At 46.4% G+C, this 71,563-nt stretch overlaps 4 protein-coding genes across 4 annotated transcripts; 2 read left to right on the top strand and 2 right to left on the bottom strand.

Moving 5' to 3' along the window:
• Positions 1-7,109: 7,109 nt before the first annotated feature.
• On the top strand, positions 7,110-8,081 carry LOC101946190 (olfactory receptor 52R1-like). Its single transcript, XM_005290059.2, has one exon. The coding sequence runs from the start codon at positions 7,110-7,112 to the stop codon at positions 8,079-8,081; it is 972 nt and encodes a 323-aa protein (XP_005290116.2).
• Positions 8,082-18,475: 10,394 nt separating this feature from the next.
• On the bottom strand, positions 18,476-21,539 carry LOC101945915 (olfactory receptor 52E4-like). The gene is made up of 2 exons (XM_005290058.2): positions 20,611-21,539; positions 18,476-18,878 (listed from the first exon to the last, which is right to left on the bottom strand). Exons 1-2 carry the CDS (start codon positions 21,537-21,539, stop codon positions 18,758-18,760), a joined length of 1,050 nt encoding a protein of 349 aa, XP_005290115.2. The 3' UTR covers positions 18,476-18,757.
• A 16,938-nt stretch (positions 21,540-38,477) lies between these two features.
• LOC103307312 (olfactory receptor 52N4-like) lies at positions 38,478-43,789 on the bottom strand. Its single transcript, XM_065587471.1, has 3 exons — positions 42,790-43,789; positions 39,088-39,861; positions 38,478-38,587 (listed from the first exon to the last, which is right to left on the bottom strand). Exons 1-3 carry the CDS (start codon positions 43,787-43,789, stop codon positions 38,478-38,480), a joined length of 1,884 nt encoding a protein of 627 aa, XP_065443543.1.
• Positions 43,790-61,824: 18,035 nt separating this feature from the next.
• Positions 61,825-62,898, top strand: LOC135982119 (olfactory receptor 52R1-like). The gene has a single exon (XM_065587388.1). It carries the CDS (start codon positions 61,825-61,827, stop codon positions 62,896-62,898), a length of 1,074 nt encoding a protein of 357 aa, XP_065443460.1.
• The last annotated feature ends 8,665 nt before the right edge of the window (positions 62,899-71,563 follow it).

Raw genomic sequence — 71,563 nt, 5'->3', positions numbered from 1 at the left:
TAGCTTCATTAGAGACGTTAGCTTAACTGTCATGCCTGAAACTTTCAAGAACAATTCTGCCAGAAGCAAACACCCAGTATGGGAAATTTCAGTCCAAATGGTTAAAGTGTGGCAAACTGAAAATGAGGTCTTCTAACTGAAGGTGTCAGACAGCCTTAACTAAGATTGGTGCCACCAGCACAATTTACAGTGGCCAATCCATTTGTAAATCCCATTCAGCTAAGCTCGTTGCTCCACTAATGCCTTGGCAAGGAGTTCCACAGGCCAAATATATATTATGGGGAAAAACTCTTTTGTCAATGTTATATCTTCAGACTTTCAATGTAACTGAATGTTCCCTTGTTCATGTGTTATGAGACAGAGTAAATATAACTGTTTGATCTACTTTTTTATTGATAGAGTCATAGAGTTTAAGGCCAGAAGGGACAATTAGATCATCCAGTCCGACCTCCTGTATAACACAGGCCATTGCATTTCACCCTGTTACCCCTGTATGAGCCCAAAGACTTGTGTTTGACTAAGAACTGGTCTACATTAGGATGTTACATCATAGAACCATAAAACCACAGGGTAATCTAACCTAGTCCCCTGCTGAGATGCAGGATTTGTTGTTTGTAAGCCATCCAACACAGCTGGCTAACCAGCCTCCTTTTAACACCTTGCAGTGAAGGCGCTTCCACAACCTCCCTAGGCATGTGTTCCATATTCCTCCTGTTCTTACAGTTAGGGAGTTTTTCCTGAGGCTAGGTCTACACTACCCGCCTGAATCGGCGGGTAGAAATTGACCTCTTGGGGATCGATTTATCGCATCCTGTTGGGACGCGACAATCAATCCCCGAATCGACGCTCTTACTCCACCAGCGGAGGTGGGAGTAAGCGCCGTCTACAGGAAGCCGCAGAGGTCGATTTTGCCGCCGTCCTCACAGCGGGGTAAGTCGGCTGCAATACGTCGAATTCAGCTACGCTATTCACGTAGCTGAATTTGCGTATCTTAAATTGACTCCCCCCTGTAGTGTAGATGTAGCCTGATCTGCTCTTCTGTACTTTGAACCTATTGCCAAAGAGAACATTTTTTCTCCATCTCTTTTATGGCAGCCTTTCAAGTATCTGAAGACCACTGTCATGTCCCCCATCAGTCTCCTCTTTTCCATACTAAACATATTCAGTTCCTTCAGTGTTTGCTCTTATGGCTTGCATTCCATCCCTTTGATCATCCTTGTCACTCACCTCTGGATCCTTTCCAGTTTCTCTACAAGCTTCTGTCATAAACAGATAGTTAAGGGTTAATGCCTCTTTACCTGTAAAGGGTTAAGAAGTTCACCTAGCCTAGCTGACACCTGACCAGAGGAACCAATGGGAGGACAAGATGGTTCAAAGGGAAAGAGAGAAGTTCCCTTTGTCTAAGTGTGAGTTTCACTGTGGACTGGTGTGGCAAAGCTCCAGAATTTAGCCTCTTATCAAGTAGTGAGTATTAGTGAAGGAAATAAATAGGTTTATGTTTATTTCTTTATAACCTGTCTTGTGCAATTAGAGGAATCAACAAATTGGGTATTTGGGTATTCTTTGTGTAACTAAGTTTTTGCCCAGGGGAAAATCCTCTGTGTTTGGAATCTGTTGTCTGTGAGAGTAGCTGGTATGCTAATCTCTCCCAGAGGGCCTTCTTTTACTTTCCTTTTCTTTAATTAAAAGCCTTTTTTTTAGAACCTGATTGATTTTTCCTTGTTTTAAGATCCAAGGGGGTTGGATCTTGATCCACCAGGAGTCAGTGGGAGAAAGGAGGGGGGATGGTTAATTTCTCCTTGTTTTAAGATCCAAGGGGTTGGATCTGTATTCACCAGGAAATTGGTGAAGAGTCTCTCAAGGCTACCCAGGGAAGGGAATTAGCACTCGGGAGTGGTGGCAGCAAAACCATATCTAAGCTGGTAATTGAGCTTAGAGCATCTCATGCAGGTCCCCACATCTATACCCTAAAGTTCAGAGTGGGGAAGGAACCTTGACAGCTTCCTATACATTGGTGACCAGAAATGGTCACGGTACTCCAGCTGAGGCCTAACCAGCACCGAGGAGAGCAGTACTATTACCTCTTGTGTCCTGCATGCTCTGCCTCTGCTAGTGCAAAAGAAAATTGCATTAACTTTTTGTGCAACAGAAAAAAATCCACACCTGTCAGACAGCATGAGGTCAATGGAAGAATACTTCCATCGACCCAGCTACCGCCCCTCGGGGAGATGGATGAACTAAGCTGATGGGAGAACCCCTGACATCACTATGAGTACTGTTTACACAGACGTGCTACGGCAGTGCCACTGTAGTGTTTTAAGTGTAGACGAGCCCTCAAGCAGATCTTACAGAAAAGCCTCCAGTCTTCATCTGCAGACATGGGGAGCTGGAAATCCACCACTTCCCTTCGCAGTTTGTTCCAGTGGTTAATCACCCTCAGTGCTAAAAATGTTGCCCTTATTTTCAGCGGGAATTTGTCTGGCTTCAGTTTCCAGCCATTGGGCCTTGCTCTGCCTTTCTCCGCTAGATTACGGAGCCCATTAGTACACAGGGCTTTCTCCCCAGGAAAGTCTCCGTTTGATCGTATTTTTCATTAGATAAGTGGATGAAGCTCTTGAAATCTCTCTGCTCTGTGAGGCATTTTCTCCAGTCTCCAATCATTTGTGTGGCTCTTTTCGCGACCCTCTCCAAGTTTTCAACATCCTTTTTGAAATGCGGACCCCAGAATTGGATGCAGTCATTTTAACCAATGCCACATGCAGAGGGAAAGTCCTTCCCCTGCTCCAACTCACCCCACCCTCTGTATGCATCCAAGGATCACATCAGCCCTTTTGGCCACAGCATCGCACTGGGAACTCATGATGAGTTGGGTGTCCACAATGATTCCTGAATCCTGCACTCCATAACACAGTGCCCTAGTCTGTGGGTGCAGCCTGCATTCTCTGTTCCGAGAGGATCACTTTGCATTTCACTGTATTCAAATATTTTTTTCCCATGGGCCCAGAAACGCTCGAGATCAATTGGTGTGCCTGCCCTGGGTTCCTCATTGTAAACACTCTGTCAGTCTTTGGATCATCTGCTGTGATTTTCCATTTCCTTCCACATCATGGATGAAAACTTTGACTAGCATCAGGCCTAGAAATTATCTCTCCAGAACCCCAATAAAAACAACCCTATTCACTAACAAGACCCCATTGACAACTGCTTTCTGAGATCTCTCAATCATCCAGCTTTTAGTGCCTTTTACGTGTGCACTACTGATACTGACTAGTGTTCATAGTTTCCCCTACTAAATCAAATGTCTCAGAGAAATCAAAGGTTATTGCATCTGTGCAGTTCCCTTGATCAGCCAACCACGAACTCTCATAAAAGGATGAAATCCGCTGTAGTTGACAAGACCTGTTTTCCATAAACCATGTTGCTGACTTGCATTAATTATATTCCTAGACTATTTTTTAACTACTCCAATACCAGCTTTTCCATTGTTTCCTAACCTTCTCAAATCTTTTATTTTAAATCATAGAATCATAGACTATTAGGGTTGGAAGAGACCTCAGGAGGTCATCTAGTCCAACCCCCTGCTCAAAGCAGGATCAATTCCCAACTAAATCATCCCAGCCAGGACTTTGTCAATCCTGACTTTAAAAACCTCTAAGGAAGGAGATTCCACCATCTCCCTAGGTAACCCATTCCAGTGCTTCACCACCTCCTAATATCCAATCTAAACCTCCCCCACTGCAACTTGAGACCATTACTCCTTGTTCTGTCATCAGGTACCACTGAGAACAGTCTAGATCCATCCTCTATGGAACCCCCTTTCAGGTAGTTGAAAGCAGCTATCAAATCCCCCCCGCCATTCTTCTCTTCTGCAGACTAAATCATCCCAGTTCCCTCAGCCTCTCCTCATAAGTCATGTTCTCCAGCCCCCTAATCATTTTTGTTGCCCTCCGCTGGACTCTTTCCAATTTTTCCACATCCTTCTTGTAGTGTGGGGCCCAAAACTGGACACAGTACTCCAGGTGAGGCCTCACCAATGTTGAATAGAGGGGAATGATCACGTCCCTTGATCTGCTGGCAATGCCCCTACTTATACAGCCCAAAATGCCATTAGCCTTCTTGGCAACAAGGGCACACTGTTGACTCATATCCAGCTTCTCATCCACCATAACCGCTAGGTCCTTTTCTGAAGAACTGCTGCCTAGCCACTCGGTCTCTAGTCTGTAACAGGGAATGAGATTCTTCCATCCTAAGTGCAGGACTCTGCACTTCTCCTTGTTGAACCTCATCAGGTTTATTTTGGCCCAATCCTCTAATTTGTCTAGGTCCCTCTCTATCCTATCCCTACCCTCCAGTGTATCTACCACTCCTCCCAGTTTAGTGTCATCTGCAAACTTACTGAGAGTGCAGTCCACACCATCCTCCAGATCATTAATGAAGATATTGAACAAAACCGGCCCCAGGACTGACCATTGGGGCACTCCGCTTGAAACCGGCTGCCAACTAGACATGGAGCCATTGATCATTACCTGTTGAGCCCGACAATCTAGCCAGCTTTCTATCCACCTTATAGTCCATTCATCCATCCCATACTTCTTTAACTTGCTGGCAAGAATACTGTGGGAGACCGTATCAAAAGCTTTGCTAAAGTCAAGGAATAACACATCCACTGCTTTCCCCTCATCCACAGACCCAGTTATCTCCTCATAGAAGGCAATTAGGTTAGTCAGGCATGACTTGCTCTTGGTGAATCCATGCTGACTGTTCCTGATCACTATCCTCTCCTCTAAGTGCTTCATAATTGATTCCTTGAGGACCTGCTCCATGATTTTTCCAGGGACTGAGGTGAGGCTGACTGGCCTGTAGTTCCCTGGATCCTCCTTCTTCCCTTTTTTAAAGATGGGAACTACATTAGCCTTTTTCAAGTCATCTGAGACCTCCCCCCGATCACCATGAGTTTTCAAAGATAATGGTTAATGGCTCTGCAATCACATCCGCCAACTATTAGCACCCTCGGATGCAGTAAATCCGGCCCCATGGATTTGTGCTTGTCCAGTTTTTCTAAATAGTCCCAAACCACTTCTTTCTCCACAGAGGGCTGGTCACCTTCTCCCCATACTGTGCTGCCCAGTGCAGTGGTCTGGGAGCTGACCTTGTTAGTGAAGACAGATCCAAAAAAATCATTGAGTACATTAGCTTTTTCCACATCCTCGGTCACTAGGTTGCCTCCCTCATTCAGTAAGGGGTCCACACTTTCCTTGACTTTCTTCTTGTTGCTAACATACCTGACGAAACCCTTCTTGTTACTCTTAACATCTCTTGCTAGCTTCAACTCCAAGTGTGATTTGGCCTTCCTGATTTCACTCCTGCATGCCTGAGCAATATTTTTATACTCCTCCCTGGTCATTTGTCCAATCTTCTACTTCTTGTAAGCTTCTTTTTTGCATTTAAGATCAACAAGGATTTCACTGTTTAGCCAAGCTGGTCGCCTGCCATATTTACTGTTCTTTCTACACATCAGGATGTTTTTTTCCTGCAACCTCAATAAGGATTCTCTAAAATACAGCCAGCTCTCCTGGACTCCTGTCCCCCTCATGTTATTCTCCCAGGGGATCCTGCCCATCAGTTCCCTGAGGGAGTTGAAGTCTGCTTTTCTGAAGTCCAGGGTCCGTATTCTGCTGCTCTCCTTTCTTCCTTGTGTCAAGATCCTGAACTTGACCATCTCATGGTCACTGCCTCCCAGGTTCCCATCCACTTTTGCTTCCCCTACCAATTCTTCCCAGTTTGTGAGCAGCAGGTCTAGAAGATCTCTGCCCCTAGTTGGTTCCTCCAGCACTTGCACCAGCAAATTGTCCCCTACACTTTCCAAAAACTTCCTGGATTGTCTGTGCACCGCTGTATTGCTCTCCCAGCAGATATCAGGGTGATTAAAGTCTCCCATGAGAACCAGGGCCTACGATCTAGTGACTTCTGCTAGTTGCTGGAAGAAAGCCTCGTCCACCTCATCCCCCTGGTCTGGTGGTCTATAGCAGACTCCCACCACGACATCCCCCTTGTTGCTCACGCTTCTAAACTTTATCCAGAGACTCTCAGGTTTTTCTGCAGTTTCATACCGGAGCTCTGAGCAGTCATACTCCTCTCTTACATACAATGCAACTCCCCCACCTTTTCTGCCCTGCTTGTCCTTCCTGAACAGTTTATATCCACCCATGACAGTACTCCAGTCATGTGAGTTATCCCACCAAGTCTCTGTTATTCCAATGACATCATAGTTCCTTGACTGTGCCAGGACTTCCAGTTCTTCCTGCTTGTTTCCCAGGCTTCTTGCATTTGTGTATAGGCACTTAAGATAACTCGCTGATTGTCCTGCTTTCTCAGTCTGAGACAGGAGTCCTCCCCTCTTGCACTCTCCTGCTCATGCTTGCTCCCGGTATCCCATTTCCTCACTTACCTCAGGGCTTTGGTCTCCTTCCCCCCCATGAACCTAGTTTAAAGCCCTCCTCACTAGGCTAGCCAGTCTGCTTGTGAAGATGTTCTTCCCTCTCTTCGTTAGGTGGAGCCTGTCTCTGCCTAGCACTCCTCTTTCTTGGAACACCATCCCATGGTCGAAGAATCCAAAGCCTTCTCTCCGACATTACCTGCACAGCCATTCGTTGACTTCAACAATGTTCCTTTCATATTTTAATTGTTTATGTTTAATACAGAAGTGTCCTGTATTTGCCTTTTTTGTTTTGGGTCTTCTGCTCTTTCATGGAATCATAGAATGTCAGGGTTGGAAGAGACCTCAGAAGGTCATCTAGTCCAAACCCCTGCTCAAAGCAGGACCAATCCCCAGACAGATTTTTAGCCCAGTTCCCTAAACAGCCCCCTCAAAAATTAAACTCACAACCCTGGGATTAGCAGGCCAATGCTCAAACCACTGAGCTATCCCTCCCCCCAATGGCTTAAATGAGATTTGTGAATGATCGGTCAGTTCGTAACTCTACAGTTCTACTTTAGATGTTGTGCAAGTAGTGTCTCATATTAACATTATGTCTCCATCCAGGCATTTGTCCTGCGACCATCATCGTAGACCCTGGGCACATAAAGAAAGTCAAAGGGACATAAGGTACATGCAGGAATTTCTCTCCTGCTCCATGTCATATTCCAACACAACCGACTTCACTAACCCCTCCACCTTCATCCTGCTGGGCATTCCTGGCCTGGAGATGGCCCAAATCTGGATCTCCATCCCCTTTTGCACAATGTATGCCATAGCCATCTTGGGGAACTTCACCATCCTGCTCATCGTGAAGATGGAGCCGAGCCTCCATGGGCCCATGTACTATTTCCTCTGCATGCTGGCTGTCACTGACCTGGTCCTGTCCACATCCACCATGCCCAAGATGCTGAGCATCTTCTGGTTCAATTCAAGGGAGATCGATTTCAGTGCCTGCCTCACCCAACTGTACTTCATTCACTGCTTCTCAGTGATGGAGTCTGGGATCTTTGTGGCCATGGCTTTGGATCGCTACGTGGCCATCTGTGATCCCTTGAGGCATTCTACCATCCTGACAAACCCTGTGGTGGCCAAGATTGGCCTGGCTGTGATGCTGCGTGGCGGCATGCTTGTACTGCCCTATCCCTTCCTGGCGAGGCAATGGCCATATTGCAGAACCAATATTATCCCCCACACATACTGTGAGCACATAGCCGTGGTGAAGCTGGCCTGCACCGACATCCGCATCAGTAGTTACTATGGCCTCTTTGTGGCATTTTTGGTGACCGGTCTGGATGTATTTTTTATCGCTGTGTCCTATATCCAGATCCTCAGGGCCATTTTCAGCCTCCCCACAAAGGACACCCGGCTGAAGACTTTTGGGACCTGCAGCTCCCACCTCTGTGACATCTTAATCTTTTACATCCCATCTCTCTTCTCCTTCCTCATGCACCGGTTTGGGCACAATTTGGCCCTGCATTTCCACATTCTCATTGCCAATGTGTACCTCCTTGTGCCCCCCATGCTAAACCCCATCATCTATGGGGTGAGAACCAAACAGATCCGGAACAGGCTGCTCCGGCTCTTTTCTCATAAAGGGACCTAAAGTTTTTTCTCCTTGTGCTTTGACTCTCAGACTGAGCTCCACTGGCTGGTGACATGGTGCCCTGAGTTCCACTGGCTGCCAGGCCCTCTTCCCTGAATCACTTACTGGGCAGCCAAAGGATATGTCCAGACTACCCACTGGATCGGCAGGTAGTGATCTATCTATTGGGAATTGAAATATCGCGTCTTGTCTAGACGTGATATATCAATCCCTGAACGCACTCCCGTCGACTCCAGAACTCCACAAGGGCGAGCAGCGGTAGCAGAGTCGACAGGGGAGCTGCAGCCGTCAATCCCACGCCGTGAGGACGGGAGGTAAGTCGAAAAAAGATACGTTGACTTCAGCTACGCTATTCTCCCCTGCCAGTATAGACCAGCCCAAAGAGACATTAAACCCGTTCCGGACCTTACTGTGCTCTGTCAGCGTGACAAACTGGGGAATTTGTCTTTGTACAACTCATATGGTATCCACTTTATAAGTGCTGGTGAGTGGACTATTGAGACCGCGCCCCCTAAACTGCCTCTTCCACCAAGGCCTCCTCTCTGCCCCACCTCCTTCCCCAATGCCCCTCCACTATGAGTGGAAGGGGAGATGGGCTGGGAGATCCCAAACCTGAGGGGAGGTGTCCACAAGATGTTCTCTTCACCCAAATGTGGCCCATTTTCCTCTGCCCTCAGTGTTTCCTGGAGTGCTCTGATTCCTGGACTGATCCAGCCTGGTTGCCCTGAAGTAAATGTTCCCTGAACCAGGCAGACACAGTTTGGGTTCAGGGAGGTGGTTTGTCTCTCCCTTGGAAATTCTCTCTCTGCCCATGCATTTTGGTCCATCTCTCACTTTCCTATGTAACTCACCCCCACCACCGCACACACACACACCTCCTTCTCTCTGACACTTTGAATGTGCATCATGTGACACTCTATACCTCGGGGATTCCCCTGTAACCCCCATATTTCTCATTTACATGTAATTGTGATATTGCATATAAAGCATGCCATGTAAGGTATCAGGGGAGAGCTTATGACCTGGTGAAAGTCACTGTTCTATCTAAATGTCTATATCATTAGTGCATATGAAATGATAAGATTGTGATGTATGGTTGTCAGTAAACATGCTGTAATTTGGGAAATCAGCCAGACATTGGCTCCCCAGAGGCAACGGCAAGGAAAGTAACCAGTCCCCGGGCTGGTGTCAAACAATGATCACCAGCCATTGTCCAGCAAGGGAGCTACAATTCAATGACTCACCTGCATGAGGCCACAGCAAAGGAATTGCTCAGCCTTGCCTGGAGACTCAGCAATGCCCTCCTGACATGCCTGGACTTGTGTTCTCCAAGCACATGCACCAAGGGTATAAAACAGAACGCAATAGCCACATGCTGGGCCTTTCTTCTTCTCCCACCTACGCTGCAAGCAACAATGACACTCGGAAGACAGAAGACTCCCAACGAGAAGACTGGCCCAGGTTTCAAGGGAGAAACATGTATATCCAGTGGGGTGAGAAACACTGCTTAATCTAGATGTTGCCCAGTCTAAAAGGGTTGATTGTTTAGACTGCTTGCCTATATTTTCTTTTCTCTCGATAATCACTCTGACTTTTTGCCTATCACTTATAATCACTTAAAATCTGTCTTTTGTCATCAATAAACTTCTTTTACTGTTTATCTTTGTCAGTGAGTTTGTCTGAAGTGTTTGGTAAATCTGCTCAGGTTTACAGAGGCAGGTGTATAAACACTTTCCATTCATGAAATGGTGAACCAGTTCATATATATACCTTATATATTAGGTATATTCTTAAGGTACAAGGCTGGGAGCTGGGTTGATTCAGCTGGTGCATTTCTCCGTGTGATTCTTGTTTAGGACTCATAGCATGTCCAGGCCCAGATGTTCTTGTAGGAGAGCTGTAACCATGATAGGTCCCAGGTGGTCCAGTCTGGGGACAAGCCAAGTGTCTGGTTTCTTTACCCATTCACCGCTGCCTCCTGTAGGGAGTTGCGCATACTGACCAGCTTTGAAACAGGTATCTTGCGTAACATATACCAAGGGCAGATCCCAGGAGGCTGCATCACGTATGTTTGCCAGGAGGATTAACGTGGGGAGTCACATTTGTTACCCAAAAGGATACAATAAAAACAAAATGAATTTATTTATACATTTTAATTCTGGTTTTATGAAACCATGTTGGAATTCCTTGCACTTTCACAGAGATATTTGTATGGCCAATACCATGACCTGATTTCCCTCCTGTACGTCTGCCCAAGAGGGGGTCTCTGGAGGGTCCTGGGCTTAGGAGGGTGCACTTTTACAAGGAACCAGTATGCCTTGCTGAAGTAAAGAGTGAATAATGTTACCTACTGCGTCTATGGCCTCAGATTTGAGGGGGATTGCTTGGTAGGTGGAGGAAATTGACTGGTAACCTGGATGGGTGGGCAAAGATGAGCAGGGATCGAACTGAAAGACAGATTATTTTCTGCCCAAACAGAGGGGAACGTGGAACATAATTCTTGAAAAGGGTTAGATGTATTCCAAGTAAGAGCCAAAGATTTGGCAGTTGTATCAGAAGAAAGAAATGTATCATTGCGGAGGGGGATGGTATGAGTACACATAAGTTTATCGGTAACTGTACTCTGAGCGAGGTTAAGAATTGCTACAAGGTCACAGAGGACGTCCATGCCCCAAATAGTCTCCTCTGCATTTGAAGCTACATAAAAAAAAAGACAGTCCAGAAGAATAGATTAGATTTTTTAAGAACAGGGTAGCTTTTATAAGCCATGAGTTGTGCACCTCCTATCCCTGAAATAGTAATATACTTTTTAGTAGTGGGGAGGGGGAGGTCAGTAATGGAAACAGACGCTTCCGGGTCCACGAGAATTGTGCATAGCCAGCCCCTTATTCATGGTTGTAAGTGTGGCCTCAAGGGATTTATATCACGAGGGATTTATACCTAGCGGCTCATGGAATTTAAAAGCCTGGCCATTTCCTCTTTACTCAGGTGTGAATAAGGATTGGCAATTGGTTGAGACACCAGGTGGAGCTGTTCTTGGTTACCCAGGGTTATTTGGCTTGGACACCCGGCTGCCCAATGTCCGGTCTCTCCGCACACAAAACACTGGGAGGTGGGGGGGGCAGTGGGGACAGGACCAGGACCAGGTCGAAAAGACAATGATGTACTGCAGGGATTCAACTGGCCGTGATTCTGTCCCTGACTAGGCTTCTGGGTTTTGCGCCCGCAGTTTTTTGCTCCTTATCCCTTTGAACTGTCTGGCTTTGCATTCAGAGGCCCACATACAGATAGATTCATAATCAGAGCTCTGAACAAAGGACTGAAGGTCCCATCCCAGCTGTGGATGTACTCCAGAGACTTGATTTGAACCTGCAGTTTATTCCATCACTACTACAAGCCAGAACCAAGAACGTTGCCATTACTGTATGAAATTGATTCCATTTAACCAATTTTAACTCTCGTCTATATTTCTTTCTTTTATGAATAAACCTTTAGATTTTAGATTCTAAAGGATTGGCAACAGCGTGATTTATGGGTAAGATCTGATTTGTATATTGACCTGGGTCTGGGGCTTGGTCCTTTGGATTGGGAGAAAATTTTTTTTTATTTTCCTGGAGATTTGGTTTTCATAACCGGTCATCCCCATAACGAGTGGCCCTTGTGGTGATACTGGGAAACTGTAGTGACTAAGGGAATTTCTTATGGTTAGTGTGATGTTATTGACATAAACTGTGACTGTATAGATCATTGTTGCAACCAATGTTATATATTTGCAGCAAATATGGTACAAAGTTTATCGTGCGAGGTGTCTATAAAACATTATGATTTGCTGGTTATGATTATGCTGTCAGTATGGGTGTATCATTTGGTATTTGAAGTTATGAATATTGGCTCTGTACTTGTATCTCAAATGTATTTGATTCTAAGTAGCACCAGTGAAGCATTTGGTCAGCTTCTTGAGAAACGACTAGTCTCAGTAAGTGCCCAGTCAAGAAACACTTAACTGACGATGGACTTTGGGAGACGCCGATCCACATCTGAGCCTTCCTGGGAATGTTCAAACTAACATGTAAACAATGGTGTCGGCCTGCAAACTGAGTTATGCATGGACATGTGACTTTCCCATGTGACTCCAGACCGCATCTTGCTGCTGTGTTTTTCCACAGTAAGAACAAAGGGGTGTCCTTCCGTGGGCAGAGAATATAAAGGGCCTTGGAAACCCCTCCATCTTGTCTTCAATCCTGTGTCTTGCTTCTGGAGGAACCTTGCTGCAAACTGAAGCTCTGAAAAAAAGACTGAATGACCCATCCCAGCTGTGGATGTACTCCAGAGACTTGATTTGAACCTACAGTTTATTCCATCATTGCTAGAAGCATGAACAAAGAACTTTGCCATTACTGTATGTAAATGATTGCATTTAACCAATTCTAGCTCTCATCTGTATTTCTTTCTTTTTATGAACCTTTAGATTTTAGATTCTAGAGGACTGGCAACAGCGTGATTTGTGGGTAAGATCTGACTTGTATATTGACCTGGGTCTGGAGCTTGGTCCTTTGGAATCAGGAGAACCATTTTTCTTTTACTGGGGTATTGGTTCTCATAACCATTCGTCCCCATAACGAGTGGCACCGGTCATTATACTGGGAAACTGGAGTGTCTAAGGGAATTGCTTGTATAACTTATGGTTAGCCAGTGGGGTGAAACCGAAGTCCTCTGGCTGGCTGGTTTGGTTTGCCTTAAAGGTGGAGAACCACCAGCCTGGGGCTGTGACTGCCTTTCTCTGAGCGATTTGTCCTGCCAGAGGCGGGACCAACAGATTCTCTCTCTGTTTCCTCTTCTGGGGAGGTTCCATTCCTTCCATGCCCACCCCTCTGCAGAGAAGCTGGAGAGAACTTCCTTTTGTTTAGAATCCTGCTACTACTTTCTTCTGTCCGGGCAAGCTCTTCTTAGGTCTGATAGTCTTTAATGACTCACTTCCGCCACAGCGTCATGTCCCTTAGCACAAGCAGTCTGAGCGAAGAGCATAGGTGTGCACAGCACATTTCATTAAGGTGTGCACCCAGGGAGCCCCGCCCAAGCCCCGCCCCCATTCCAATCCACACCCTCCTACTTCCCGCCCCCTGACTGCCCCCCTCAGAACCCCAACCCCCCCCTGCTCCTTGTCCCCTGACTGCCCCCTCCTGGGACCCCACCCCCTATCTAAGGCTCCATGCTCCTTGTCTCCTGACTGCCCCCTCCTGAGACCCCCCACTGTAACTGCCTCCCTAGACCTTACCCCCTACCTGTCCCCTGATTGCCCCGACCCTTAGCCACACCCCCACCCCCAGACAGACCCCCGGGACTTCATGCCTATCCAACCACTCCCTGCCTCCTGACAGGATCCCCAGAACTCCCAACCCATTCAACCCCCCTGCTCCTTGTCCCCTGCCCGCCCCCTCCAGAGACCCCCTCTTCCCCCAATCACCCCACAGGATCCCACCAACTATCCAACTCCCCTGTCCCTGACAGCCCCGACCCCTAGCCACACCCCTGCCCCCTGACAGGCCCCCTGGGACTTCCACACCCTAGCCAATGCCCCCATTCCCCATCCCCTGACTGCTCCCGAGACTGTCAGGCCCATATCCAACCCCCCTAACCTGGCCCAGCCCCCTTACCATGCCACCGCTCAGAATAGAGTCCCCACCAAATCCCACCCCCTGGACATCCCCTTGACCAATGACGTGATGGCACTTACGGGGCAGGTGCAGAGAGCACCAACCAAGCTGGAGTGCAATGGTGAAAGAGCGCTATGACTGACATAAGTCAAAGGTCACATGTAGCACTGGGGAGGCAGCGATTGGCTGGGTGGGCCCAAGCGGAGGAGTAAGGGGGGGTCTTGGTAGCAGCATGGGGTTCAGTGTGTGACACAATTACAACAACTTTGTGCAGCTGCTGGGGAAGTTATTACAGGCAACAAATGCACCCTGTGCAGGCGGGGGGGACCCTGTCACCCTGACTCATAGGTACTGATTTTTGGTTTTGCCCATGGGTGCCCCATCCTGGCTTCACCCCCTTATCCAAGGCTCCACCCCCACTCCACCTCTTCCTGCCCCATCCCCCTAGACCGCCCCTGAAAACCACCTTCTTGCAAACTCCCTCCCCTAAATGCCTCCCACCAGCTGCTCACTCCTTTCTGCCCCTCCTGCCTTAAGGGCGAGGTGTGGGTGCTGGAGGAATACTCTGCCAGTTTTGAGGGGAGGCTATTTTCAACATTGATACACTTTCATTCTAGTTATTGAAAGCGTGTCTATCATTGGTATCTCCCCTTCCTGATGTTTCCCAGTTCTTGCTCTCCACCTGTGTCCCTTTTCCCATCTCTCTCTGCTCCCCACCTCCTGGTAGCTCTGTTTAGCAGCTGCTCCCACCCACACACTCAAAGCAGCTCTGTCTCCCCCGAACCCCACCCCCTGCAGCCAGCCTAGAAACTACATGCCCTGACACAGAGAGAAATGTAATTCAACAGCCCAGCATAGAAATGGCCCATTCATTCATCCTGCTGTGTGGCTGCTGTGTTGTTGCTCCAGCTCTTCCCCATCCCAGGGCTGCAGCCCACCCCGCTTTGACTCCTTCACACACTCTACAACTTTTGTGGGAGGGGAGCCCCTGATGGGACCATGGCCAAAGGCAGGGGAGTGGGGGCCAGTTGCTTACTCCACCGGGCTGCAGCAGCCCAGCACCCTGAAGCAAGAGGAGCTCAGGTGTCCCAAGGTGAAGCAGGGCAGCATCTCCTGGCCTGAAGCTGATACAGGGGGATGGATGCAAGGGAAGGAATTCCTCAGGAGCTGGGGGAGGGGGAAAGGGGAAGAGAATCAACCCTTCCTTACACTGGGAGGAGGGGATGCTGATCGGCGGGGGAGGGGATACATTTCCTCTCGGAGGAAAAGCCCCTCAGGCAGGCTTGATCTGGGCGTCCGGGAGGGGGAGACAGCTTTGAGCTGGGCAAGCATTACTTTCCCAGGCATAAGGGAACCGTAGAGGTTGGAAGCTCCCAGAGCCTGCATGGGAGGGGGCTGGGCAGCATCCAGGCTTGGGGAGGCTGCTCATTTGCAGCTGGGGCTGGAGTGAAGCCCCTCTGGACAGGTAAAGAAGGGGGAGGGGGTGAGCTGCGGGCCCCAGCCCAATTTCACTCAAAAGACACAAGGAAGAACTTTTCTTAAAGGAGCCATGTCCTTTGGTTTGTCCCCCTGCCCAGCACTAAGGGGGTCTGCAGCTGGTTTCTCCTGGCTGAAGGGGGAGCACAGGTCCTGGGGGAAACACCAGGGTGGGCTGAGACTGGCTGGCTCAGTCCTTGAGAAAGCCCCTGGCCCGTACACCCCCCACAGTCCCCTGGAGCCAGCCCAGAAGCTGCCTGCCCATCCCCCCCAGCCGAAAGGCTGCCCACCCCTCTGCAGCTAGCCCAGAAGCTGCCATGCCCTGGCTGCTGGTCCCCCGTAGCCCAGCTTCCTCTACCCTGAAAATCAGAAAGACTCACTCACCTCTGCCTGCAGTCTCCGAGCTGCAGCAGGGGCAGGGGAAACAGCTGATAGGCAGGACTTCACACCAAACAGCTGATTGGCTGCAACCAGCCAAAGAGCTGATGAGGGCTGCTGCAGCATGTTAAATAGCTGATTGGCAGTTGCCAACAGCTGATCTCCCTGGGCATGCTAAGCAGCCTTCTCTTTGTCCTCCTCCCCCGTCCAAGCCTCCAGCAGGGGAGGGGGGAGGAGCAGCCTTCCCAAATGGAGCTCAGGCCTGATTAGGGTGTGCCTGGGCACACCCGGCACACCCCATGCGCACGCCTATGGCGAAGAGTACAGTAAAAGCCCAAAGACATAAGGATACAGATGGTTTATATAATGAAACATTAAGTTAATAGGGTTTCCACCCATCTGGGTTTTACCAGGACAGGCTGGTTTTTGGCTTCTGGGTGCCATTTAGGGTTGCCAGGCACTTGGTTTTCAATCAGAAAGTACGGTCAAAAAGCAGATCTGGCAGTGTCCAGTTACTGCAGGGCTAGGGGAGGCACTGGGTCATTAACACACACACACCAGCCTCTGATCAGCCAGGGCTGCCTCCAACCTGTGGGCAAGCTCCTTGTCAGGCTGCAGCAGCTCCGATCCCAGCCCCGGAGCAGAGGGAGCCCAAATGGGGATCCAGAGGAAACTCTAGCCCACCCCTGAGATTTGTACCTGAGGTCTGCTCACAGCACACAACCTAGCCCCAGACAGAACTCTTAACTGCAACACAGCTTGAGTGCGGAATGTGATGAGTTCTGCATTGCTCCCAGCTTCCGAATCTGGGGCAGAGAGTTTGTTTATCAACAGAGGCAGTGCGATTAACATAACAAAAGGCTTCTCATTACATTAAATTAAGAATCATTAGATGAGCCTGAAAGCATTCCCAGGCACTCGATTTAAAAAATATGAAACAAAGGGTAGGAATAAAAGGTGAAAATGGAGAAAGAGAAATAGTGGTGTCCCTCAGGGGTCTGTCTTGGGACCAGTGCTGTTCAACATATTCATAAGAGATCTGGGAAAGGGGGTAAATTGCAAGGTGCCAAAACTTGCAGATTAATCAAACTTACTCACTATTTAAGTCCAGAGCAGACTGCAAAGAGTTACAAAGGAATCACAAAAACTGGGTGACTGGGCAACACAATGGCAGATGAAATTCAGTGTTGATAAACGCAAAGTAATGCACATGGCAAAATATAATCCCAACTATATATACAAAATGATAGGGTTTAAATTAGCTGTTACCCATAAAGAAAGAGATCTTGGAGTCATTGTGGATAGTTCTCTGTAAACATCTTCTCCATGTGCAAGGGCAGTCAAAAAAGGTAAGGGAATGTTGGGACTCATTAAGAAAGGGATAGATAATCAGACCGAAAATATCATATTGCCTCTTGTAGTAAGAGGAGGCCCTGAGATATAAACCTTGGTATCAGAGGCCTGGTACGAGGCCTAAGGCCTGAACTAAAGTAATGGTCAAGACTTCGCTAACATAAAGCAAAGTTAAGCTGTGAGCCAGAGGCAGGCCCTGCTCACAGAAGCTGGCAAGGAAAGGGCTGATGTTGCATAAATATATATTCACCTAGCAAAGTTAAAGTATTAACATGGTACCAAGACATACTATACGGGAACATTCCACAGATAACATGGAACAGGCCGACCCATCCCAATGACAGGGCAAAAGGGTAAAATGATGGATAGAGTTGTTTTGATCGAACCAACAGGTACAAGGTGCGAGGCGGTACCTTACTACGTAGAGGGGTTGTACCTTGCTGCGTAGAGGGGTTGCACCTCAATACGTCAGGAGTGATGTGTAACTTGTTTGTACCTGTGTATAAGAATGTATCCCTGGGGCGGTGTCTTTGTCCGGCCACAGGGGCAGTGGAAAGTCCCGCCACTGAGCCGGGTCCTTGCCAAGAGGCACTTTCTCATAGTATGCCCTGAATTAAGCTCAGAAACCTACAGGGAACTGCAATTGTGTCCGAGATTGCAATAAACCTGGCCGAGGTGCCTTTGTACCTTACTAGACTCTGTGGTCATTGGGGGTTCTTGTCGGGTCTGCTGTGTCAGCGATCTGCGCAGAGCTGGGGCAGCACACAGAGGGAACACACATACACAGTCGAGTGATATCAACAGGAGAAAGCAGAAGCACCACACCGGTAGCATCTGACAACACCTCTATGTAAATCCATGGTACACTCACATAGACTCATAGACTTTAAGGTCAGGAGGGACCATTATGATCATCTAGTCTGACCTCCTGCACAACGCAGGCCACAGAAACTAACCAACACACTCCCGTAACAAACCCCTGACCTATGTCTGAGTTATTGAAGTCCTCAAATCGTGGTTTAAAGACCTCAAGGTGCAGAGAATCTTCCAGCAAGTGACCCATGCCCCACGCTGCAGAGGAAGGCAAAAAACCTCCAGGGCCTCTGCCAATCTGCCCTGGAGGAAAACTCCTTCCCGACCCCAAATATGGCGATCAATTAAACCCTGAGCATGTGGGAAAGACTCACCAGCCAGCACCCAGGAAAGAATTCTCTGTAGTAACTCAGATCCCACCCCATCTAACATCCCATCACAGACCATTGGTCATATTTACCTGCTAATAATCAAAGATCAATTCATTGCCAAAATTAGGCTATCCTATCATACCATCCCCTCTACGAACTTATCAAGCTTAGTCTTGAAGCCAGATATGTCTTTTGACCCCACTACTCCCCTTGGAAGGCTTTTCCAGAACTTCACTCCTCTAATTGTTAGAAACCTTCATCTAATTTCAAGTCTAAACTTCCTAATGTCCAGTTTGTATCCATTTGTTCTTGTGTCCACATTGGTACTAAGCTTGAATAATTCCTCTCCCTCCCTGATATTTATCCCTCTGATATATTTATAGAGAGCAATCATATCTCCCCTCAGCCTTCTTTTGGTTTGGCTAAACAAGCCAAGCTCTTTGAGTCTCCTTTCATAAGACAGGTTTTCCATTCCTTGGATCACCCTAGTAGCCCTTCTCTGTACCTGTTCCAGTTTGAATTCATCCTTCTTAAACATGAGAGAACAGAACTGCACACAATATTCTAGATGAGGTCTCACCAGTGCCTTGTATAAGGGTACTAACACCTCCTTATCTTTACTGGAAATACCTCACCTGATGCATCCCAAGACCGCATTAGCTTTTTTAACGGCCATATCACATTGGCGGCTCATAGTCGTCCTATGATCAACCAATACTCCAAGGTCCTTCTCCTCCTCTGTTACTTCCAACTGATGTGTCCCCAATTTATAACCAAAATTCTTGTTATTAATCCCAAAATGCATGACCTTGCACTTTTCACTATTAATTTTCATCCTATTACTATTACTCCAGTTTACAAGGTCATCCAGATCTTCCTGTATGATATCCCAGTCCTTCTCTGTATTAGCAATACCTCCCAGCTTTGTGTCATCCACAAACTTTATTAGCACACTCCCACTTTTGTGCCAAGGTCAGTAATAAAAAGATTAAATAAGATTGGTCCCCAAACCGATCCCTGAGGAACTCCACTAGTAACCTCCTTCCCACCTGACAGTTCACCTTTCAGTATGAACCGTTGAATACTGCATGCAGATTTGGTCACCCCATCTCATCAAAGATTTATTGGATTTGGAGACGGGCAACAGAAATTATTAGGGGTATGGAAAAGTTTCCGTATGAGGAGAGATTAAAAAGACTAGAACTTTTCAGCTTGGAAAAGAGCTGACTAAGGGGGGATATGATAGAGGTCTATAAAATCATAAATGATGTGGAAAATTGAATAAGAAAATATTATTTACTCATTCACATAACACAAGAGCTAGGGGTCACCCAATAAAATTAATAGCCAGCAGATTAAAAACAAAGAAAAGAAAGTATTTCTTCACAGTCAATCTGTGGATCCCTCTTTGCCTGAGGATGTTGTGAAGGCCAAAGGTATAACAGGTTTCCAATAAGAACTAGATGAATTCATGGAGGACAGATCCACCAATGGCTAATAGCAAGGATAGGCAGGGATGGTGTCCCTAGCATCTGTTTGCCAGAATCTGGGAGTGGATGACAGGGGATGAATCATTTGATGATTTCCTGTTCTGTTGATTACCTCTGGGGCACCTGGCATTGGCCACTGCTGGAAGACAGAATACTGGTCTAGGTGGACCATTGGTCTTACCAAGTATGGCCATTCTGATGTTCTTATATAGACCCCAGATGTATCTGCCCCCTCTGTAGCCCACTAGACCCCACTCTCCTCCCAGAGCTGAGATGGAACCCAGGAGTCCTGACAGGGTCCCCTCACTCCGCAGAGTTAGTAACAAAATAAGAATATACATTACATTTCTAAACCTAACCAGTGTCCCTTCAGTGACTTGCCACAAAATATCAGAACATGTTAGTACTCGAGCTGAGTGGGTCTAATATTTATTTATTTTTCTTTCTTTTATAAGGAATTAGATACAGCGCGCCTGTCAGCTAATTGTTAAGCTATCTGCCAAAAAAACCTACAGTTTTAAAGTGCCTAAACAGCCATTGGAATAATGGTTACAATTGATACCCCTCCCCCCCAAAATCTGAAAGGGCTCCCTTGTGGCTGGGGAGGGGGAGGAGGTGGTGATGATACAACAAGTGACAGGAGAAGGGGATGAGAAGAGCGAGCAACAGGGGAGACACCTTGTGTGGAAAGAGGCAGAGCAGGTGTGGAGCCTTAGCAGAAGAGGTGAAACAAGGGGCAGGGCCTCTGGGGTCCAGTTACCAGCAATTACAAAGATGGCAACCCTATGAGTTCATGAGTTGCACACAGACTGATCCCCCAGATTGTCAAACTGACACAGCACAGCCAGGTCAGGAAAGGGTTTAATGTCTCTGACTATCCAGTCAGTGATTCAGGGAAGAGGGTCTGGCACCATGTCACCAGCCAGTTCTGTATGGAGCTGTATGGTCTGAGAGCCAGAGCACCAGGAGAAAATGTTAGGTCCCTTTATGAGGGAAGAGCCGGAGCAGCCTGTCTCGGATCTGTTTGGTCCTCACCCCATAAATGATGGGGTTTAGCATGGGGGGAACCAGGAGGTACATGTTGGCCATGAGAACATGGACATGCTGGGGTACATTGTGTCCAAACCGCTGAGTGAGGAAGGAGAAGAGAGCTGGGGCATAAAAGGCTAAGATGGCACAGAGGTGGGAGATGCAGGTCCCAAAAGTCTTGAGCCGGGCGTCCTTTGTGGGGAGGCTGAAGATGGCTCTGAGGATCTGGATATAGGACACGGTGATAAAAAACATATCCAGACCCATCCCAGAGACTATCAAAAAGAGGCCGTAGTAAACAGTGACACGAATGTCAGCGCAGGCCTGCTTCACGACAGCTATGTGCTCGCAGTATGTGTGGGGGATGATGTTGGTTCTGCAATAAGGCCACTGCCTAGCCAGGAAGGGATAGAGCAGTACAAATATGCCACCGCGCAGCACCACGGCCAGGCCAATCTTGGCCACCACAGGGTTTGTCAGGATGGTAGAATGCCTTAAGGGATTACATATGGCCACACAGCGATCCAAAGCCATGGCTACAAAGATCCCAGACTCCATCCCTGTGAAGCAGTGAATGAAGTACATCTGGGTAAGGCAGGCACTGAAATTGATCTCCCTGGAATTGAACCAGAAGATGCTCAGCATTTTGGGAAGGGTGGATGTAGACAGGACCAGGTCAGTGACGGCCAGCATGCAGAGGAAATAGTACATGGGCCTATGCAGGCTGGGCTCCCTCTTCACGATGAACAGGATGGTGAAGTTCCCCAAGACGGCTATGGTGTACATGGTGCAGAAGGGGATGGAGATCCAGAGATGGGATGCCTCCAGGCCAGGAATGCCCAGCAGGATGAAGGTGGAGGGGTTGATGAAGTCGGTTGTGTTGGAATCTGACATGGACTAGGGGAGAAAGTGTCCAACTCTGAGGCAGAACGGTGTCTCCTGCATGTACCGTACGTTCCCCTGACTTCCTGCATGTGCCCAGGGTCTAGAGTGATGATCGCAGGACAAATACCTGAATGGAGAGACAGTGTTAATACGAGACTCGGGGCTGTTCTCATGGGTGAAGCATATTGGTCGCTCCTCACACACTGAAAACTGATATTTTCCTTCTTCAGAGGAATTAATTATGAACAACTGGCCCTACTAATGCCAATTACATACTTCATGGGAAATTCCTGCACATCATGGTGTGGGAAATATTAATAGGCACCAGAAGGAAACACAAGTGTGGATCCTGGTTATCCATCATTGATCCTTAATGCAATGAAACCCAGGCTAGAGTGTCCATAGTGTAAGTAGTTCCCCATTCACCCAGTTGTTCTGCATCTGAGAGTGAGAAAAAAAATTTTTTTTTTGCAAAGACATGTGCCAGGGGATGCATCCCAACTAGAGCTTAGCTCAGGGAAAAGACCTGTGTGTCATTGATAGCAATTCCACGGAAACACCTGCTCATTCGTAGCAGTAGCCAAACAAAGACAATGTTCGTATGCCTAAGGGAAGAGATGGACAATAAGCTGCTCTGGACATGTGCTCAGTTTTAGTCACTCAGTCTCTATAAAAGATCTAGCAGATAGAAAGGTGGTTTCTGAGACAGGCTGTGAGAATGGGGGAGGCTGTCATATGCGGACTGAAAAGTCTGGGACTGTTTAGTTTAGAGAAGAGAAAAATAAGGGGGCTTATGATAGAGGAGAGGAAAATAAACAAATGAACTGATGACATTCAAATGGAAAAATGGAGAAGAGTTCCCAACCAGTAATATGTACAGACACTTGGTGCTTCAAAGGGACCAATTCCCCAAAGTTTAGGCAACATATCAATAAAACTAATTGGGAGGTTAAATTTAGACAGAAAAATGGGAATGAAACTTGGGAGTTCTTTAAGTTTATTAGATAGCTAAAACCCCACAATACCACAGCCGAGAAAGTGGAAAACTTTGGCTAAAAACCTGGTTCAGTGGCAAAGTGAAGGCAGTAATTGGGGCTGGGGGTGGGGGGGGGGTGAGCAACACATAACAAATTGAAAAAAGGGGAAATAGATAACAAATGATACAAATTAGAATTTATGAAAATTGATAAGTAACGTGAAAGCTATTAGGTAGAAATCCATGCGTGGCAGGGCTAAGGATCAAAAAAAGAGGTTATTAATTATATTAAGAAGAAAAGAAAGCCTAGAAAAGGTTTTGGCCAATTCCTAGAGAGAGAAAAGAAAATTGTTAATGTTGCAGAAAAGGCAGAGGTGTTCAAGAAATATTTTTGTTCTGCATTTGGAAAGAAGCAGTATGAAGTACTCATATCACATGAGGTGATGAAATATATATATATGAAAAAGCATAAATAGCACAGTGCTGTGTTAAATTTAAACTATTAAAAATAAAGGGAAAGCTTTAAAAAAGATTTGACAAAGTTAGGAAACAATGGAAAAGCTAGTCTGGGATTAGTTAAAAAAAGTCTAGCAATATAATTAATGTCAATCAACGACTGGGTTTATGGAAAACAGGTCTTGTCAAATAAACCTGATTTCATCTTTTAATGAGAGAACACATTTGGTTGATCAAGGGAACTGTACAGATGCAATAGACTTCGATTTCTCTGAGTCATTTGATTTAGTAGGGGAAAACATTCAGATAAAAAAATAAACACTATACAAGATCAGTAGAGCACATGTTAAATGGACTAAAAACTGGCTAACTGATAGGTCTCAGAAAGGAGTTGTCAATGGGCCATTGTCAGTGAATGGGGCTGTTTCTGGTGGGTTTCTGCAGGGATCAATTCTGATGCTATTCAATATTTTAATCAAGGATCTGGAAGCAAATAGAAAATCAATGCAGATAAAATTAGCAGATGACCTAAAGATTGGCAGAATGTGTACAATGAGGAGGCCAGGGCAGGTACATTGACTGATGTGGGGCGTTCGGTGAGCTGGGCCCATGCAAACAAAATGTTTTAATACACTCGAATGCAAAGTGATCCTCTCAGAACAGGTAATGCAGGCCCGACCTATAGACTAGGGCATTGTATTATGGAGCGCAGGGACCTGGAAAAGGATTTAGGGGTCATTGTGGACAACGAAATCATTGTGAGCTCCCAGTGCAGTGCTGTGGCCAAAAGGGTGATGCGATCCTTGGATGCATAAACAGGGGAGTGGTGAGTTGGAGCAGGGGAAGGATTTTACCTCTGCACATGGCATTGGTGAAACCGACTGCATCTAGTCCTGGGGCCTATATTTCAAAACGGTTGTTGAAACATTGGAGAGGGTGCAGAAAAGAGCCACAAAAACAAATTGAGCCTGGAAAAGATGCCAGACAGTGAGACACTCAAAGACCTTCATTTATTTATCTTAAATAGTAATAACGGTCGCTTTAGTCTAGCCAAGAAAGGCAGAGCAAGGCAGGAAGCTGAAGTCAGACAAATTCCAGTTGGAATTAAGGACCCAGTGTTTAGCAATGAGGGAGATTAACCTTTAGGACAAACTGTGTTGACCTCCAGCTGAGGCGTGATTTCCCTTTACAAAAACCATGTTGACTCTTCCCCCCAGAATTATGTTTATCTCTGTGTCTGACCATTTTTTTCTTTACTATCATTTCAACCAGTTTGCCAGGTACTGAAGTCAGACTTCCTGGCCTGTAATTGCCGGGTTCACCTCTGGAGCCCTTTTTAAAAATTGGCATGACATTAGCTATCCTCCAGTCATCTGGTACAGACGCTGATTTAAACGGTAGGTTACAGACTACAGTTAGTAGTTCTGCAATTTCACATTCCTTCAGAACTCCTGGGTGAATCCCACCTGGTCCTGGTGACTTATTGCTGTTTAGTTTATCAATTTGTTCCAAAACCTTCTCTAATGACTCCTCAGTCTCGGACAGTTCTTCACATCTCTCACCTATAAAGAATGGCTCAGATTTCTGAATTTCCCTCACATCCTCAGCTGTGAAGACCTATGCAAAGAATTCATTTAGTTTCTCTGCAATGGCCTTATCGTCCTTCACTGCTCCTTTAGCATCTCGATCATCTAGGGGCACCACTGGTTATTTAGCAGGCTTCCTGGTACTTACCAATTTTTTTGCTATTACTTTTTGAATCTTTGGCTAGCTGTTCTTCAAATTCTTTTTTAGCTTTCCTAATTATATTTTTTTTTTACTTTGTTTGCCAGAGTTTATGCTCCTTTCTATTTTCCTCACTAGGATTTAACTTCCACATTTTGAAGATTTCCTTTTTGCCTCTCACTGTTTTTCTTTTAGGTTGTTGTTTATCCACAGTGGCACTTTTTTGATTCTCTTACTATGTTTTTTTAATTTGGGGGATACATTTAAGTTAAGCCTCTGTTATGGTGTCTTTAAAAAGTTTCCATGCAGCTTGAAGGGATTTCACTTTAGCTGTACCTTTTAACTTCCGTTTAACTAGCCTCCTCATTTTTGTGTAGTTCTCGTTTCTGAAATTAAATGCTAAGTGTTGGGCAGATGTGGTGTTTTTCCTGCCATGTTAAATTTAATGATATTATGACAAGCGGTCCAGCTATGTATGATCAAAGGCAGAAGAACTGGGTATGTTTAGTTTTGTGACAGTCAGCAGTGACCCCACTTAACAGCTAGTAGCCATTATGTCAGCCAGCGGCCATTGGGGAAGCAGACACCTCAAGTACACAGGAGCCTGAACTTTTCAACTGTCTTCCCTTTCAAGGCCTTGAGGTAGTTGGAGCTGGTCCCAAGCCGGTTTTCACTGACCAGATAGCAAAACTACCGGGTCTGTTAACCACCAATCAAATGTTAACACGACCAGGGCCTGTGTTTGAGTGTATAAAAGATCTTTGGCTTTTTGTATGAGTTAGAGTTTTTGTACCAAGGTGCAAAGCTCTCCTTTCTTCTGCAGAATAAAGCAACCTTTTTTTCCTTATCCCTGTCTGGCTGTTATTGGCTCTCAGCTAGGCGGACCCGACATTTCGGTAACAGTTTGGAAAAGAGGAGATTGAGAGGGAACATGGTAGCAGTCTTCAAATATTTGAAAGGCTGCCATAAAAAAGATGGAGAAATGTTGTCTCTTGCCACAGAGGGCAGGACAAGAGGCAAAAGGTTCAAAGTACAGGAAAACAGATTTCGATTAAACCTCAGGGAAAACTTCCTAACAGTAAGAGCAGTAGGACAATGGAACAGATGCCACGACAGGTTGTGGAAGCTCCTTTGATGGAGAGTTTCATAAGTAGGCTGGATAGTCACCTGTCTGGGATGGTTCAGCTCCTGGCAAGGGGTTAGACCAGATGACCCTTGTGGTCCCTTCTAACCCTATATACACCTCAGTCACATACAAGTCATTGGGCTCAACCCTGGGGTAACTGGGTCAAATTTAATGGCTTGTGCAATGCAGGAGGTCAGATTGGGTGACCTAATGGTCCCTTCAAGTCGGAAACTATATGAATCTATTGATAAAGAAAGTAGATCAGACATTTATATTCACTGTGTTTCATAACACATGAACAAGGGGACATTCAATTACATTGAAAGTCTGAACATATAACACTGCTAAAAGAAAACTGTTTGCTTAAATCACATTTGGCCTGTGGAACTCCTTGCCACAGACATTGTTGGAGCAAAGAGCTTAGCTGAATGTCATTCACAAATGGATTGGCCCTTGTAGGGGGTGCTGTTGGCATCACGGTTAGTTAAGGCTGTCTGACACCTTCAATTAGGAGACCTGATTTTCAGTTGCTTATAAGTTTGCCAAACTTTAACCATTCGGACTGAAATTCCCCATGCAGTATGTCTGCTTCTGGCTGAATTGTTTTTTGAAAAATTCAGGCATAACAGTTCAGTTGACATCTGAAATGAAGCTAGGAGAAAATGTGTCTTGCCCATGTTGACAAAATTTTATAATTATTCCAGCAGATAAAAGTCAAAGTCAAGAAACAGCCCCCTCTCCCCCCTTCAGTGGGGCCTAAGCAAACTACAGGCTATAGCTTCAGAATTTGACTTTTGTTTTCTACATCTATTAACACCTTTCCTCCTGAAGGATCCACTGTGCCACTGAAATGCAGCCACTTTGGGGCTGGAGGCCTTGAGCTGGGGTGGGCATAGCAAAGAGGGACATTTAGGCCAATGATATTGGAGAAAATTCATCCCCTGTGGCAAGGGCCATAGGGTTTTTAATGGCTGCACAGAGAGAAAAGGACCACAGACTTACTCTCTATCTCATCACACCCACATTTCACTGGGTTTGTCAAGCAGGTGAGCTCCTCAGCTAGAGATGGGTACCTGTGAATCCTGAGATGGAAGCGTCTTCCCTGGGAATCCCCTTCAGGTAGCCGTGTCCCACACCTCTCTCACCCCAGCATCTGCAGCAACATCCCACGCTGAGAGCTCACACAGGGGTGTGCAGTATTCATAATATAGCTGTGTGCAATCCCAGGGGGCTAAGCTCAGCATCTACTGGAGAAGCGGCATCTGAATGCAAACTGGCTGGAGACCAGCCTGTCTGCGCTTCTGTGTTCTTTATCCACCTTTAGGAGTAAACAGTAATTAAGGGACTTTCCCAAAGGGAGATGAGAGCACTCGGGCTCTCTGCTTAGTCACACATGAATTGGCTGCTTTGTGCATATTTAAAAATTATAGTTGATTAGTACAAAACCTCAGGATAATGCTGAGATCTCCATAGGGTCTGATACCCTGTAAATGCACAGGAGGGAAGTGTAGAGAGTAGACAGAGAAATCTGGAGAAAGATGCCTGAGACACAAACACTTTCTGCAGACACCCGGGGTTGTTGCTAAGGGATCAGAGATCTGTAATTCTCATCAGTAACTATCACCATACTGTGCAGCACCTTTCACTGAAGGATCGTCAAAACACCTAGCAAAGGAAAGTCTCTATGAACCTATCCCCATTTTACAGATAGGTAAACTGATTCACAGGGAGAGTGACTTGACCGAGGTCACACAGAGAATGACAGACAGAACCAAGGAGTCCTGATTTCCCTGCCGTAACCACTGTCTCTCCATCAATAATTGAGCACATTACAAAAGGGAAATCGACTTATGGTCTAGCAGGGGCTGTTCGTGCTGTGGGTGTGAGGGATTTCCCCTGGGTGTAACCTGGAACTGGGGTACCACTGACCCCTCTGACATACTAATCTGGGCCCCCTCTCATACTGGGAAGCTCTGACAAGCTGCAATCGTCTCCAGGTCTTGCATTTACACAGCCATACACAGGCAGGGACACACCCAGCTGTGGTTACATGAAAGCTTTCACTAGCCACTCATGAACCAACAATAGAGAGGCTCTAGCCACTTCCCCCAGCTCCCCAGCCTAGGACCCCAGAGCTGTACCGTCTTGCCCTAGTCAAATTCCTGACCAGTGTAAGTGTATTACCTCGTCCGCCCCCCCCCCCTCAATGTGGAGATGACAATGCACCAGTCCCTGTTCCTGTTTCCTTTTGCATTTCAAATAACACACTGTATTAGGTAAAAATATATAAACCAGATTTATTAACGACACAGAAAGACGACAGATCAAAGTTAGTTACCTATGAAAAAAACAAAATTACAATCTACACAATATACAAGGAGTGTGTCACCCTGATGGAACAAACAGTCCGCCAATCTTCCATACACAGGCTAGAACCCCCTTCAGCCTGGGACCACAGCAACAGTTCAGTTCTTGTTTCTAAGGTGGTTCTGGGTGTTGAGTTGTGGAGGGAGTGAGGCCAAGAGATGATGTCGCTTCCCCCTGTTACAGCTTCTGCCATGTGAAGGGAACTTCATTTTTCCAAGCAAAAGTCCCCAGCGCAGTTAGTGGAAAAATGTGGGCACAAGACGGAGTCCAGTGTCACATGAGCTGGTCACATGCCCTTGCCTGCTTCAATGAGTCATAGCAGATGCCATTGCCCATATCCTGGCTAGAACATTCATAGGAAAGTCCATCAGGTGGGGATACGCTTCTTTTAAAGCCTATTCTGTTTCTTAATGGGCGTTACCTTGGATGGTTCATCCAGAATGTGTTGGCTAGAGTGGATGTAAAGTACCTTGTGGGTGTTACCCAGGAGCAAACACACTTCAAATACTGGTACATAGTCACTATACATAACTTTAGATACAAAAATGATACTCACATACAAATAGGGTAATCACATTCAGCAAATTATAACTTTCCCATTGATAGCTTACATGACATATGTTGTACAAAACACATCATAATCACATAACCATGGTAAATATGAGGGTGCCCGGGTGTTGCTTTGAGGAACAGAATGTTACACCTCCCCCCTTAGTTTACTGCAGGAGTATTAGTCACTGCGTAATGTGGAGACAATGTGCCCAAGACCCTCTTTAGCTTTCGACCATACAACTCTCAAGTATTGCAAACATTGTAGTGTTACCCACAGGTGTTCTTGCAAAGTTCTGTGTACCTTTTAACACTTTATACAGCAGCCTAGTGATCTCAAATGAAAGTCAGCAAGAGTGCCTTCTCTGGGTCACTACTTCTACAAAACCTCTCTTTCTATCTGTGTAGCTTTGTTAAGCATTGTGCTTTTCCAGCTGGTGATAACTCAATACAGTTATTCATCAATGCTTTGAGGAGGTGTGCCTCAGTCTCCCCTTCCACACAGCAGACCAGGTTTATTATGGTTTCCCTGTTGTGAAAAGCTTTGGGCCTGTTTACAGGAGTTAGCTGAGAAGCAGAATTCTCACATTGCTTCTTGTTTACTATTCCTAGCATGTCCAAAATCTTCCCCACACATCATGCGTGTTACACCTTTTCATAGGATTTACCATCAGTACCAAATTCTTTCTTATAAATTATAAGAAAGTTCTAATATTAGCAACAAACTTTGCATCGTGAGATTTAACAATCACAGCAAATCTTTTATCACAGGTAGGCGTTTCCAAGTATTTTTATTATACCACATCTTCTGCTTGAACAGTTTGGTTTGTTCAATACCCATTGTGTCTGTTCAACACCTCCCTGAACCTTACTATGTATTAAATTACTCGTTTTCCTTTCTCCTCGGTGTCCCCTTCAGTAGGGATCTCAGTCTAAGGTCATCTTCAGGGTATTGATATGCCATGGTCTGGTGGGGTTAGGATGTAAGGGGACTTTGCATGTTGGCTAGCCCTCTGTGGAGCTGCTTCCAACCCCAGGGTTATGCCCATGCAAAAAATCCCCACCTCATTTTTCTCCCTGTGATCCCACTCCCAGTACTGGGACCTCCCACCACCACCCCCGTTTCCTAGAGAGTTGTGATCTGTGCTCTCTGGGCTAAAAGGTGTGTCTTCTCCCAGTAGCTCTTTCAAAACTGCTTTTGTGTCTTACCATCACAAGGAATTACCTCCTCCCCTCCATTTGATGGGTCGTTAGCATTTTCACAAACCACTATCTATTCAGTATGATCTATATCATGTCTTAAATAGATAGAGTTAGTTTTCACAAGCACGTCAGGGACAAAGTCCTGAAAAGTCAGGACTTGGATTGGGGTACTCTCTGAAATCCCCCTCTCTGCCCCCCGAGAGGTCAGTTGTTGGACTGATCCCCTCCAGGACAACAGTTACACAGTTCCCTCTCAAAGCCTGAGCCAAAGGTTGGGTTCCTGGGTGCACGGACACTGAATCATCCATTCTACCCTGGCCATCCTCCCCCATGTGATGAGTGAGGAGACATTCCTTTTCTCCTACTATTCCTTTTCTCCCACTATTCCTCCCCCAGTTTCCTTCTCTGGACCCCTTGCTCTCTGGACCCTGCTCTAGGACATATACCGCTATGCTCTATAGCATGGGATCTATCCCCTGCTCAGCTGTGAAGGACTCACAGCTAATCACCTGGACAGTTTTGTAACTTGCAGGCAGTACACCACCTGCACTTCTGGAGAAAGTAGTTAAGGACCTTGAGGACAATGCCAATTGGGACAAATTACAACACGGTTTTACGAAAGGTAGATCGTGCCAAACCAACCTGATCTCCTTCTTTGAGAAAGTAACAGATTATTTAGATAAAGGAAATGTGGTGGACCTAATATACCTCGATTTCAGTAAAGCGTTTGATACGGTACCGCATGAGGAATTATTGGTTAAATTGTAAAAGATGGGGATCGATATGAAAATCCAGAGGTGGATAAAGAACTGGTTAAAGGGGAGACTGCAGCGGGTCGTACTAAAAGGTGAACTGTCAGGTTGTAGGGAGGTTACCAGTGGAGTCCCTCAAGGTTTGGTTTTGGGTCCGATTTTATTTAATCTATTCATTACTGACCTCGGAACCAAATGTAGGAGTGGGCTGATAAAGTTTGCGGATGACACAAAGTTGGGAGGTATTGCCAATTCGGAGAAGGATCGAGATATCCTGCAGGGAGATTTGGATGACTTGTAAACTGGAGTAATAGTAATAGGATGAAATTTAATAGTGAGAAGTGTAAGGTTATGCATTTAGGGATTAATAACAAGAATTTTAGTTATAAGCTGGGGACGCATCGGTTGGAAGTAACGGAAGAGGAGAAGGACCACGGAGTCCTGGTTGATCGCAGGATGACTATGAGTCGGCAATGTGACGTGGCCGTGAAAAAAGCTAATGCGGTCCTGGAATGCATTATGCGAGGTATTTCTAGTAGGGATAAGGAGGTGCTGGTTCCGTTATACAAGGCACTGGTGAGACCTCATTTGGAGTACTGTGTGCAGATCTGGTCTCCCATGTTTAAAAAGGATGAATACAAACTGGAACAGGTACAGAGAAGGGCCACTAAGATGATCCGAGGAATGGAAAATCTGTCGTATGAAAGGAGACTCGAGGAGCTCGGTTTGTTTACCTTAACCAAAAGAAGGCTGAGGGGGGATATGATTGCTCTCTTTAAATATATCAGAGGGATAAATACCAGGGAAGGAGAGGAATTATTTCAGCCCAGTACTAATGTGGACACAAGAACAAATGGATATAAACTGGCCGTCGGGAAGTTTAGGCTTGAAATTAGACGAAGGTTTCTAACCATCAGCGGGGTGAAGTTTTGGAACAGCCTTCTGAGGGAAACAGTGGGGGCGAAAGACCTCTCTGGCTTTAAGATTAAGCTTGATAAGTTTATGGAGGGGATGGTTTGATGGGATAAAGTGATTTTAGTCAATAGGTCAATAACGTGCCATCGCTGGTAATTAGCAACAATGGTCAATGATGGGATATTAAAAGTTACTACAGAGAACTTTTTCCAGAGGGTCTGGCTAGAGAATCTTGCCCGCATGCGCGGGGTTCAGCTGATCACCATATTTGGGGTCGGGAAGGAATTTTCCTCCAGGGTAGATTGGCAGAGGCCCTGGAGGTTTTTCGCCTTCCTCCCCAGCATGGGGCAGGGGTCGCTTGCTGGAGGATTCTCAGCGATTTGAAGTCTTTAAATCATGATTTGGGGACTTCAACAGCTGAGTTAAGGGAGAGAATTCTTCCAGGAGTGGGTGGGTCAGCTTTTGTGACCCGCATCATGTGGGAGGTCAGACTAGATGATCATAATGGTCCCTTCTGACCTTAGAGTCTATGAGTCTATGAGTCTATGAGGTGGTGTTGCCTCCAGTTGCAGAGTTAATGGGATTCTCAACCACCCCCTCACTAGATTCCATCACCCTTCTCTGGGCTCCCCTCTGGGACACACCTCCCTATGCTCCCTAGTGCGGTATCTATCCTTGATTTAGATGTGATAGGCTTGCCATACCGCCTACTCTTTCCTATGCAGTGGGATAGTTTGCTCTGCTGCCCTTAATAATGTCCCTTTAACAAACTGCCAACTGTCTTCAATTGTTTTTCCCCTTCGACTTGCTTCCCATGGGATCTTACTTACCAACTCCCTGAGTTTGCTAAAGTCTGCCTTCTTGAAATCCAGTGTCTTTATGTTGCTTTTCTCCCTCCTACCATTCCTTAGAATCATGAACTCTTTCATGATCACTTTCACCTAAGGTGCCTTCCACTTTCAAATTCTCAACCAGTTCCTCCCTATTTGTCAAAAACAAATGTAGAACAACTTCTCCCCTACTAGCTTTCTCCACCTTCTGAAATAAAAAAAAATTGTCTCCAACACATTCCAAGAACTTTTTGGATAATCTGTTCCCTGCTGTGTTATTTCCCCAACAGATGTCTGAGTAGTTGAAGTCCCCCATCACCACCAAGTCCTGTGCTTTGGATGATTTTCTTAGTTATTTCAAAAGAAAAGGCTCATCCACCTCTTCTTTCTGGTTAGGTGGTGTGTAGCAGACCCCTTCCATGTGTGGTAAAATGGCTGATATTTGTATGATGGGTCCCAGGCTTTTCCTGGCGGGGGGGCTAGGACACCAGCCCTTGCCCCTGATCTTGGGGCACAATGGACCTCGCTCATGGCCCATGAAGGTGGTAGAGGAGGGAAGCGGGGGAGGGGTCTGAGTTTGCTCCTCACTCTGAGCTCCAGCCCCTCTCAACCCCTGTGGGTTTATTACCCTCTTCCCTCTTGGGTAGGGTTACCCTCAGTCATTGGTGCTGGGGAAGGGTCTCCCTTCCTCCATTTCTATGACCTTCCAATTGTCAGCAACACACCTCCAAACTCCAGTCCTCTCTCCTTCCTCGCACCACCCTGTCTGCCTGAAGCAGGGTTTTTTATTAGATTCGTGGCAGGGGCCTTCATTGACTACAGGTGCTCCAATTAACCTGTAGCAACCCTCCCTCGTCTACAGTGAACCACGCCTTAATTAGCCTACGGATTATATATCTCCCCTCTATCACTCTCGCTCGGCTCCCTGCCCTGCCCTATCACACATGACAGCATCCTTGGTTTTTACCCCTTTTATCTTTACCCAGAGACTTTCAAAAAGTCTGTCTCCTATTTCCATCTCAGTCCAAGTGTATACTTATGAATCTTATGAAACACACAAAGCCTTTCAAAGGTAGTGAAGTATTCAGCAATATCACCTGCCTCATTGCATGCAGGACACAGCTGTTCCCATTTGTGGATTTTTGGAGAGGTGGGAATCAGTGCAGTGGGAAGGTTCTGGTTCTACTTTTCCAGCTAGTCCAATTGGTGTTTCCAATCTCCCACTTTCTCCTCAATTTATTGTTATTTTAGTTCCATAGCCCTCCTGTGGTCAGCCTCCTCTCTGGCAGCGTCTCTCTGCTTTAGCTCCAAAATTTTCCGATGCTATTTTTCTTTTTCTGCTGCCTGAAATCTGAATAGCTCCAATTTCACAATTGTTTCACTATTTTCCCTCATCTTGCTGCTTTTCTGTCCCTACTTCCCTTTCCCAAAATAAGAAACAGGAAGGAACAAGCTGGCAACCTCTTTGACTGACCTCCAGCCACCACACTTAACATCTCACTTAAAATCTCCACACCAGTGTATCAAGTGCAAATCTCTCTCAGAACAACAAGTTGTGCATTTCACACTGCTCGCTGCACCACTGTGACGGACTTCCCCAGGGTGCATCCTGGAACTGGAGCACCGCTGAGCCCTCTGGCATACCAGTCTGGGAACCGTCTCACACAGTGATAATGTGAAAAGCTGCAAACCCCTGCAGGTCCTGCACTCACACAAACATTCTCAGGAAGGGACACACCCAGCAGAGTTACATGAATGTTTTTGGCAGTCACTCAGGGGTCAACAATAAAGAGGCTCCAGCCAATTTCCCCAAATATACCCAGCCTAGGATCTCAGAACTGTACCATATTGTCCTGGTCAGAAACCTGACCAGGGTAAGTTTATTACCCAGTCTGTCCCTCCTTCAAAGTGGAGAGGAGAATGTACCAGCCCCGGAACAGTTTTCCCTTCACACTTCAAACAAAAAATTGTGTTTTTGGTAAAAAAACAGGGATATGAACTACTGAAAGATAGATTTAAGTGATTCTAAGTAATAGCATACAGCTCAAAGTAGATTACCTAAGAAATAAAGCAAAATTGTAATCTGAGTTCTATAAGCTAGACAGGATTTGAATCAAGCAGTGTCTCATCCTGATGGTTCCAACAGTTCACCAATCTTCCATAAACACTCTGGGATTTCTCCTTTTCACCCTCATCAGTCAAAGCCTTTTCCCTCTAGCTGTGTTTTCAGGTGTTCCATTGTGGGGGGAGTGAGACCAATTGGTGACGCTTGTTCTCCCTTTCATAGCTTCTGCCATACAGAGGGAACTTCATTGTCCCAAACAAAGATCCTAGCACAGTTAGTGGAGATGTTCAGGGGCAAGATGGAGTCCGGTGTCACAGGAGCTGGTCACATGCCCTGCATGTTTCAATGAGTCATAACAGGGGCTGTTACCCATATTCTAGCTAGAACATCTTCAGAAAAGTCCATCAGGTGTGGATGAGCTTCTTCCATGGCCCACTGTGTTCATTGACGGGCCATAAACTTGAATAGTCCATTCCCAATGTGCTGGCTAGACCAGATGTAAACTGCCTTGTGGGACTTACAACAGAAGCAAACACATCTGACATACAGGTACATAGTCAATATTCGTAACTTCATGTACAAAAATGAGACATGAATACAGATAGGATAATCATCTTCAGCAAACCATAACCTTTCCATCGACACCTCACATGACATATTGTGTACAAGCTTTGTTGCAATTATATAACAGTGGTGAATTTGGGGTTGCCAGGGTGTTACTTTGGGGTACAGTGTGTCAGAGCAATATATCTATAGAACTACAGCTCTCTGAGATCTAATTTTGTATTTTTATATAAGACATACACCCATGTTCTGAAAAAGACTGCATTCTGCTCTGTACCACAGGAGGAAAGCAAGCCAAGATACAGAGAAAAAGAAAAGGAAAGAGTGTTTTCCCTGCTACCCATCACATGTACAATACGTGACCCCCTGAAAATGTCCCTATAACTTTCCTTGTTTAGTGAGAGTCACCTGAACTTTCTGTTTGTCGACCTCACCCTAACACACATCACTGGATCAACAGACCTTTTGTCACAGCATCTGGGAAGCTATTCATCTGGTCAGTCATCATCATCATCATCTTCATGGCAAATGTTAAAGCAACGTAGCCTCCTTGAAAACCAAGCGCTGTCCGGATCAATCTCTGGAAAGGGGTTGAGGTAGTCAGGTTGTATATTCGCGCAGTGGCAGTCATATTGTGCCACCGAAGTTTGGCACAAACATGATCACTGGCCTTGTAGTGGCATTCCTCAGTGTGCCCATTTCAGAATACCTGGTCTTTCACTCTAGTAATGTGTCCCCAGCCTGAAAGCTGCCAAAACTGACACAGCTGATGAGGGCACTTGCTGGGTTCAATATATGTGATCTTGTGCTACCCCTTGATACGGACCAGCTGCTGGAGACCATCAGCAAACAGTATGTTTGGAATCATTAAAAAAGGGGTAGAGAATAAGATGGAGAAGATCTTATTGCCCTTATATAAATCCATGGTACGCCCACATCTTGAATACTGCGTACAGATGTGGTCACCTCATCTCAAAAAAGAGATACTGGCATTAGAAAAGGTTCAGAAAAGGGCAACTAAAATGATTAGGGGTTTGGAACGGATCCCATATGAGGAGAGGTTAAAGAGGCTAGGACTTTTCAGCTTGGAAAAGAGGAGACTAAAGGGGGATATGATAGAGGTATATAAAATCATGAGTGATGTGGAGAAAGTGAATAAAGAAAAGTTATTTACTTGTTCCCATAATATAAAAACTAGGGGCCATCAAATTAAATTAATGGGCAGCAGGTTTAAAACAAATAAAAGGATGTATTTATTCACACAGCACACAGTCAACCTGTGGAACTCCTTGGCTGAGGAGGTTGTGAAGGCTAGGGCTATAACAGGGTTTAAAAGAGAACTGGATAAATTCATGGAGGTTAAGTCCAGTAATGGCTATTAGCCAGGATGGGCAAGGAATGGTGACCCTAGCCTCTGTCTGTCAGAGAGTGGAGATGGATGGCAGGAGAGAGATCACTTGATCATTGCCTGTTAGGTTCACTCCCTCTGGGGCACCTGGCATTGGCCACTGTCGGAAGACAGGATACTGGGCTGGATGGACCTTTGGTCTGACCCAGTATGGCCGTTCTTATGTTCTTATGTTCACTGAACATGTCAGCCCAGAGTTCCTCACCCTTCCTCAGCCCCGACATTTTGCTTCCATCAACGGGAGCCGGGGTCCCCCTTGTTCTGTAGATCTGCAGCGTTGTAGCAAGCCTGCTGCCAAGAAATCCCCACAAAGGCTGCAGACGGGAACAGGGCAGCAGCTGCTGCTGTACGAGCGCCCACATCTTTTGAGCAGCCTCCAGCCCTGTCTATGAAGCTGCCACCTGTCCGGTTTGCAACTGCAGGTTGCTTGATGGTAATGGCCAGGGTAGCTTTACGTGGATTAATAACCAGAGTAATGCACACTGCCTTCATGCCCAGCCAGATCAGCTCTCAGAGGCAGCGATTCACAGCGCTACACCTGCAATTGCCACTGACACTGATGGAATAACAGCCCCTTAAGTGTTTGTAACTGGCCCCTAGGATTGTATGTACATTACAAGTGGCAGAGAGAGGGAGGCTGTTCTGAGGAGCACTACCCAAGGGAGAGACAAATCATCTCCTTGACCCGAAACCAGCACTGTCTGGTTCAGGAAACATTTTCTTCAGGGATTCTGGCTGGATCAGTCCAGAAACCAGACCACTTGCGGAAACACCGAGGGCAGAGGAGCAATGTTTGGGTGAAGAGAACAATTTGTGGACACCTCCCCACCCAGCCCCACTCCCCTTCCACACACAGTCCCCTAGCATCCGTGTAGCAGCTCCAGGTTTCCTGTCACAGCCTCGCTTAAGCTCCCGCAGCTCGACACCTACCAGGCAGGTATGTTTGGGTCCCACACACTGGACCCATGTGCTTTTGAGTCAGAGCAGCATTCAGGACCTGTGTCTGGCTCTGCGTTTCTACACCCACTCTGGGGTGCGGCGTCCGTTCTAGCGCCTCCCTCTGGAAGTGGAGACTTGCATGCCAGGGCCCTGAGACTACTTTTGGCTCAGCTCCCGCAGACTCTCCAATTCCTTCAACACATGTTCCCAGAGCTCCCCCTTCGGCACACTCTGTTTCCAGTTTCTCTCTTTTGGGGCCCATGAGTCCTAAAGCGAACACGCCCAGGCCTTGCAAAAGGGGTTGCTAAAACAATTCCTCTACTTTAGACAGCACAGGAGAAACCAAGATCCAGGTAAGCACAATACAACACCTGTACACCATTCCTTGCATCTGTGTCCTCACCACCTGAAGCATTCTTTGAGATTTTGTCAGAGCCCTCTGGGGTTTCCGGCCACCTCCTGAAACTCCTGGCTTCTCCTCCAGCTGGAGTCTGTCTCTCTGCTGCAGCCAGAGCCCTGCAACCAAAAAGTCCCCTCTGCTGCCTGTGTGCCTCTCCCCTGCTTCTTCTGGCTCATTCAGTCTCTGTTTTTAAAGGGCTGGACCAACCCCTTCTCTTTGTGTTCCCTATTCTGAGAAGGTTCCACTTCTTCCACACCAACCCCTTTGCAGAGAAGTTGGGGGAAACTGGCTTTATCTAGAATGCAGTTACTTTGAACAACCTATGTATAGATACATGTCTGTGCCCCAGCCTCCTGTCCCTGACTATGAGGAGTATGAGTGAAGAGTAAAGTAAAAGCCCAAAGACATAAGGATATAGGCACTTCATACAATCAAACGTGAGTTAATAGGGTTCCCACCCATCTGGGTTTTGCCCGGACAGTCATGTTTTTGGCTTCTGTCTCTAGGTGCCATTAAGGGTTTACAGGTAAACAGATTTCAACCAGAAATTCTGGTCAAAAAGGGGACCTGGCAGTATCCGGTTACTGCGGGGCGGAGAGAGGCATTGGGTCGTTAACCCACGGCAGCCTCTGCTCAGCTGTGGCCACCTCCTACCTGCAGCCAGGCTCCTTGTCAGGCTGCAGCAGCTCCCTTCCCAGACATGGAGCAGAAGGAGCCCAGGTGTGGGAGGAAGGTGGAGATTATCCAACGAGTGGCGTGGTGAGGGGAGAAGAGGGATGGGCCTGGAGGGAAGAAATGGAGAAGGCTGTGGAGACACGAGCAAAGAGGTGCAAAAATGGGTGGGGCCTTGAGGGAAGATGTGGAGCAGGGGAAAGAAGCGGGGCAGAGGTAGGTCTCAGGGCTCCAGTTGCCATCAATTAGAATGATGGCAACCCTATGAGTTACAGAATTGTACAAAGACCAATTACTCAGTTTGTCATGCTGAGACAGCAGGGCAAGGTCAGGAAAGTGTTTAATGTCTATTTGACTGTCCAGTCAGTGATTCAGGGAAGAGGGTCCTGCATCATATCACCAGCCAGCTCTGCACGGAGCTCTGTCTGAAAGCCAGAGCACCAGGAAAAAACATTATTCCCTGTATGAGTAAAGTGCCAGAGCAGCCTGTCCCGGGTCTGTTTGGTCCTTAGCCCGTAGGTGATGGGGTTTAGCATGGGGGGACACCAGGAGGTACACACTGGCCATGAGAACATAGAATTGCAGGTCCACACTGTGGCCAAAACAGTACGTGAGGGAGGAGAAGATAACTGGGATGTAAATATTAAGATGGCGCAGAGCAGGGAGCAGCAGGTCCCAAAATTCTTGAGCCGGGTGCCCTTTGTGGGGAGGCTGAAGATGGCGCTGAGGATCTGGATATAGGACACGACGATAAAAATCACATCCAGACCAGTCACCCAAATTGCCACCGAGAGACCATAATAACTACTGATGTGGGTGTCAATGCAGGCCAGCTTCACCACAGCCCTGTGCTCGCAGTATGAGTGGGGGATGATGTTTGTTCTACAATATGTCCACCACCTCGCCAGGAAGGTATAGGGCAGTACGAGAATGCCACCATGTAGCACTATGTCCGGGACAATTTTGGTCACCACAGGGTTTGTCAGAGTGGCAGAATGGCTCAGGGGATCACAGATGCCCACGTAGTGATCCAAAGCGATGGTCACGAAGATCCCAGACTCCATCACTGAGAACGAGTGAATGAAGTACAATTGAGTGAGGCAGGCAGTGAAATCGATCTCCCTGGAATTGAACAAGAAAATGCTGAGCGTTTTGGGCAGGATGGATGTGGACAGGACCAGATCGCTGCTGGCCAGCATGCAGAGGAAATAGTACATGGGTCCATGGAGGCTTGGGTCCATCTTCACAATGAACAGGATGGTGAAGTTCTCAAAAATGGCTATGGCATACATGGTGCAAAAGATGCAGACATTGGCTGCCTCCAGTCCAGGAATGTCCATCAGGATGAAGGTGGAGGGGTTGGTCAAATCGGTTGTGTTGGAATCTGACATGGAGTAGGGGAGAAGGTGTCCAACTCTTTCGCAGAACAGTGACTCCTGCATGTACCGTACGTTCCCCTGACTTCCTGTATGTGCCCAGGCTCTAGGGGATGGATGCAGTACAATGCCTGGATGGAGAGACAATGTTAATATGAGACACTACATACACTCCTGGAGGCTATTCTCATGGCTGAAGCAGATGGTGGCTCTTCACACACTAAAAATGACATGTTCATTATTTAGATAAATGAATTATGAACAACTGACCCTACTAATACCAATTCCAGAATTGATGGTGCTCCATGTGTCAATAATTTCTACATGTCATGGTGTGGATAACTTTAAGAAGTACCAGCAGGCAACAAGAGTGTGGATACTGGTTATCCATCATTGTTCCTTAATGCAATGAAACCCAGGCTAGAAATTCCATGCTGTAGGGAGTTCCCCATTCATCCGATTGCTCAAAATCTGAGAGTGGAAAAAGAATGGAAAGGATTACATTCAGATGGAGAAACAGAGAATAGTTCGCAGCTAGGAACAGATATAGATACTTAATGCTTCAAAAGAGCTAATTCCTCAAAGCTGAGGCAAATTACCAACAAAACTCATTGGTAGGAAAATTTAGGACAGAAAAATGGTAATAAAACTTAGGAGTTCTTTAAGAAGAGTTTATTAGATAGCAAAAGCCACAATTCCACAGTTAGGGAGAACTAAAAAATTGGCTTACTGTCAAAGGGAGGGCAGCAATGGAGAAGCAATATATAACATATGGGGGGAAAGGGGAAATAGACAACAAGTAATACAAATTGGAATTTATGAAAATTGATAAGGAACATGAAAGGTATCAGGAAAAAATCTGTGCTTGGAAGGGTTAAGGATAAAAAAAGGATGTTATTAAGTATATTAAAAAAATACATCCTGTTAAATGTTTAGGCCAATTACTAGAGGGAGAAAGTAAATTTGTTAATGTTGCAGAAAAGGAAAATATGTTCGAGAAATATTTTTGTTCTGCGTGTGGAAAGAAGCAGTGTGAGGTACTCAGATCACTTGACGCAATGAAATACTTTCCAATCTCTGATCAGTCAAGAAGGGTGGTAAACAGCATCTAGAGTAGAACCTTAGAGTTACGAAGTGATGGATCAACCACACTTCTTCTTCAGAACCACAAGTGTGCAATCAGGAAGCAGCCGAGCCAAATAACAAGCAAATACAGGATAGTCTTAAACATAGTACGGGAAAACATTCAGATACAAAAATGAACACTGTACAGTATCAGTAGAGCACATGTTAAATGGGCTAAAAACTGGCTAATTGATAGATCTCACAATGCAGTTGTCAGTAGACCATTGTCAGGGAATGGGGGTGTTTCCAGTGGAGTTCTGCTGGGATCAGTTCTAGGCCTGATGCTATTCCATACTTTTATCAATGACATGGAATGAAATACAAAATCACAGTAGATAAAATTGGCAGACGACCCAAGGATTGGCATAATGGTAGCTGTAGTAGGAAGAGAGCCAGAGACATAAGCCCCTGTATCAGAGGCCTGGTATGAGGCAGGGCCTGCTCACAGAATCTGGAAAGAACAGGGCCTATATTGCAGAAATAGACATTCCTAAGAAATCGTTGTTGCTACTACAGTTATGCAATTGTAACAAATCCTGCACAAAATGTCCTGTCAAGTGTCAATGGGAAAGTTATGATTTCCTAGGTATGACTATCCTCTTTATATGCATGTATCATCTTTGTGTCTGAAGTTATGATGTACTGGCATCATAGGACCACTGCCAGTTCATGGCCAGAGCAGTGGGGTTCGGGGGTCAGGCCTCATGGTTCCTATTCTCAGCCCTACCGCCTACTCATTGTATGGCCTTGAGTAAATCACTTTGCCACTGCGTGGCTCAGTCCGTCCATGACATGGGGATCATACTGCTAGCAGCCAGATAAAGAGATTGTAGATGTAGTGATCAAAAGCATCACACAGAGCAAATGTTAGACTCAGCTACACAGTTCAGCTTCAGCCCCTGGGCAATGGGTGCCGTTCCAGATAAGGTGCCGTTTATATGTGTAAATACCTCGCTAATGGTAGCTGTGCCGTTTATCTCCCTCCCTGTGAGCTACCAACACCACCCCGGCCTCTGCCCAGCATCCCGCCTTCCCACCTAACACAGGGGCTGATCCTTCCACCACTCTCAGCTGCTGTCCTCCTAACTTCAAAGCTGATCCCTTGCCCTGCCCCCAAGGACTGGCTCAGGGCAAAGGGGTCCCAGCCCATAATCATTGCATAGATCCTGCCTGCTATAGTCTCCCAGCCGGGAGTAACAAATGGGATCTGAAAACTAAAGAAATAACGCACACAATGGTCTCTTCCCTCAGGACTTTGTAGCCAAGTTTTAGGGCTCACAAGCTGTATGACGCACAACCTCACCCACCAGCCACTCAACCCTGCTCCCAACCCTCAGCTGCTTTTACGTGATTTCCTGGTGTCCCTCTCCACTCCTGACCGGCCTGTCGGCCCCAGCACTGCTTGCTGCTGCACTCCCTGCAGGCTCCTTGTCAGGCTGCAGCAGATCCTGTCTCAGCCCCAGAGCAGAGGGAACTCAGCTGGTGAGGGAGACTCAGCGAGTGACGGGGGGAGAAGAGGAGTGAGCGAGAGGGTCAGCGCCTTGCGGGGAAAAGCGCAGAAGTGGGTGGAGCCTTGAGATGAGATGTGGAGCAGAAACTGGGCATTGGAGGGAGAGGCAGGGCAGGAGGTAGGACATCAGGGGTCCAGTTACCAGAAATTAGCAAGGTGGCAACTCTATGAGTTAATGAGTTGTACACAGACCCATTCCCCAGTTTGTCACGCTGACAAAGCAGACTAAGGTCAGGAAATGATTTAATGTCTCTCACTGATCAGCAAGTGATTCAGGGAAGTGGAACAAGCACCAACTCACTACCCAGATCTGGACAGAACTTGGTCTGAGAGCCAGAGCACCAAGAGACAATTTTTGTCCCTTTATGAGTAATGAGCCGGAGAAGCCTGTCCCGGATCTGTTTGGTCCTCACCCCATAGATAATAGGGTTTATCATGGGGGGCACCAGGAGGTACACATTGCCAATAAGAACATGGAAATGTAGGGGCACATTGTGGCCAAAACGGTACGTGAGGAAGGAGAAGAGAGCTGGGATATAAAAGGCTAAGATGGCGCAGAGGTGGGAGCCGCAGGTCCCAAAAGTCTTGAGCCGGGCGTCCTTTGTGGGGAGGCTGAAGACTTCCCTCAGGATCTGGATATAGGACCCAGCGATAAAAATCACATCCAGACCCATCGCAAAGAATAACACAAAGAGTCCGTAGTAACTACTGACACGGGTGTCAGCGCAGGCCAGCTTCAACACAGCCATGTGTTCACAGTGTGTGTGGGGAATGATGTTGGTTCTGCAATATGGCCATTGCCTTGCCAGGAGGAAAGAGGGCAGTATGATCATGCCACCACGCAGTACTACGGCCACACCGATGTTGGCCACCACAGGGTTTGTCAGGGTGGTAGAATGTCTCAGGGGATCGCAGATGGCCACATAGCGATCCAAAGCCATGGCCACGAAGAACCCAGACTCCATTACTAAAAAGCAGTGAAGGAAGTACATCTGGGTGAGGCAGGCACTGAAATCGATCTCCCTGGAATTGAACCAGAAGATGCTCAGCGTTTTGGGCAGGATGGATGTAGACAGGACCAGGTCAGTGATGGCCAGCATACACAGGAAATAGTACATGGGCACATGGAGGCTTGGCTCCGTCTTTACGATGGACAGGATGGTGAAGTTCCCCAAGATGGCTATGACATATATGGCACAGAAGGGGATGGAGATCCAGACATGGGCTGCCTCCAGGCCAGGAATGCCCAGCAGGATGAAGGTGGAGGGGTTGGTGAAGTCGGTTGTATTGGAATCTGACATGGAGTAGGGGAGAAGGTGTCCAACTCTGAGGTAGAACGGTGTCTCCTGCACGTACCGTACATTCACCAGACTTTCTGTATGTGCCCAGGCTCTAGGGTGATGGTAACAGTACAAAAGCCTGGGTGGAGAGACAATGTTAATATGAGAGACTACATGCACTACTGGTGGCTGTTGTAGAACATGGTTGAAGAAGATTCATCACTCTTCACATACTGAAAATGACATTTTCATCATTCAGATAAATGAATTATGAAACACTGACCCTATTAATGCCAATTCCATATTTTATGGTCCTCCATTTGTCAGTAATTCCTACACATCGTGGTCTGGGAATCCTTAATAGGCACCAGCAGGAAACCGGAGTGTGGATACTGGTTATCCATAATTATTCCTCAATGCAATGAATCCCAGGCTAGAGAACTCATGCTGTAGGGAGTTCCCTATTTAGCCCGTTGCTCAAAATCTGAGAGTGAAAAAAACCAAAGCTTTGCCAAGACATGTACCAGGGGAAACATTCCAGCTAGAACACACCTCAGGGAAAAGACCTGGGTGTCATTAATAGAAGCTCCACGAAAACATTTGTTCATTTGCAGTAGTGGCCAAAAGCGAGACAATGTTTGCATACCTAAGAAATGGGATTGAGAATAGGCTGCTCTGAACACGCTCTCAGTTGTGGTCACTCCGTCTCTATGAAGGATATAGCAGATAGAAAGGGGATTTCTGAGACAGGCTATGAGAATTGGGGAGGCTGTGGGATGTGGGCAGACTGAAAAGTCTGGGACTGTTCAGAGAAGAGACAAATAAGGGAGTATATGATAGAGGAGAGGAAAATAAACAATGGATCTGATAACTTTCAAATGGACAAACAGAGAACAGTCCCCTACCAGTAATATCTATAGACACTTATTTTTCAAAGGGGCTAATTCCCCAAAGCTGAAGCTAACTGATTGGGAGGAAAAAATTAGACAGAAAACTTGGAAGGAAAGATGGGGATTCTATTGGAAGATTTTATTACATAACTAGAATTCCACAATTCCACAGTCAAGAAAGTGGACAACTTTTACTAAAAACCTGTACAGTTAACTACAATACACACCTGGTGAAGTGAAGAAACAGATTGACAGAACGAGAAGGCTACCCAGAAGTCCCCTACTACAAGAAAGGCCCAACAAAGAAAGTAACAGATCGCCACTAGCTGTCACTTATAGCCCCCAACTAAAACCTCTCCAGCGCATCATCAAGGCTCTACAATCTATCCTGAAAGATGATCCCTCACTCTCACAGACCTTGTGAGACAGGCCAGGCCTCACTTACAGACAGCCCCCCAACCTGAAACAAATACTCACCAGCAACGACACACCACAGAACACAAACACTAACCCAGGAACCGATCCCTGCAACAAACCCCATTGCCAATTCTCTCCGCATATCTATTCAAGGGACACCATCATAGGACCTAACCACATCAGCCACACCATCAGGGGCTCGTTCACCTGCACACTACCAATGTGATATGTGCCAGCAATGCCCCTGTGCCATGTACATTGGCCAAACCAGACAGTCTCTACACAAAAGAATAAATGGACACAAATGAGATGTCAAGAATTATAACATTCAAAAACCAGTCGGAGAACACTTCAGTCTCCGTGGTCACTCAATAACAGACTTAAAAGTGGCAATTCTTCAACCAAAAAACTTCAAAAACAGACTCCAAAGAGAAACTGCAGAGCTGGAATTAATTTGCAAACTGGACACCATCAAATTAGGCTGGAATAAAGACTGGGAGTGGATGAGTCACTACAAAAACTAATTTCCCTGTATTCATTTCCCCCTACTGTTACTCACACCTTCTTGTCAACTGTTTGAAATGGGCCACCCTGATTACATTGGTCTCATTACCACTACAAAAGTGATATTTCCTCCCCGGTATTCTACTGTTGAAAATAACCCACTTCCACTTTAATTGAATTGTCTCCTTAGCACTGACCCCACACTTGGTAAGGCAACTCCCATCTTTTCATGCACTGTGTATGTACCTGCCTACTGTATTTTCCACTCCGTGCATCTGATGAAGTAGGTTTTAGCCAACGAAAGCTTATGTCCAAATAAATGTGTTAGTCCCTAAGGTGCCACAAGTACTCCTAGTTGTTTTTGTCAATAAAGAAAGTAGATCGGGCATTTATATTTACTGTGTCTCACAACACACGGACAAGGGAACATTCAATTATTTTGAAAGTCTGAACATATAACACTGATTAGAGAAAATTGTTTACATAATCCATATTTGGGCTATGGAACTCCTTACCACAGACATTATTGGAGCGAAGAGCTTAGCTGAATGGCATTCACAAATGGATTGGCCATTGCAGGTGGCATGGGTGGCACCACCATTAGTTAAGGCTGTCTGACACCTTCAATTAGCAGACCTCATTTTCAGTTGCTTATAAGTTTACCAAACATTTACCATTTGGACTGAAATTTCCCATGCTGGGTGTCTACTTCCAGGTGAATTGTATTTTCAAAGTTTAAGAACAAACAGTTCAGCTGCCTTCTTGAAGATATCTTGCCCATGTGGAAAAAATTCTTATATTTTTTCCAGTGAGGACCATTAGAACCTCCATGCTTTCCAGCAGATAAAATAGCCTCCCCTTGTGACTCCCCTGCCATAAACAGCCAGAGCTCTGAGATGCAAGAGGAGGAGGTGACAGTCTCTGTGCATGAACACACAGCTGGCTACTGAGGTTTTTATTCAGTTCTTTCTCCAAGAAAAGTTTAGCCTCAAAGGGGCCTGATTAAACTATGGGCCGGGGCCTAAGAATTTTGTATTGTACATCTAGTAACACCTTTCATCCTCAAGGATTCACTGTGCCACTGAAATGCAGCTGCCTTCGGGCTAGAGGCCATCAGCAAAAAGGGACATTTTGGCCCATGATATTGGAGCAAACTCATTACCTGTGAAAAGTGCCCTGGGATGTTTAATGGCTGTGCAGAGCAGAAAGGACCACAGACCTATTCTCTATCCCACCGTGTGCTTGTTGTTGCACCAGGCTTGTCGAGCAGGTGAGCTCTTCAGTGACAGATGGGTACCTGTGAATTCTGAGGCGGAAGTATCTTACCTGGGAATCCCCCTTAGGCAGCCATGTCCCACACCTCTCTCACCCCAGCATCGGCCGCAACATCTCATGCCGTGAGCCAATACAGTTGTGTGCACTGTTTATAACAGAGCTCTGTGCAATCCCAGGGTAATTCGCTCAGCCTCTAGGGATGAAGCGGCATCTGAATGAAAACAGGCTGGACACTGGAGACACAATAGCCAATGTCTTTCTTTCCATGTCTGTGCTTCTGTGCTCTTTATCCAGCTTTGGGAGTAAACAGTAATTAAGGAACCTTCCCAAAGGGACATGACTGCTCTTGGGCTCTGTGATGAGTCACAGAGGAATTGGCTGCTCTGTGAATTTGTGTATATTTAACAATTATAGTGTATGAGTAAGAAAAGTAGGGATAATTCCTAGGTGTCTTCCAACCCTAATCTCCTATGATTTTATGGCCTGGTGGATGCTCAGCACCTGTGATAGTCAGGACGCTTTGGGTTCCTAAACATGCATGGATGTGCACCTAGCCCAGGATCCTGGCTCTGGTTCCGGATGCTTCAGATTAAGGTGTGAGTAACTAGGCAGATGTAGGATATTCTGTTCTCCCCCTTGTAATTCTTCTTAATCTCTAAATCAGATCTGGAGATCTGGTTCCAAAAAGAACTAGATAAGTTCATGGAGGATAGGTCCATCCCTTGCTATTAGCCAGGATGGACTGGGATAGTGTTCCCAGTCTTTCCTTGCAAGAACCTAGGAATGGGCAATGGGGGATGGATCACTTGGTGATTACCTGTTCCGTTCTTTCCCTCTGAGGCACCTGGCATTGGCCACTGTCAGAAGACAGGATACTGGTCTAGATGGACCTTTGGTCTGACCCAGTGTGGCCGCTCTTATGTTCTTATGAGAAAGATGCCTGAGGGGAGACACGAGCACTTTCTGTAGGCACACAGGGCTGTCGCTAAGGGCTCAGAGACCAGTCATTCCCATCAGTAACTATCACCATACCATGCGGCACGTTTCATTGAAAGGTCTTCAAAATACTTAGCAAAAGTCACTATGAACATAACCCCATTACACAGATAGGTAAACTGAGGCAAAGAAGATGTGACCTAGCCAAGGTCACACAGAGAATGTCAGACAGAACCCAGGAGTCCTGAATTGCCTCCTGTAGCAACCGTCTCTTCGTCATTAACTGAGCGCATGAAAAGAAGGAAATGGACTCATGCTGTAGCTTGGCCTGTTCTTTGGGTGGATGTGATGGATTTCCCTGGGGTGCCACCTTGAACTGGGGTACCACTGACCACTCTGGCATACCGATCTGGGATCCATCTCATACTGTGATGCTGTGACATGCTGCAATCATCTCCAGCTCTTGCACTTACACAGCCATACACGGACAGGGACATGACTGCTTTCACTAGCCACTAACCAACAAGAGAGGCTCCTGCCAATTTCCCCTGGATCCTCAGCCTAGGACCCCAGAGCTGTATCATCTTGCCCTGGTCAGAAGCCTGACCAGTGTAAGTCTATTATCCAGTCTGACCCTCCATCAATGTGGAGAGGACAATGTACCAACCCCTGTTCCTGAGTATAATTCTATTTTGCATTTCAAACATTGAAGTGTTGCACCACAGTCAAACCCACATGTGTTATTGCACAGTTCTGTGTACTTTTTAACACCTTGAAGATAAGCCTAGTGATCTCAAAAGTCAGGAAGTGTGCCTTCTCGCTAGAAAACCTTTCTTTGTATCTGTGCAGGATTGTTAACTATTGTGCTTTTCCCACTCGTGATAACTCGATACAGATATTCATCAATGCCATGAGTTGGGGTGCCTCAGTCTCTCCTCCCACACAGCAGACCAGGTTTATTATGGTTTCCCTTCTGTGACAAGCTTTAAGCCAGTTTACAGGTGTTAGCTGAGAAGCAGTATCCCCATAGGACTTCTTGTTTACTACACCTAGCATACCTAAAAGCTTTTCAGAAAAATCATGCATGTTACATCTTATACTCCAGTAGGGGTGCATGGCCAGGGAGCTGGGAAATTGGCTAGAGCTTCCATGGTTGGTCCATGAGTGGCTTAGGTAAAGCACTCAGGTAACTCAGTTTGGTGTGTGGTGCCACCTACTGTGGTGTTGGGTGATAACAGGGACCGGAGAGGCTGGCTTGTCAGGCTGCATCAACTCCCATCCCAACTGAGCTCCCTCTCCTCCAGGGCTTGGCTGGGAGTTGATGCAGCCTGACAAGGAGCCTACCTGAGGGTAGGAGGCAGCCCTGGTTAATGACCCAATGCCTCCCTCCCCCCTGTAGTAACCAGACACTGCCAGATCCCTTAAAGGAACCCAGCCTTGGGCTTTTTCTGAGACAGTCAAGTCAAATATGATGAGGATCACTGAGAAATGTTTTTCATCATATAAAAGTTCTACCAATTCCAAAGGATCTGACACATTATCCCCCAATTCAATGAATATAAATACATGCTTACAGCCAATTCTTATTAACTAAACTAAGATTTAGTTAAAGAGAGGGGGGAGGGATAGCTCAGTGATTTGAGCATTGGCCTCCTAAACCCAGGCTTGTGAGTTCAATCCTTGAGGGGGCCATTTAGGGATCTGGGGCAAAAATCTGGGGATTAGTCCTGTTTTGAGCGGGAGGGTTGGACTAGATGACCTCCTGAAGTCCCTTCCAACCCTGCTATTCTTCTAAAGAGAGAGTATTGGTTAAAAGATCATTGTACATACAGACATGAATAGAGTTCTCAAGTCAGTTTCATGATAGAGATGGTGAGCTTTAGAGTTGCAAAGAGTTCATTCATAATTAGTTCATAGGTTGCTGTCCAATATCAGGGTGATCCAGGATGGAACAGGAGACCACAGTCTTATGGCTCAAGCTTCCCATGATAAAGCTTAAGCAGATTTGAGATGATAGGATCAGGGCTCAAGAATTCTTTTATAGACCACTGTCAGGCTATGATAGTGAAGAAAAGTAACTTTCAAGTAGAATTACCTATTTCCTATGTATACACAGGTAACTAGTTCCATTCATCAGCAATTCATAAGAAGTTTACTACAAACTTCAAAGAGAAATATAAACCATGAAATTATTACACCGAAGTTTCATTTAAATGTTAGTATTTCCTTTTGATCTTTCAAGCGACAGATATAGCAACAGAGAGGAACCATCTGTTTACATGGTTAACATCTAACAAGACGTAAGTAAATGCATACAATTAATATTCTCTCTAATTCTCTAACAATACAGATTTGCATTTCAAAACTCTAGTCCATTTACCACAGCTCCGTTAACTATTTAAAAGGAATGGCCCTAATTACCATTTACATACTTCTCTAATGTGCCTTTAAAGGTTGAATTTGGATCAATCATGCTGCTAGAGTCAGGGTGGAGACATCTGTCTATAAATAGGTTCATCATTAAAGACTATCAGCAATGATGAAATAGGTTCATCATGAAAGACTTTCTTTAGAAGAAAGGAGTAACTGCATTTTAGATAAAACCAATTTCCTCCACCTTCTCTGCACGGGGAGGGTGTCGAAGGGATGGAACTTCCCCAGAAGAGGGAACAGAGAGAGGAGGAGTTGGTTTAGCCCTTTAGAAACACACAGACTGAATGAATCAGAAGAAGCTGGGGTAGGAGAGAGGCACAAGGGCAGGAGAGGGGATTCTTTGGTTGCAGGGCTGTGGCTGCAGCAGAGAGACAGTCTCCAGCTGGATGAGAAGCCATGAGTTGCAGGAGGTGGCTCTGGACTCCTTAGAGGGCTCTACCCAAATCCCAAAGAATGCTCCAGGGTGGTGAGAACACTGAGGCAGGGAATGGCATGCAGCTATTGTATTGTGTTTATCTAGACCTGGGTATCTCTTGTGCTGTCTAAAGGGGAGGAATTGTTTTATCACCTCCTTTTCAAAGCCTGGGTCTGTTTGCTTTAACGATCCTGTGCCCCAAAGAGAGAAACTGGAAATAGAGTGAGCCCAAGGGGAAGCTCTGGGAAGGGTGTGCTGAACCAATTGGAGTGTCTGGGGGAGCCAGGCTGAAAGTAGACTCAGGGTCTTGGCGTGCAGGTCTCCACTCCCAGAGGGAGGTGCTAGAATAGAAGCTGCACTCCAAGAGTGGGCCTAGAAACCCAGAGCCAGAGCAGGGCTTGAACATGACTCAGACTCAGGAAAGCTTAAAAGCACACACGGATCCAGCATGTGGGTTCCAAACACAGCCATCTGGTGGGTGTCCAGCCACAGGAGCTTGAGCAGGACTGTGACAGCAAACCTGGAGCTGCTCCATTGATGCCAGGTGATTGTGAGTGGAAGGAGAGTGGGACTGGGTGATCACAAACCTGCGGAAAGGTGTCCACAAGATGGTCTCTTCACCCAAATATGGCTCCTGTACCTTCGGTGTTTCCCGGAGTGCTCTGGTTCTCAGACTGATCCAGCCGGGGTCCCTGAAGGAAATGCTTCCTGAACCAGGCAGTGCCAGCTTTGGGGCCGGGAGAGGGTTTTTCTCTCCCTTGGAAAGTGGTCCCCAAAATGGAAGAGGCCTGGAGTCCCTGTTCTAGTGAGTTTCATCCCTAATTCAGCAAAACAGGGAGAGGGAATCCAGGCTGGTGGAGCAGGAGGGGCTCAGTGAAACCCCAGTACATCTTGTGGCATCCCAGAAGGGGGGACCAACCCATCACAGCCTCCAATAGCTGCTCCGAATCAAGGGGCAGCACAAGATCAGGAGTGAGGATATATTGTACCTAGAACTGGCCCCATAAACTCTGTCACTTTTGGCAGCTTTCTCACTGGGGAAACATTACTAGAAAAAATGACCGGTAAATTCTGTAGTGGGCATTTGAAGAAATGTCACTCTATGGCCAGTGATCATGTGGGTGTCAAAACTTCAGTAACACAACAAGACTGCGAATATACAACCAGACCCCTTTATGCACCTTCCCAGAGACAGATCCAGACAGTGCTCGGTTTGGAAGGAGGCTACGTTCCTTTGTGACAATATATCTGTTCATCTAGTAATGTGTGTGAAGTTGAGGTTGGACAAATGCAGGTGATAATCGCTGAACAAGGAAAGTGAAAGGGACATTTTCAGGGGGTCACATATTGCACATGTGATGGATAGTGGGAAAACACTCTTTCATTTTCCTTTGCTCTGTACCTCAACTTGCTTTTCTCCTGTGGAACAGAGCAGAATTGTAGTCTTTTTCTGTACATGGTTGTATGTCTTATTTAAAAATACAAATTTAGATATCAGAGAGCTCTAATTTGATAGATATATTGTTGTGACACTCTGTACTCCAAAACAACATCCTGGCATCCCCATAATAACCACTGTTATATAATTGAAACAATTCTAGTATAAAATATGTCATTTCAGGTGTCTATGTTATGGTTTGCTGAATATGATTATCCTATTTGTATGCATGTCTCATTTTTGTATCTGAAGTTATCAATATTGACTATCTGCCTGTATTTCAAATGTGTTTGCTCCTGTGGTAGTTCCCACAAGGTAGTTTACATCCAGTCTAGCCAGCACATTGTGAATGGACAATTCAAGTTGATGGCCCATCAGAGAACACAATGGGCCATGGAAAACATTTATCCCCACCTGATGGACTTTCTTGTGGACGTTCTAGCCAGATTATGGGTTATGGCCTCTGCTATGACTCATTGAAGCATGCAAAATCATTTCATCATCTCATCTGACACTAGACTCCATCCTCTGCCTGTAGTTTTCCACTTACGGTGCTGGGATCTTTGTTTGGGACAATGAAGTTCCCTCCACATGGCAGAAATTATAAAAGGGGGAAGTGACATCACCACTTGGCCTCATTCCCCCACCTTACTCAACACCTGAGAACATGGTTAGAGGAAAAAGACTTTGACCGAGGAGGGGGTCCCAGGCTGGCAAGGAGAAATCAAGGCATGTGTATGGAAGATTGGTGAACTGTTTGTACCATCAGGGTAAGACAATGCTTGATTCAAATCCTGTCTAGTTTATAGAACTCGGATTGTGATTTTGTAGATCCTACTGAAGAGGTAGTTGTTCGTTAAAATGCTAATGAAACGTCACACCGAGGGGAAGAGGTGATTCCTTGGGCTGGTAAGACACACAAAACAGCTGTGCAAGAGCTGCTTGGAGAAGACACATCTCTTATCCCAGAGAGCACAGATCACAACCCGCTAGGAAAGGGGGGTGGGGGTGGGCAAGGTCCAAGTGCTGGGAATGGGGATCCGGGGAAAGAGGGAGAGAAAGGTGTTGGTGGATTTTTTGCATGGGTATAACCCTGGGATTGGGAAGCAGCTCCACAGAGGTCCTCTTACATCCTTATCTCACCAGAGCCCGGAATAACAATACCCCAAACATAACCTTTGACTGAGATCTCTACTGAAAGGGACACTGAGGGAAAAGGAAACCCAGTAACTAAACACATGCTAAGGTTAAGGGAGGAGTTGAAAGACACAAATGGTATTGAACAAACAAACTGCCCAAGCAGAAGACGTAGTAAACTAAAAACACTTAGCTCTGGTCTACACTGTGGGGCGGTGTCGATCTAATATACGCAACTTCAGCTACGAGAATAGCATAGCTGATGTCAACGTATCTTAGATTGACTTACCTCACGTCCTCACGGCGCGGGATCGACTGCTGCCGCTCCCCTGTCGACTCCGCTTCCACCTCTCGCAAGAGTACTGGAATCGATGGCAGAGCGATCGGGGATTGATTTAATCACGTCTATAATAGATGCGATAAATCGACCCCAGATAGATCGATCACTACCCACTGATCTGGAGAAATCCCTACCTGTGATAAAAGATTTGGTGGTGTTATTCAATCTTATTTGCAAAGACTGATTATCCTCTCCATATTGAGGGAGGGGGAGACTGGGTAATAAATTACACTGGTCAGGCTTCTGACCATGGCGTGATGATACACCTCTGGGGTCCTAGGCTGGAGAACCAGGGTAAATTGGCAGGAGCCTCTCTTGTTGGTTCATGAGTGGCTAGTGAAAGCAGTCATGTAACTGCAGCTGGGTGTGTCCCTGTCCGTGTATGGCTGTGTAAGTGCAAGAGCTGGAGATGATTGCAGCATGTCACAGCATCACAGTACGAGATGGATCCCAGATCGGTATGCCAGAGTGGTCAGTGGTCCCCCAGTTCAAGGTGGCACCCCAGGGAAATCCATCACATCCACCCAAAGAACAGGCCCTGCTACAGCATGAGTCCATTTCCTTCTTTTCATGCGCTCAGTTAGTGATGAAGAGACCCTGGTTACAGTAGGCAAGTCAGGACTCCTGGGTTTTGTCTGTCATTCTCTGTGTGACCGCGGCAAGTTCACATTTCCTTTGCCTCAGTTTACCTATCTGTATAATGGGGATATGTTCATAGTGACTTTCCTTTCTAAGTATTTTGAAGATCCTTCAATGAAAGGTGCATGGTATGATGACAGTTACTGAGGAGAATTACTGGTCTCTGAGCCCTTAGCGATAGCTCCATGTGCCTGCAGAAAGTGCTCGTGTCTCCCCTCAGGCATCTTTCTCATAAGAACATAAGAATGGCCACACTGGGTCAGACCAAAGGTCCATCTAGACCAGTATCCTGTCTTCCGACAGTAGCCAGTGCCAAGTGCCCCAGAGGGAATGAACAGACCATGTAATCACCAAGTGATCCATCCCCCATCGCCCAGTCCCAGCTTCTGGGAAAGAGAGACTAGGAACACCATCCCAGTCCATCCTGGTTAATAGCGAGGGATGAATCTATCCTTCATGAACTTATCTAGTTTTTTTTTGCAACCAAATCCCTAGATCTGTTTTAGAGATTAAGCAGAATTACAAGGGGGACAGTAGAATACCCTACATCTGCCTAGTTACTCACACCTTACTTTGAAGCATCTGGAGCCAGGCCTTGTCAGAGACAGGTTCCTGGGCTAGGTGCACATCCATGCATGTTTAGGAACCCAAAGTGTCCTGACTTGCACAGGTGCTGAGTATCCACAAGGCCATAGAATCATAAGAGATTAGGGTTGGAAGAGACATAGGTATTATCCATAATTTTATTACTCATCCACTATAATTGTTAAATATACACAATTTCACTGAGCAGCCAATTCCTCTGTGACTCAACACAGAGCTCAAGAGTTCTCATCTCCCTTTGGGAAGGTCCCTTAATTACTGTTTACTCCTAAAGCTGGATAAAGAGCACAGAATCACAGACATGGAAAGAGAGTCATTGGCTAGAGTGTCTCCAGTGTCCAGCCTGTTTACATCCAGATGCCGCTTTGCCCCTAGATGCTGAGCGAATTACCCTGGGATTGCACAGAGCTCTGTTATAAACAGTGCTCACCACTGTATCGGCTCTCTGCGTGGGATATTGCTGCAGATGCTGGGGTGAGAAAGGTGTGGGACACGGCTACCTGAGGGGGATTCCCAGGGAAGATACTTCTGTCTCAGACTTCACAGGTACCCATCTGTCACTGAAGAGCTCACCTGCTTGACAAACCCAGTGCAACAACAAGCGCACGGTGGGATAGAGAATAGGTCTGTGGTCCTTTCTGCTCTGCAGAGCCGATAAACATCCCAAGGCACTTTTCACAGGTAATGAGTTTGCGCCAGTATCATGGGCCAAAATGTCCCTTTCTGCTGATGAGCTCCAGCCCCAGGGCAGCTGCATTTCAGTGGCACAGTGAATCCTTGAGCATGAAAGGTGTTACTAGATGTACAATACAAAGGCCAAAGTCTGAGGCCCCGGCCCATAGTTTACTCAGGCCCCACTGAGGCAAAACTTTTCTTGGAGAAAGAACTGAATAAAAAACTCAGTAGCCAGCTGTGTTTTCATGCACAGAGACTGTCACCTCCTCCTCTCACATCTCAGAGCTCTGGCTGTTAATGGCAGAGAGGGATGGGGGATTACTTTTCTCCTCTGGAAAGCATGGAGGTCCTAGTGGTCCTCACTGGAACAATTATAAGAATTTTTCAACATGGGCAAGACATCTTCTCTCCGAGCTTAATTCGAGAAGGCAGCTGAACTGTTAGGTCTGAAACTTTGAAAAAATAATTCAGCCTGAAACAGACACCCAGCATGGGAAATTTCAGTCCAAATGCTTCAAGTTTGGTAAACTTATAAGCAACTGAAAATGAGGTCTCCTAATTGAAGGTGTCAGACAGCCTTACCGAAGGGTGGTGCCCCCAGCACTGCCTACAATGGCCAATCCATTTGAAAATCCCATTCAGCTAAGCTCTTTGCTCCAATAATGTCTCTGGCAAGGAGTTCCACAGGCCAAATATGTATTATGTAAACAATTTCTTTTCTCAGTTTTATATGTTCAGACTTTCAATGTAATTGAATGTTCCCCTGTTCATGTTTTGTGAGACACAGTAAATATAAATGCCTGATCTACCTTCTTTATTGATAGAGTCATAGGATATAAGGGACCATTTGATCATCCAGCCTGACCTCCTGTATGACACAGGCCATTACATTTCACGCAGTTACCCCTGTATTGAGCTCCATAAGTTTTGTGTGACTAGGACCTGATCTAAAGTAGGATTTTACATCATGGAATCATAAAGCCACAGGGTGAGAAGGGACCACAAGGGTCATCTAGTGTAACCCCTGCCGAGATGCAGGATGTGATCTGTCTAAACCATTCCTGGCAAGTGACTATCCAGCCTCCTTTGGAAAACCTCCAGCTAAGGAGCTTCCACAACTTCTCAAGGCGTCTGCTCCTTTGTTCTCCTGTTATTACAGTTAGCAATTTTTTCCTGAGGTTTAATCTAAATCTACTCCTCTGTAGTTTGAACCCAGTGCCTCTTGTCCTGCCCTCAGTGGCAAGAGAGAACATTTTTTCTCCAACTTTTTTGTGGCAGCCTTTCAAGTATCTGAAGGCTGCTGTCCTGTCCCCTGCTTATCTCCTCTTTTCCAAACTAAACATACCCAGTTGCTTCAGCCTTTGCTCATGTGGCTTGTATTCCAGCCCTTGGATTCTCTTTGTCTCTCAACTCTGGATCCTTTCTAGTTTCTCTACGTCCTTCCTATGGATTGGTGACCACGACTGGACACCGCACTCCAGCTGTAGCCTAACCAGTCCCGAGCAGAGCGGTACAATCACCTCCTGTGACTTGCATGCTGTGCCTGTGTTAATGCAACTAGCCCGAAATTTGCGCCTTTTTTTTAAAGTAAATACATCCACCCCCCTGTATAGACAGCATGAGGTTTAATGAAGAATTCTTCCATGGACCTAGCTCCCACCTCTCGGGGAGGTGGATTACCTGCACTTACCGGAGAACTCCAGTCGTCGGTGTCAGTAGTGTCTACACTGAAGCGCTACAGCAGTGACACTGTAACATTTTAAGTGTAGATGAGCCCTTAAGCAGATCTTCCAGAAAAGCATCCAGTCTGGATCTGCAGAGATGGGGAATTGTAGAATCCACCCACTTCCCTTTGCAGTTTGTCCCAATGATTAATCACCCTCAGTGCTAAGCATTTGGCCTTTTTTCCACCTGGAATTTCTCTGGCTTCAGTTTCCAACTACTGGGTCTGGCTCTGCCTTTCTCTGCTAGATTACAGAGCCCATTATTACCCACAGTTTTCTACCCACGGAAGTCTCCTCTTCATCGTCTTTTTGATAAGATAAATAGATGAAGCTCTTTAAGTCTCTCTCTGTCGGGCATTTTCTCCAGCCTCTAAACATTTTTGTGGCCCTTTTCTGCACCCTCTCCAATTTTTCAACACCCTTTTTGGAATGCAGACCCCAGGACTGGACGCAGTCAGTTTCACCAATGCCACATGCAGAGGTAGAATCCTTCCCCTGCTCCAACTCACCACTCCCCTGTTTATGCATCCAAGGATCACATCAGTCCTCTTGGCCACAGCATCGCACTGGGAGCTCACAATGAGCTGGGTGTCCAGAATGACCCCTAAAGCCTTTTCAGAGTCCCTGCGTTCCATAATACAGTGCCCTAGTCTCTGGGATGGGTCTGCATTCCCTGTTCCAAGAGGATCACTTTGCATTTCTCTGTATTAAAACATTTTGTTTGCATGGGCCCAGTTCACCAAATGCTCCAGATCAATCAGTGTGCCCGCCCTGGCCTCCTCACTGTAATAATCACTCCGTCAATCTCTGGGTCATCCTAAAATTTTATTTGCAGTGATCAGAATCATAGAATATCAATGTTGGAAGGGACCTCAGGAGGTCATGTAGTCCAACCCACTGCTCAAAGCAGAACCAATCCCCAGACAGATTTTTGCCCCAGATCCCTAAATGGCCCCCTCAAGGATTAAACTCACAACCATGGGTTTAAGCAGGCCAATGCTCAAACCACTGAGCTCTCCCCCCCCCCCCATTTTCCATTCCCTTCTAGACCATAGATGAAAATATTGAACAGTATTGGGCCTAGAATTGATTCTTGCAGAACCCCACTAGAATCAGCCGCATTCACTGACAATGGCCCATTGACAAGAGCTTTCTGGGATCCTTCAGTTAGCCAGATTTTAGTTCATTTTACATGTGCTCTACTAATATTGTAGACTGTTCCTATTTTTTTCTGAATGTTTTCCCCTACTAAATGAAGTGCCTCAGATAATCAAACTTTATTGCATCTGTGTGGTTTCCTTGATCAACCAAACTTGTACCCTCATTAAAGGATGAAATCAGGTTTCTTTGACAAGACCTCTTTTCCAGAAACTCTTTTGTTGCCTGGCATTAATTATATTCCTAGACTTTTTTTTAATCTAATCCCATACCAGCTTTTCCATTGTTTCCTAACGTTGTCAGATCTTTTTTTAAATATTTCCCTTTCTTTTTTAACATAATTTACTTTTAACACAGTACTGTCCTGTAGTTCCCTTTTGTTGTTGTTGTTGTTTTTTGTTTTGTTTGGCTCTGCTGCTGTCTGATTGCGTACTTCTGGTTCCAAATGAGATGTGTGGTTGATCGGTCAGTTCATAACCCTGATGTTTGTAACTCTAAGGTTCTATTGTAGATGCTGTTTATTATCCTCTTTGACCACTAATCACATCTTAGGTGATATGACTGACTTAGAACAACGCTTCCTTAGCTCTCGTCCCCTAACACCCCTACTCTACTTGCGCTACATTGATGACATCTTCATCATCTGGACCCATGGAAAAGAAGCCCTTGAGGAATTCCACCATGATTTCAATAATTTCCATCCCACCATCAACCTCAGCCTAGATCAATCCACACAAGCGGTCCATTTCCTGGACACTACTGTGCTAATAAGCGATGGTCACATAAATACCACCCTATACTGGAAACCTACTGACCGCTACACTTACCTACATGCCTCCAGCTTCCATCCAGGACACACCACACGGTCCATTGTCTACAGCCAAGCTCTAAGATATAACCACATTTGCTCTAATCCCTCAGATAGAGACAAGCACCTACAAGATCTCTATCAAGCATTCTTAAAACTACAATACCCACCTGCTGAAGTGAAAAAACAGATTGACAGAGCCAGACGAGTACCCAGAAGTCACCTCCTACAAGACAGGACCAACAAAGAAAATAACAGAACACCACTAGCTGTCACCTTCAGCCCCCAACTAAAACCTCTCCAGCACATCATCAGAGATCTACAACCTATCCTGAAAGATGATCCTTTACTCTCACAGATCTTGGGAGACAGACCTGTCCTCGCTTACAGACAACCCCCCAACCTAAAGCAAATACTCACCAGTAACCACACATCACTGAACAAAAACACTGACCCAGGAACCTATCCTTGTAACAAAGCCCGATGTCAACTCTGTCCACATATCTATTCAAGTGACATCATCATAGGGCCTAATCACATCAGCCATACCATCAGGGGCTCGTTCACCTGCACATCTACCAATGTGATATATGCCATCATGTGCTAGCAATGCCCCTCTGTCATGTACATTGGCCAAACCGGACAGTCTCTACGCAAGAGAATTAATGGACACAAATCTGACATCAGGAATCATAATACTCAAAAACCAGTGGGAGAACACTTTAACCTGTCTGGTCATTCTATGACAGATCTGCGGGTGGCTATCTTAAAACAGAAAAACTTCAAAAACAGACTCCAACGAGAGACTGCTGAGCTGGAATTGATATGCAAACTAGACACAATCAACTCAGGATTGGGGGGAGGGATAGCTCAGTGGTTTGAGCATTGGCCTGCTAAACCTAGGGTTGTGAGTTCAATCCTTGAGGGGGCCACTTAGGGATCTGGGGCAAAGATCAGTACTTGGTCCTGCTAGTGAAGGCAGGGGGCTGGACTTGATGACCTTTCAAGGTCCCTTCCAGTTCTAGGAGATAAGATAAGATAAATAAGGACTGGGAATGGCTGAGCCATTACAAACATTGAATCTATCTCCCCTTGTAAGTATTCTCAAACTTGCTTCTTATCAAACTGTCTGTACTGAGCTATCTTGATTATCACTTCAAAAGTTTTTTTCTCTTACTTAATTGGCCTCTCAGAGTTGGTAAGACAACTCCCACCTGTTCATGCTCTCTGTATGTGTGTATATATTTCTCCTCAATATATGTTTCACTCTATATGCATCCGAAGAAGTGGGTTGTAGCCCACTAAAGCTTATGCTCTAATACATTTGTTAGTCTCTAAGGTGCCACAAGTACTCCTGTTCTTTTTTAGGTGATATGAGTACATCATACCGCTTCTTTCCAAATGTAGAACAAAAAATAAGTATTGAACACATCTACCTTTTCTGCAACATTAGCAAGTTTCCTTTCTCTCTCTAGGAATTGGCCTAAACCTTTTCTCGGATTTCTTTTGTTCTTAATATACTTAATAACCTGCTTTTTGTGAACCTTAGCCCTGCCAAGCATGGGTTTCCCCCTGATATCTCTAACGTCCTTTATCAGTGTTCATAAGTTGTATTGCTTGCTATCCATGTCCCTGTTTCCCATGTGTTGTATATTGCTTTCCCCACCCCTAATAGCTGCCTTCCGTTTGTCACTAAACCAGGTTTTTAGACAGAGTTGTCCACTTCCTTGACTTTGGAATTGTGACTTTCTAGTTATGTAATAAATGCTTCCAATAAAATTTCCTCTTTTCCTTCCCAGTTTTCTGTCTAATTTTTTCCTCCCAATCCATTTTGCTGATAATTTGCCTCATATTTGGGGAAGCACAAAGTGTCTACGGATATTACTGGTTGGGAACTGTTCTCTGTTTGTCCATTTGGACATAATCACTTCTATTGTTTATTTTCCTCTCCTCTATCCTATACCCCCTTTTTGTCTTTTCTCTAAACTAAACAGTCCCAGACTTTCAGGCTGCCCACATTCCACAGCCTCCCCCATTCTGAAAGCCTGTCTCGGAAATCCCCTTTCTTTCTGCTGTATCCTTTATAGAGACTGAGTGACCACAACTGAGCGCGTGTCCAGAGCAGGTTATTCTCCATCCCATTTCTGAGGTATGAGAACATTGTCTTTCTTTTACCAGTACTGCAAATGAACAGGTGTTTCTGTGGATCTTCTATCAATGACGCCCAGGACTTTTCCCTGATGCTTGGTCTAGCTGGGATGTTTCCCCCAGTACATGTATTGGCAAAGCTTTGGTTTTTTTCCACTCTCAGATTTTGAGCAACCGGTTAAATAGGGAATTCCCTGCAGCATGGGATCTCTAGCCTGGTATTCATTCATTAAGGAACAATTATGGATACCAGTATCCACACTCTGGGTTCTGCTGGTGCCCACTAAGGATTCCCACACCACAAAATGTAGGAATTACTGACACATGGAGCACCATAAAATATGGAATTGGCATTAGTAGGGTCAGTGTTTCATAATTCATTTATCTGATGAGAACGGCCTCCAGTAGTGCATATAGTGTCTCATACTAACATTTGTCTCTCCATCCAGGCATTTCTACTGCAACCATCACCCTAGACCCTGGGCACATACAGGAAGTCAGGGGAACGTACGGTACATGCAGGAGACACCGTTCTGCCTCAGAGTTGGATACCTTCTCCCCTACTCCATGTCAAATTCTAACACAACCGACTTCACCAACCCCTCCACCTTCATCCTGTTGGGCATTCCTGGCCTGGAGGCGGCCCATGTCTGGATCTCCATCCCCTTCTGCGCCATAGATGTCATAGCCTTCTTGGGGAACTTCACCATCCTGTTCATTGTGAAGATGGAGCCGAGCCTCCATGTGCCCATGTACTATTTCCTCTGCATGCTGGCTGTCACAGACCTGGTCCTGTCTACGTCCATCCTGCCCAAAACGTTGAGCATTTTCTGGTTCAATTCCAGGGAAATAGATTTCAGAGCCTGCCTCACCCAGATGTACTTCCTTTACTGCTTTTTAGTGATGGAGTCTGGGTTCTTCATGGCCATGGCTTTGGATCGTTACGTGGCCATCTGCCACCCCCTGAGACATTCCACCACCTTGAGAAACTCCGTGGTGGCCAATATCGGCCTAGCCGTGGTACTGCATGGTGGCATCATCATACTACCCTCTTTCCTCCTGGTAAGTCAGTGGCCATATTGCAGAACAAACATCATTCCCCACACGCACTGCGAACACATGGCTCTGATGAAGCTGGCCTGTGGTGACATACACGTCACTAGTTACTATGGCCTATTTGTGCTATTCTTTGTGATCGGTGTGGATGTGTTTTTTATCACTGTGTCCTATATCCAGATCCTCAGGGCCATCTTCAGCCTCCCCACAAAGGACGCCCGGCTCAAGACTTTTAGGACCTGCGGCTCCCACCTCTGTGCCATCTTAGTCTTTTACATCCCAAATCTCTTCTCCTCTCTCACATACCGTTTTGGCCACAATGTGCCTCTATATTTCCACGTTCTCATTGGCAACGTGTACCTCCTCATGCCCCCCATGATAAACCCCATCATCTATGGTGTGAGGACCAAACAGATCCGGGACAGGCTTCTCCGGCTCATTACTCATAAAGGGACTACATTTTTCTCTTGCTGCTCTGGCTCTCAGACCACGTTCCGTGCAGATCTGGGTGGTAAGCTGGTGCTGGGCCAGTGAGAGACATTAAATCATTTCCTGACCTTAGTCTGCTTTGTCAGCGTGACAAACTGGGGAATGGGTCTGTGTACAACTCATTAACTCATAGAGTTGCCACCTTGCTAATTTCTGGTAACGGGACCCCTGATGTCCTGCCCCCTGCCCTGCCTCTCCCTCCAATGCCCAGTTTCTGCTCCACATCTCATCTCAAGGCTCCACCCACTTCTGCGCTTTTCCCCACAAGGCGCTGACCCTCTCGCTCACTCCTCTTCTCCCCCCGTCACTCGCTGAGTCTCCCTCACCAGCTGAGTTCCCTCTGCTCTGGGGCTGAGACAGGATCTGCTGCAGCCTGACAAGGAGCCTGCAGGGAGTGCAGCAGCAAGCCGTGCTGGGGCCCACAGGCCAGTCAGGAGTGGAGAGGGACACCAGGAAATCACGTAAAAGCAGCTGAGGGTTGGGAGCAGGTTGAGTGGCTGGTGGGTGAGATTGTGCCTCATACAGCTTGTGGGCCCTAAAGCTTGCCTACAAAGTCCTGAGGGAAGAGACCATTGTGTGCCTTATTTCTTTAGCTTTCAGATCCCATTTGTTACTCCCGGCTGGGAGCCTGTAGCAGGCTGGGTCCCTGCAATGGGGATGGGCTGGGACCCCTTTGCCCTGAGTCAGGCCTTGGGGGCCATGCAAGGGATTAGCTTTGAAGCTAGGTGGACAGCAGCTGAGAGAGGTGGAAGGACAATCCCCTGTGTTAGCTGGGAAGGCGGGATGCTGAGCAGAGGCCGGGGTGGTGTTGGTAGCTCACAGGGAGGGAGATAAACGGCACAGCTACCATTAGCCAGCTATTTACACAATTACACAGCACCGTATCTGGAACTACAGGGCACCCATTGCCCAGGGGCTGAAGCTGAACAGTGAAGCTGAGTCTAACATTCGCTCTGTGTGATGCTTTTGATCACTACATCTACAATCTCTTTATCTAGGCTGCTAGCAGTATGATCCCCATGTCATGGACGGACTGAGCCATGCAGAGGTAAAGTGATTTACCCAAGGCCACACAATGAGTAGGTGGTAGGGCTGAGAATAGGAACCGGGAGTCCTGACCCCCCAACACCATTGCTCTGGCCACGAACTGGCACTGGTCCTCTGATACCAGTACATCACCATTAATCAGAACTTCAGACACAAAGATGATACATGTATATAAACAGGAGAGTCATACCTAGCAAATCATAACTTTTCCACTGACCTCTGACAGGATATACTTTGTACAAGATTTGTTGCAATTGCACAACCGTAGTAGAAACAATGATTTCTTAGGAATGTGTATTTCTGCAATATCGGCCCTGGTCATGCCAGATTCTGTGAGCAGGTCCTGCTGTGACATTATTGACAAAAACAATGACTGTATAGATCATTGTTACAACCATTGTTATATATTTGCAGCAAATATTGTACAAAGGTTGTTGTGTGAGTTGTCTATGAAAAGATTATGATTTGCTTATGTTTATGCTATCGGTATATGTGTAACTTTTTTGTAGTTGAAGTTATGAATATTGACTATGTACTTGTATCTTAATGTGTTTTGATTGTAAGTAGCCTCAGTAAAGCATTTGGTCAGCTTCTTGAGAAACGACTCGTCTCAGTAAGTGCCCAATCAAGAAACACTTAACTGAGAATGGACTTTGCCAGACGCCAATCCACATCTGAGCTTTCTTGGGATAGTTCAAACTAACATGTAAACAATGGCGTCGGCCTGCAAACTGAGTCATGCATGGACATCTGACTTGCCCATGTGATTCCAAGGTCCATCTTGCTGCTGTATTTTCCACAGTAAGAACAAAAGGGGTCCTTCCACAGGGTAGAGAATATAAAAGGCCCTGAGAAACCCTCCGTTTTGTTTTCAATTCTGCTTCTAACCTCTAGAGCATGGGTTCTCAAACTGGGGGTCGAGACCCTCAGGCGGTCGCGAGGTTATTACATAGGAGGTCGTGAGCTGTCAGCCTCCATCCCAAACCCTGCTTTGCCTCCAGCATTTATAATGGTGTTAAATATATGTAACCCTTTTGCCCATTTAAGTTGGCAGCAACAAGGGCCGGGTTCTGTATCTAGGGGTTCCGTTTCAATAACACAATGCAAAACTGGCTCGAGCCCCCACCCAGTGACCTGGGACAATTACATACCACCCCCTGGGCGCCTCTAAGAGGCAATACTTCCCCTCTCGCAAGCACGGAGTCTGAGTGTAGCTGAAAATGTTTAATAACATGAGGTAAACGACATCAGCATTAAATTGGAAAAACACCACAAACAGGATTCATAACACAAACCATGAGCAAAAAAAAAAAAACCACCCCAGCAAAGTGGGTTGTGTCCTTTCCCTTTGGTTCTTGAATCCCACAACCCCAAAATCACCCAGAGTCCCCAAAATCCAACAACCCCCAAAGTCTCTGTCCCTGGTCAGTGCAGCCCCAGAGTAAAAGGGGGGCACGCAGGGTGTTATGGGGCACCTTACGTGATCCGAGGCCGGCCGGCCGTCTCTCCGTGGGGTTCCGCCACAGCCTTCACCACGAGCCAGTCCACTTCCTGCCGTCACACAAACTGCTCCGCTCTACAAGCTGCTCCGCTCTGTGACCTGTGAGCCCCTCCAGCCGTCCCCGCAAACAGCTCCGCTCGCCATTCCTTGGGCCACTCCAACCGCCCCCGCAAGGCTCCGCGCCGCTCACTGCTCCTCCAGTCGTCCCCACAAATTGCTCCACAAGCTGCTTAGCAATATAGCTTCAGGCTCCCGCACTTAATAACTTTAACTCTTGCGTGATTTCACGTCAGAGTAGGGGAGCCCTAGTGCTGGTGCACTATTAACCCAAAGTGAATTCAGCTCTGCAGCCTGTAACTAGACTTCTAATGGAATCAAAGTTAACTGTGATATTCAAGAGTGGAGAGAGAAGATGGTGCAATTGGTGTTTCAAGCCCTCAGAGGGGAACACATACCCTCAGATACAAATACCTGTCAACATCCTCTCTGAATTCACTGTGTTTTGCAAACCATGCCCCTTGTAAAGCAAATGCTACTTAGGTAATGGTGAATGACTCACTCAGTCCTTCTGTCATACAACAGTTCCATTGGCCTTGATTCACAGAATCAGGGTAACAAAACTTTATTCTTCCTGCCCCAATAACAAAGAAACTGGGGATCCCACACCAGCCGAAGTAACCACTTTGAGTTGCTGCTGTTTCATGCCAGGCGAGTGGGTGTGCCTATGCAAACAAGATCAGCCCCTGGAGGTCTTTTCCACACTCGCCATAATTCACCACCAGATGTCAGGGTAGAGCTCATCCTGACTCTGCTTGCATCTATAAAAAAGTGTTTTTAATTTATTAGGGGGGTGAGGTTTGCTATGTGAAAGGAGTCACCACTACAAAAGTTTGAGAACCACGGCTTTGGAGAAACCTTGTTACAAACTGAAGCTCTGAACAAAGGACTGATGACCCATCCCAGCTGTGGATGTTCCAGAGACTTGATTTGAACCTGCAGTTTATTCTATCCCTGCTACAATCCTGACTCAATAACGTTGCCATTACTGTATGGAATTGATTCCATTTAACCAATTCTAGCTCTCATCTCTATTTCTTTCTTTTTATGAATAAACCTTAGATTTTAGATTCTAAAGGATTGGCAACAGCGTGATTTGTGGGTAAGATCTGACGTGTATATTGACCTGGAACTGGGGCTTGGTCCTTTGGGATCAGGAGAACCGTTTTTCTTTTACTGGGGTATTGGTTTTCATAACCATTCGTCGCCATAACGAGTGGCCCTGGTGGTGATACTGGAAAACTGGAGTGTCTAAGGGAATTGCTTGTGTGACTTCTGGTTAGCCAGTGGGGTAAAACCAAAGTCCTCTTTGTCTGGCTGGTTTGGTGCCTTAATAGTAAAGGAACTCCAGATTTGGGCTGTAACTGCCCTGCTCTAAGAAATTTTTCCTGGATTGATAATCTCAGTTGTGTCCCTCCAGAGGCCGCTTTGTTACAGCACCGAACAAGATCTCACCTGGACATAAGAAAGGAGTAACTGCATTCTAGATAAAGCCAATTTTCCCCAACTTCTCTGCAGAGGGGTGGGCTTGGAAGGAATAGAACCTCCCCAGGAGAGGGAACACAAAGAGAAGGTGTTGGTCCAGCCCCATAAAAACACAGAGACTGGATGAGCCAGAAGAAGCAGGAGAGAGGCACACAGGCAGCAGAGGGGACTTTTTGGTTGCAGGGCTATGGCTGCAATAGAGAGACAGACTCCAGCTGGAGGAGAAGCTGTGAGTTTCAACCCCAAAGGGCTCTGACAAAATCTCAAAGAATGCTCCAGGGTGGTGGAGGAACAGAGGCAAGGAATGGTGTACAGGTGTTGTATTGTGTTTACCTGGATCTGGGTATCTCCTGTGCTGTCTAAAATAGAGGAATTGTTTTAGCTACCCCTTTTGTAAAACCTGGGTGTGTTTCCTTCAGGAATCATGGGCCACAAAGGAGAGAAACTGGAAACAGAATGAGCCCACGTGAGAGCTCTGGGAAGGGTGTGCTGAAGCAATTGGACAGTCTGGGTGAGCTGAGAAAAACCTAGTCTCAGGACCTTGGTGTTCAGGTCTCCACTTCCAGAGAGAGGCGCTAGAATGGAAGCTTCACCCCGATGGTGGGTCTAGAAACCCAGAGCCAGAGACAGGGCCTGAATGCTGCTACGATTCCAAAGCACATGGGTCCAGTGTGTGGGACCCAAACACAGCTGCGTGGGGGGTGTCCACCTCTAGGAGCTTAAGCGAGGCAACCCAAACCTGGAGCTGCTACAAGGATGCTAGGGGACTGTGAGTGGAAGGGGAGTGGGATTGAGTGGGGAGGTGTCCACAAGATGTTATCTTCACCCAAATGTGGCCAACTCTTCTCTGCCCTCGGTGTTTCCATGAGTGCTCTGGTTCCTGGCCTGATCCACCCTGAATCCCTGAAGGAAATGTTTCCTGAACCAGGCAGTGCTGGTTTGGGATCAAGGAGACGAATTGTCTCTCCCTTGGAAAGAGCCCCTTAAGTGTTTGTAACTGGCACATACGATTGTATGCACAATTGTGGCAGAGAGAGGGAGGCCATTCCTAGGAGCCGTTATTCCATCAGTGTCAGTGGCAGTTGCAGGTGTAGTGCTGTGAATCGCTGCATCTGAGAACTGATCTGGCTGGGCAAGAAGCAGTGCACATTAGTCTGGTTATGAATCCAGGTAAAACTACCCTGGTCATTACCATCAAGCAGCCTGCAGTTGCAAACTGCAACCAGCCTCGGCATGAACTTGTCTGGAGGGATTGCTGGGCAGGTGGCAGCTTCAGAGACAGGGCTGGACGGTGCTGAAAAGATGTGGGTGTTTGTGGAAGAGCAGCTGCTGCCCTGTTCCCGTCTGCAGCCGTTGTGGGGATTTCTTGGCAGCAGGCTTCCTACAAAGCTGCAGATCTACAGAACAAGGGGGACCCCGGCTCCCATTGATGGAAGCGAAATGTGGGGGCTGAGGAAGGCTGAGGAACTGACATGTTCAATGCGCGTGGTCTCCAGCAGCTGGTCCGTATCAAGGGGTAGCACAAGCTCAGGAGTGAGCATATACTGAACCCAGCGAATGCTCTCATCAGCTGTGTCAGTTTGGGCAGCTTTCAGGCTGGGGACACATTACTAGAGTGAAAGACCAGGAATTCTGAAGTGGGCACACTGAGGAATGCCACTACAAGGCCAGTGATCATGTTTGTGCCAAACGTCGTTGGCACAATATGACTGCCACTACACCAATATACAACTTAACAACCGTGAACAGCTTTCCAAAGATCGATCCGGAAAGAGCCCGGTTTGCAAGGAGGCTACGTTCCTCTGGGATTTGCCATGAAGATGATGATGTTGATAACTGATTGGACGAATAGCCCCCCAAATACTGTTACAAAAGGTCTATTGATCCAGTAACGTGTGTGAGGCGGAGGTCTGACAAACAAAAAGTGCAGGTGACACTCGCTGAACAAGGAAAGTGAGGGGGACATTTCCAGGGGGTCAGGTATTGTGCGTGTGATGGGTAGCGGGGAAAACACTCTTTCATTTTCCTTTTCTCTGTACCTCGGCTTGCTTTCCTCCTGTGGAACAGAGCAGAATGCAGTCTTTTTCAGGACATGGGTGTATGTCTTATTTAAAAATACAAAATTAGATCTCAGAGAGCTGTAGTTCTATAGATATATTGCTCTGACACACTGTACCCCAAAGTAACACCCTGGCAATCCCAAATTTACCACTGTTATATAATTGCAATAAAGCTTGTACTGTTCAAGAACAAGGGCTGGTGCGTTATCCTTTCCATATCGAGGGAGGGGAAGACTGGGTAATAAACTTACACTGGTCAGGTTTCTGACCAGGACAAGATGGTACAGCTCTGAGGTCCTAGGCTGGGGATATGGGGGAAATTGGCTGGAGCCTCTTTATTGTTGGTTCCTGAGTGACTGGCAAAAAACATTCATGTAACTCTGCTGGGTATGTCCCTTCCTGAGAATGTTTGTGTGAGTGCAGGACCTGCAGGGGTTTGCAGCTTTTCACATTATCACTGTGTGAGAGGGGGCCCAGACTGGTATGCCAGTGGGCTCAGCGGTACTCCAGTTCCAGGATGCACCCTGGGGAAGTCCGTCACAGTGGTGCAGCAAGCAGTGTGAAATGCACAACTTCTTGTTCTGCGAGAGATTTGCACTTGATACACGGATGTGGAGATTCTAAGTGAGACGTTAAGTGTGGCGGCTGTAAGTCAGTGAAAGTGGTTACCAGTTTGTTCCTTCCTGTTTCTTATTTCGGGAATGGGATGTAGGGACAGAAAAGAAGTAAGATGAGGGAAAAGAGAAACAACTGTGAAATTGGAGCTATTCCGATTGCAGGCAGTAGAAAAAGAACATAGGAGAATTTTGGAGCTAAAGCAGAGAGACGCTGCCAGAGAGGAGGCTGAACACAGGACGTCTATGGAACTAAAACAACAAGAAATTGAGGAGAAAGTGGGAGATTGGAAACACCAATTGGACTTGCTGGGAAAGTAGAACCAGAACCCTCCCACTCCACTGATTCCCACCTCTCCAAAAATCCACAGATGGGAACAGCTGTGTCCTGCATGCAATGAGGCAGGTGATATTGCTGAATACTTCACTACCTTTGAGATGCTGTGTGTGATACAAAAGTTTCATAAATATACACTTTCACTGAGGTTGTGAATGAAATAGGAGACAGACTTGTTGAAAGTCTCTGGGTAAGGATAAAAGGGGTAAAAGACAAGGATGATGTCATGTGTGATAGGGCAGGGTAGGGAGCATGGCCCGTCAATGAACACAATGGGCCATGGAAGACGTTTATCCCCACCTGATGGACTTTCCTGTGGACGTTCTAGCCAGAATGTTGGTTATGGCCCCTGCTATGACTCACTGAAGCATGCAAATTCATTTGACCAGCTCATCTGACACTGGCCTCCATCCTGTGCCTGTACTTTTCCACTTACTGTGCTGGGATCTTTTTTGGGGACAACCAAGTTCCCTCCACATGGCAGAAATTATAAAAGGGGAAGTGACATCACCACTTGGTCTCATTCCCTCCCGCCCCCTTACTCAACACCTGAAAACATGGTTAGAGGGAAAAGACTTTGACCGAGGAGGGGGTTCCAGGCTGGCAAGGAGAAATCAAGGCATGTGTATGGAAGACTGGTGAACTGTTTGTACCATCAGGGTAAGACAATGCTTGATTCAAATCCTGTCTAGTTTATAGAACTCGGATTGTGATTTTGTAGATCCTACTGAAGAGGTAATTGTTCGTTAAAATGCTAATGAAACATCACACCGAGGGGAAGAGGTAATTCCTTGGGATGGTAAGACACACAAAACAGTTGTGAAAGAGCTGCTTGGAGAAGACACATCTCTTATCCCAGAGAGCACAGATCACAAGCCGCTAGGAAAGGGGTGGGTGGGCAAGGCCCCAGTGCTGGGAATTGGGATCAAAGGGAAAGAGGGAGAGAGGGATGTTGGTGGATTTTTTGCATAAACATAACCCTGAGATTGGGAAGCAGCTCCACAGAGGGCTAGTCAACATGCAAAGTCTCCTTAGATCCTTATCTCACCAGACCCTGGCATAACAAGACCCCGAAAATGACCTTTGACTGTGGAGGACACAGAGGGGAAAAGAAAACCAGTAACTAAACACATGTGAAGGTTACGGGAGAAGTTGAAATACAGAATGGGTATTGAACAAACAAACTGTCCAAGCAGAAGCCGTGGTAAAATAAAAACACGTAGAAATGCCTAACTGTGATAAAAGATTTGGTGGTGTTGCTCCATCTCACAATGAAAAGATTGTTGCTAATGGTAAAACTTATAACGAAGAGTTTGGTACTGATGCTAAATCCTATGAAAAGGTGTAACATGTCTGATTTTTGTGAAAAGCTTTTACGTATGGTAGGTGTAGTAAACAAGAAGCTCTAGGGGGATACTGCTTCTCAGCTAACACCTGTAAACAGGCTCAAAGCTTGTCACAGAAGGGAAACCATAATAAACCTGGTCTGCTTTGGGGAAAGGGAGACTGAGGCATACCACCGCATGACATTCATGAATATCTGTATTGAGTTCTTACCAGTGGGAAAAGCACAATAGTTAACAATGCAGCACAGATACAAAGTGTGGTT

Source organism: Chrysemys picta, chromosome 1, assembly GCF_011386835.1.
Source record: "Chrysemys picta bellii isolate R12L10 chromosome 1, ASM1138683v2, whole genome shotgun sequence".
Lineage (NCBI taxonomy): Eukaryota > Metazoa > Chordata > Testudines > Emydidae > Chrysemys > Chrysemys picta.
Note: the sequence above shows the minus strand (reverse complement) of the source record. Positions and strands in the feature narration are given on the sequence as shown.

Coding starts and splice junctions, on each gene's coding strand:
- LOC101946190 (XM_005290059.2), top strand. CDS start 7,110: ATGCAGGAATTTCTCTCCTGCTCCATGTCATATTCCAACACAACCGAC.
- LOC101945915 (XM_005290058.2), bottom strand. CDS start 21,539: ATGTCAGATTCCAACACAACCGACTTCATCAACCCCTCCACCTTCATC. Junction 18,879..20,610: donor GACAGGCTGCTCCGGCTCTT/CCCTCATAAAGG, acceptor GGGGACACATCA/GTTGGAAGTAACAGAGGAGG.
- LOC103307312 (XM_065587471.1), bottom strand. CDS start 43,789: ATGTCAGATTCCAATACAACCGACTTCACCAACCCCTCCACCTTCATC. Junction 39,862..42,789: donor GTTCTGTCCAGATCTGGGTA/GTGAGTTGGTGC, acceptor ACTCCATGTCAG/ATTCCAACACAACCGATTTG. Junction 38,588..39,087: donor GTTATCTTCTCCTCCCTCAC/GTACTGTTTTGG, acceptor TCTTCCCTCCAG/GCCCATCCCTCTTCTCCCCT.
- LOC135982119 (XM_065587388.1), top strand. CDS start 61,825: ATGCAGGAGACACCGTTCTGCCTCAGAGTTGGATACCTTCTCCCCTAC.